The sequence below is a fragment of the Cervus elaphus genome, chromosome 15, assembly GCF_910594005.1.
Source record: "Cervus elaphus chromosome 15, mCerEla1.1, whole genome shotgun sequence".
Lineage (NCBI taxonomy): Eukaryota > Metazoa > Chordata > Mammalia > Artiodactyla > Cervidae > Cervus > Cervus elaphus.
The window spans coordinates 92418036-92488971 of NC_057829.1; the positions used below are offsets into that span (position 1 = coordinate 92418036).

A 70936-nucleotide genomic window follows, 5' to 3' on the forward strand; every position below is an offset into this window, starting at 1 on the left:
AGAAAGTAATGATAAAACATCACTCAAGGACATTAAGAAAAATGAAATAAGTGGAGACATCCAACGCTGATGAATGGGAAGACCTAATTTCCTAAAGATGTCAATTCTCTTCAAATTAGTCTATAAACTCAAAGCAATTCCAGTCAAAATCCCAAAGGATTTTTTTGTGGAACTTGTAAAATGTATTCTAAGATGTATATGAAAGCATAAAGGTCCAACAGTCAGGATGATCCTAGACAGAAGATGGTGGAGAAAGGACTTTCCACAAGACACTGTTCAGGTTGATTATAAAACTGCAGTAGTTTCGATGTGTGTTAGAAAGCCCAGGAGTGACCACTAGGTCAATGGAGCAGAAGAGCCAGCCCGGGAATGGACCGACAGACCTGCCCACCCTCACACAGAAGCACTGCAAGTCAAACGGACGAGGAGGACGCTCAGTGTTCAATAAATAATTCCAGGATGCTTGCCTTTCCACATTGGAAAAATCGTTGAGCCCTACTTCTCAGCAAGGACAATTATGACTTCCAAATGTATCAAAGGTCTAATTAGGAAAAAAGGTACAAGATGATTCTAATGAATCACCAGGAAAAAAAGGAGAAGAACATCAATCACGAAGGGAAAGACTCATAAATATGAAAATGTAAAATGTTAGTATAACAGACTAAACAAACCAAACAATCCAGGCACAGAACAGAAGGAAAGAAAAAAAAGTGAAGTCGCTCAGTCGTGTCTGACTCTTTGCATCCCCATGGACTGTAGCCCGTCAGGCTCCTCCGTCCATGGAATTTTCCAGGCAAGAATACTGGAGTGGGTTGCCATTTCCTTCTCCAGCGGATCTTGCCAACCCAGGGATCCAACCCGGGTCTCCCGCATTGCAGGCAGACACTTTACTGCCTGAGCCACAGGAAAGTATTTGTAATTTATGCAATCTATAAATACGGAGTATCTAGGAAGGTACTGAGTTTCCTACAAATCAACAAGCAGAAGAAAAAGACCCCATTAGGCCAGACACACAAAGGCTCTAATGACAAGGCCGTTTGTGGGGAGGGGAGCTGATGTCATGAGGAAATGTCTGCTGACACAGAAGCGCCTGCGCACCCTCCCATTGGCAGAGACTACAGCAGGTGTCAGGACCGCAAAGCGAGGACAAGGGGGCCTGGTGGGGGAGTGTACGTGGGAACCCGCCCCGGGTTTATATAATATAAATTCATTAATATAAATTATCTATTTATACTTATATAATATTTTACACTTCAGCTGTGCTGCATGGCATGTGGCATTTTAATTCCCTGACCAGGGATTGAACCTGCACCCCTGCAGTAGAAACAGGAAATCCAAACCACTGGACCGTCAGGGAAGTCCCACATACATGTGCATTTTAAAACACATGCAAACTGCACATCCCTCGCAGGGCTGGGAAACGTCTCAGGGGAAAGAAGGATGGGAGGGTCTCAGGCAGAGCTTCAATTTTATCTAAAATGCTCTCTATCTTAGGAAAACATAAAGATCAGGAATAAATAGCACAAAATGTCAACATGAGGAACAATAGATATATTGATATTTCCTAATTTTTCATCTGTAATTTTCCATCTGTTTTTTTAAAGTGCCCAAAATGATACTGAATTATCTACAAATGAAATGACATGATATCTCGAGTTTGTTTTAAAATACGGCAGAAAAAAATGGAGTGGAACTAGCTGAAACATCATGGGCAGAATCTGAGTTCTCTATCTCGGCAGAACAAATTACCCCACAACTTAGTGGCTAAAAGCAGCAAGCATCTATTACCTGGGGGTTTCTGTGTGTCAGGAATGCAGGGGTGGCTTAACCGGTATTTCCGCTCGGGGTCTGCTGGCCGGGCAGCCTCCTCTGTAGGCTGGCAGCCTCAGCCTCTCACTGGGGGTCTCCCCATGAGCCTCCTGCGGGCCCTCACAGTATGGCAGCTGGTCCCCCCAGCCCCCAGGATCCAAGAGGGAACAAAAGAGGAAAGCCCCAGAGGTTCCATGCCCCTGACCCCAAGAGGAAGAAGACAGGAGGAGGTCCCGCCTCTAGCCAGACCCCAGGGTCCCAGTCCAGAGGCTGAAATCCCTCATTTAAAGCAAACACTTGGCTCCCTGGACCCAACATGGACCAAGCCCTGAACTCCGAGCCATCTCTTTATCCTGGGAGGACTTCATCGTTAATTTTAATCAGCTGGTTTGAGAGCAAAAAAAATCACATTGCAAAATAACTATTCTTGCAAAATGGGAGCTGATACAAGTTCTACAAAGTTGGAAATTAAATGACTGTTCTTTTTCTGAGACATATGTTAAGCTCGTAGCTCATTAATCTTCTTTCTGCTGTAAGCCTATAACAACCTGGCTACTAAATCTTTAAGTCACTGAATCATTACTCTTTTATAATCCCCAGTGCGAGGCTCGAAGAGAAGTTCATCTTTCTTATAGCATTTCAAGAGAAGCCAGTTCAGACAGGGCAGAGCAGGGTACCACTAGATGAGGTGGTCCCATCGGGGAAATGGGTACATCGCTGGGGCCACGAGCTGGGCCGGAGTCGGACTGCTGACCAGCAGGAGTGCTGACTGGGTGAACAGAAAGAGGGAAAGAGAAAAACTCACAGGGGAGGGTTGCTACAATATTCACACGTTCATTCGGGGGCTACCAAAGTGGTAAAGGTTCATAGCAGGAGACCCCAAAGACTCGGAAAAGCCCAGAGAAGAAAGCAAGAGTCCTCCCCAGTCACAGCTTTCAGAGAGCAAGCTGGTTACTCTGTTCCAGGGGCTAACCTCTGGCCCTGGGGGCCACAGCTGGGCCCACCTGTTTCTTTCTGCTTTTCCTGAAATATCCAGGTGTATTTTCATGTCGGAAGCCCTGGCTCCCTGCCCTCACACAGCCTCCTCTGACACAGTCCTCTGTCCCCCTGGCCCCTGCAGACACCTTCTACGCGTCTCATCCCTAGACACCAGCCGCTGGATGGCACACACCTCGTCTCTGTGCCCAATCCTCCTGCAGACGGTCCCCGCGTGGCTTTCCTACCTACAAGGACAGTCAGCTGACCTATGGATCCGCCACAGTGCCGCTTACCAGTTTCCTAGTATTGACCATTGACGTGGCTTCTACTCTTCCATTATTACAGCCTTTTAATTATCATCCTATGCAAAGATCACATCTAATAGGTTCTCCAGGACCAACCCCTCGATCGGAGCCTTCTGGATGGAGGGTTTGCCCTTTTTAAAGCTCTTGCCATCAACAGACAGCCCTCCAAAGGCTTGGGCCCCCTGCCAGCCTTCCCCTGTAGCCCACCCACCCTGGGCTGCATTCACGGTCATCATCACTGTTACAGGTGAAATGTGGTGGCACTTTATTTTCATTTTGTTTGCTTGACCACTAACGAAGTCACCGTTCTCTCAGGCATGTGGGATGGGTTTCTTTGACTCAGGCTGTCAGGAGCTGGGGAAATTTGACTGTCCACGGTCCAATTCTTGGTTTGTCCTCCTGTTAGCTGGCCCACAGCCCTCCCAGTACCTCGCCCGTCCTCCCCGACAATCCATGCACAGCCGTCACCAAGGTCGCTGTGTAGGGGACGCTCCCTCTCCATCCTCTCCGCCACAGGCGGGTGCAGGGTCGAGGTGGGGACCCCGTCTCCAGGGCTGCTCCCCTTCACCCCACACAGCTTCAGATTTATTATTATCGTTGATGTTGTCATTGCTGTTAGCGAGGGGCAACCTCCTGGAAAACCATGCTGGCTAACCTACTTAACATGTACTAAGGCGAGACCACCAGGCCCCTGTGAGATGCAGCTAGGATTCCCGGGGTGTTCACTCCTCCGGCAAAGAACCCCAGTTTCCCAACTTTGTCCGGTGTCCCAGGACACAGAAAGCCAAGTGCGGAGGCTGTTGATAGCAGCTTGAGTATCTCAGAGAGAAATGAAAGGTCGATACAATTGCTCTGCAATCTTTATTTATATTCTTGGAACCAGCTTCAAATGGAAATACAGATAATGAGAAGACACTGATTAAATTGCCCATATGAATATTCATCAAATCACCTGGACTTTCATGTTTCTGAATAACAAAGCTTCCTACCTTCTCCAAGGAAAGGAGTTCAGCGCTGATTAGAAAACAAAGGGGAAAAGTGAGTTTGAATTTCTGGTAGAAAAAAAGCAAAAGTCTTTAGTAAACAATGTCATCTGTTTCAGGGTCGAATTCGATCTTTTAAGTTCCACCTTCAAAATCCAAGCTGATGTGGTTTCTTCACACAATAGATATGAGAAGTAAGAACTACAGTCAGCCCTCCATACCCCCAGGTTCTGCATCCTCAGGGCCACTTGTTAAGGATCAGAAATATTCAGAAAAAGTACCGGAAAGTTCCAAAAAGCAAAAATTGAATTTTCCACTGGAAGTCAACTACTTAATGACATTTCCATTATATTTACAACTATTTACATGAATTTACATTGTATTAGGTATTAATCTAGAGATGATTTAAAGTATCGGAAGGGTGTTGGGAGGGGGGGGTTACATGCAAGCACTTGGCCGTTTTCTATAACAGAGTTGAGCATCCTCAGATTTAGATATCCTTATGGGTCCTGGAACCAACTTCCCACAGATACAGAAGGATGACCGTATTTCATATGAATGGACATGTATTTTGTGAGTGCTATGAGAAAACTGTATTTTAAAGGATTGTCCTATTCTACTATAGTACTGGAGTTTCCTTGGATAGATGTTAAACCAATGTCTCTGTCTGGCCAAACATCTAACAGGGAAAAAGTCCTGAAAAAATTTTAAGCTGAAGAGTTGAATACACCTGGATTTTGGTGGAATTTTCACATTCAAGCAAATACCTGATCTAACCCACACTTCCGCTTTGTGGGGGTTCTCGTCTGTCCCTGACGATGGTGGAGCACTCACCAAGTGGACATTGAACTTTCATTCTCCCCGGTGAACTTGGGTTCAAAACAGTCTCCAGGCCCCCGCCCCGCACTTTGTTCTGCAGCCTCACCTGGGGTTGGCCCTAGATTGCTCATCCTGAATTGCGATTCCCCAGTTATTCCCCAATAAACTCGATTTTGCGGGCTGAATCGCGTACCTTTTTCTTTTAAAAGGCTGACAGGCGTAAAGAGGAGAAAAGTCCAGGTGAGGCCAGCACATCACAGCTGCGCCCTGGGGCGTGTCCCCTGGGGTGTGCCGTCCAGGGGACACAGGACAACAGAACCCTCAGCCATGTCATCACGGGGCTGGTCAGGGGGTCCTGAGTCAGGGCCCGGGAGTCAGGAGGGAGCCGCCCAGCACACCGGTCTGCACTCCCATGGCAGAGGTCCTGCAGGTGAGCAACCCTGGATAAGACGCCCCTGACCAGGCCACCCCCTGGGGCCCCATTACACTGGCATCCACGTGGGTCTGCTTGGCTGGCTTCCTCCTCAACAGGCGGAGGCAGGACCGGCGGCAGGCAGCTTCCCAGGGGCGTGACAGTAAGAAGTGGCAGCGGGCACGCGGACTGTCGGAAGGAGGTGGATGGGGCCAGAGGCCCTGTGTCCAGTCACCGCCGTCGCCAGCGGCCAACCCAAGGGGCTCTCGGGAAGGTGCCAAATTCTGCCAGGTGTCACCTGGGCAGTGGCCAGCCCACCCTCTCGGCCTGTGGCCGCGCGAGCTCACACCCCTCCCCGAAGTGCTGTGTGCTCAGTCAACCAGGACCCTCAGGATGAAGCACAGTGAAGGGCCGGTCATCACAGTATGTCCACAGGGGACCAAACGCCATCACTCAGAGAGACAGTGAGGTACAGCCGGTCCTGTGAACGGGTAACCCAAGGTCACACCGTAATGGCCACACCTTCACATTTATTTGTTTTTTATATCAGACTATCTGCTTTTTATTTCTACGTAGTAGTAATTATCAGTCTTAATTATAGTAGTTACTTCCAACTTAAGACCCATACAAAACATTTATTAAAATTTTGGATGAAATTATTGTCTTGAGTTGAATTTCCAACAGTTAGGAAAGGTGACCTCCTGTCTTGGATCCTGGGAGCCCCTGCAGTGGCCCTGTCTGCACCCCACGCCACCCCCGGGTCCAGCTGCCCAGCTGTCCCATGACTCCCTACTGTGCCCACGTGTGTGCCAGGCGGCCAGTGCCCAAGCTGACCCTGGACCAGTCCTCAGACAGTGGTGACGCGGAGGGGGGTTGTCCCCAGCCCATCACTCCTGGGGAGGGGCAGTCACTGAGGTGCAGGTCCACAGTGACTCAGAATCCTCCTCCCCCCCGGGCCCAGGTGTCCACAGAGCCCCGCCCGGCCCTGGATCCTCTTCCAGTCCCCGCCCCGCCACCCCCGGCTCCGGCTTCCGGGCGTCTGCTCCCCCAGATGGACTCGCGCCCCCACCCTTGTGGCAGAAGCTGCTACTTATTTCAGTAAAGTGCAGCTGTGCCCTGCTGCGTCAGCCACTCAGCCTGTGTTTGGAAGCAGATGAACCCGTCCGTGTAGCAGAGAGATGGTGACTTTTTTAAAAGTGACCTTGAAACAGAGAAGGATGAAGAAGGCACAAATGGCTCTCAACGCTCCCCGCTCCAGAGGGTCCCCCGCAGCCCACCAGGCGAGAGAGCAAGGCACATGGGCCACCCCAGAGCCGTGACGGGATCGACGGTCAGAACAGGGGCGGCAGGGGCGGGGGCGGGGGGGGGGTCCTGCCCTCCTGCCTCTGGGATCGGTTCAGGGAGGGGACCCAGGAGTCCTGATGGCAGACTGGCTGGGGCACTTCAGCAGGGGTATCCACTGAGGTCATGGGCGTAGAGGGCCCCCAGGGGTGAGGAGGGCAGCTGTGCCAGTCTGGGTAGACAGGGAATCCTCAGAATTCGAGAGATGTCACTAACCAGTGTCCAAAGGCAGGGTCCTTGGAGCCAGGACCCTCTCTGCTCCCCCCACAGTCCAAGTGCAGCGGTGCCAGCCCCGAGCCCCTGTTTCTCATCAAAATACAGAGCTGCAGCACTTCCCCAGGTTGGTGCCATTAAAGGATTAAAGGGGACCCATCACGGTGGCCGCAGAGTTGCCATCACAGCACGGGTCCCATCTGTGGTCAGCGTCTCCCCAGCAGGCTGAGACGGTGTCCCATGGGCAGGGTGTGTTGGGGAGCCCCTGGGAAGCGGGGAGGGACAGGGTTAGCAGAGGAGCTGGGGCTGAGACGCAGTGCACCCCCCCCCCCGCCCCCGGAGCTCTGAGTTACCTGGCCCTGAGCGTCGCCCTGGGTGGGCCCCCCTGCCGGGCCCCTTGCCCGCGTACACCTGGGAAGGACGTGACCTTGGAGGTCCCTGCAGGCCTGCCCTCCCAGTTGGCCGCCTCCAGGCCCCCCACCCTTGTTGTCTGCGGAAACCCGGACTCCATGAAGCTTCAGGCATCAAGACACACATCTTAAGAAACTCCCAGGCATTCTCTGGCCCTAATGATTGCAGAAAAGATGGAGCACCTGGGAGCCCAGGGAGGGGCCCCCTGGAGCGAAATAAGCTTCTGTTGGATGAGCAGTGTCTGGAAACACAAAACGCAGCGAGAGGGTCACTTGGGGCCACAGCCTGGCAGAGACGGATGGGTGCGATCAGTAAGATGGATTGAAGGTGTGATTAGGAGCAAACCGAGGCGGGAGACAGATGCAGGCCTGGCACACCTGAGTCACAGCTGCGGCCACGCCCTGCCCCCCGGGGCGCCTGCTGAGCAACCTCGGGAGGCTCCGCTCCAACGCTTCAGAAACTGCAGCCCCTGGGGGTCCACAGATGCAGGGCTGGTGGTGGCCAGGGTCTGTCCCTTGTTTCTCAGAAAGGCGTCTTCAGAGCTCCTGAAGGACACAGCCAACGAGCCACACACCCACCATCTCACCCAGGTGGGGTCCGATCTCCTCTCCTTCCACGAGAACCACGTCCTGGGTGTGCGAGGGGTGGGGAGGCGGAAGGGCTGCAGGCCGTCTGCTCAGAGGTGCTGGGGGCAGGTTGGGGTCCTCAGGGTGAGGCTGGTGGGCCGCAATAAGTTCAGATCCCCAAATCTCAGGGGCTCATTAAAAGGAAAGCAGAGAGGGTGCACGTGAGAGTGTCTGTGTGTGTGTGTGTGACCAAGGGGGCCTGCGGGGGAGGCCCAGCTCGGGCAGAGGCAGATGCCCCCCGCTTTTCTTCCCCTGGACCCTCAGCGGGTCATCCCCGCTGGAGAGGACCACCTTCTCTGCTGGTCACTGGCCGAACGCCAGTCACCCTCAGAAACCCTGCGCAGGGGCTTCCCTGGGGGCTCCGTGGTGAAGGGTCCACCTGCCAGGGCAGGAGACACAGGCTCTATCCCTGGTCCCGGAAGACCTCACGTGCCTCGGAGCAACTAAGCCGGTGCACCCCAAGGGCAGAGCCCACGCTCCAGAGCCCGGGAGCCGAATCCACTGAAGCTCCCAGGCCCTGGAGCCCCCACTCCACACCAAGAGAGGCCCACGCACCACCCGCGGCAAACAGAGGAGAGCCCGAGCTTGGAGCCACCAGGCTACTGGCTTGAAAGTGGAGGAAAGGCAGGAACAGGGGGGCCTTTAGGACAGAAGGAGGCCGGGAATCACGCCCTCCCCAGGGAGCCCAGCAGCACCCGCCCTGCCCGCACGGCAGCCGGAGCCCACTACCATAGGACGATCGATGCGCTTGTTTTAAGCTACTGAGTTCCTAATAATTGGTTACAAAGTAAAACGCGCTGCACACTGTCCCTACACCATTATTTCAGAGCCCCTCTTTTGTGACATTTTTAAGTGGTCCGTATTAGCTGTCAGAGCGGTGGGAATGATCAGAGGGCATTTTGCTCGCAGTTCACCAGATTTTTTTTTCCTAACTAAAATTATGTCCTTGCTTCATCTGAAGGAATGTTCTCCCAGGCTGATCTAAATTCTAAGGAGGTGGATTAATCTTAGTAAACTTCACGGTAACAGGCAGGCCTCAGTGATGAAAGTCGTTTAAATTAAATTATTTATGCAGATTTATGAAACCAAATGGAATTTCATGACCGCAGTATTAGAAGCCGGAGATGTGGACATCCTGGGCCCGCGGACGGCAGGGGAGCTCAGCTGTCTCCGGCCCCCGAGGACCCCAGGCTCTTGGTGGGGAGGGGGCGGAGAGGGGGCAGAATGCAGCTTTCCTGACTCGACCAGAGCAGTGAGCCCTAAGTTTACATGTCACCCCTCAGAGTTCCCCTCCCTCCTTCCCGAGACCACCTCCCCACAAACACCACGCAAAGACCAAAGTTCAAGTTTTCCATTCCTATTAGACCAGTTTAGGCAACAGTCAATTAGCTCTATTTGGCAGATTTAAAGCAAATCTTGGCTTCCCAGGTGGCGCTAGTGGTAAAGAATCTGCCTACCAATGCAACAGACCCACAGGTTTGATCCCCGGGTGGGGAAGATCCCCTGCAGAAGGAAACGGCACCCACTTCAGTGCTCCTGCCTGGAGAATCCCGTGGACAGAGGAGCCTGGTGGTCTGCAGTGGGCTGAGCTGCAGAGTCAGACATGACTGCGGGGCTGAGCCCAGAGCGCCTCTAACCTGCAGCTCTTCCTCGACACGATCAGCTTTCTGCACCTTCTCAGAGGATGAGGACGATGGAATATTAATGACAACCAGAAATCAGAAGCAAACACTAGGTGTCTCTATACTTCAAAGTTCAACTGTTTCTCAGATACTAGAAAATACTTACTTCTTAATCCTGTGCTTGCCTGACATCACAGGTCAGGTTACTGCTGTGCCCAGGCTCTGGGAAGCTTGCTTTCCTGCCAAACTCCGACTGCCACGTGTGGGCAAACAAGCCTTTCTGATCCAGTTACAGGACAGCCCCCAAGTGTCCAGGGGGCTTGAAGCCACGTCACTGTGCCCCCCGGGGGTGACAAGGGGACATATCCTCGAAACTCTCGAGTCAGAGACCCCTTGTCCCAGGACCTGGAGATAACTTTCAACGAATTCACTGGACCATGACTCTCTTAGGTTTTTTGATTATTTGAGGTTCAAATCTTCTCAAATGCCCAAATGTGTAAATGTGTTTCTTGAAAGAAGAAATCCTGCTCTCCAAATAATGGAGAATAATCACAAAAGTCGTTTGCTAAATAACTAAACGAAGCATTCCACAACAAAGTCCTGGACTTCAGTGCTTTTCTGGTTCCACTTAAAAAGCAGGAAAGATACTTTTCAAAATCAGCAGAAACTCCTGAACTGCATGGTGAAGCCTGCTGACTCTCTGGCCATCTCAGCTCAACATTTCAATCCTCTCCCCGGGTGACTGGCCCCTTAAATAAATAAAAACAGGTCTGAGGCTGAAGCAAATAGAAACCATCGATCTCCTTGAGCTGGAATAGCAGCATTTTCTTAGAGATGTCACTCTGCACATCCTCGAAGAGCCGGGTCATGAGCCAAGGTGCTCCAGATAAAAACGTCCACTGGCTCGGAGTGACCTCGGTGGGGGGACCAGACCACTCAGGGCTCTGCGGCTCCCACAAAGGGGTCTCTTGGAGACAGCCAGCCCTCACCCCCAGGCCTGTTGGCGTGTGGGCAGCAGCTGGGAGCCCAGATGTGCCCTAACCATCATGTGATTTTAATTTGAGTCAGATCTGATTCCAGACACCCCACGAGGCTGGGGGGGAGAGCAGATCTCAGTGATTAGTGGGGACCCACCTACTGTTCTGCAGACAGAAGCAGCAAGGAGGCCGCCCAGTCTCCCTCCTGGAGGCAACACGAGGGCGCTGTGTTCAGACTGGGAACGGCCTCGGCCAGCCTCGCCCAGCATCTCCGCCGGGCCGCAGTCCCAGCCGGCATCGCCACCTTGCCCTCTCCCAGGTGCTGAAGCTCCCAGGTGTCTGGGGAACAGGTGAGCAGCTTCGGGCCAGATGAACCAGATCCAAGTGAACCGTTGCCATGGTGCAGCCTCTCTGAGAACAGGTGGGCAGCTTCATGCAAAGGAAAGCAGACATGCCCCCCCCAGCGCAGCAACCCCACACCTGGGTGTCTGCCCTGGAGCGTGGAGACCAGGCTCCACATGCGTCCTCTGGGCTGCTGTGACCTGTGGCTCCAGGGAACAGTGGCCAGGGCAAACGGAGCGAGCACCGCTGTGTGTCCCCTCGGGCAAATCGCGGTGACGGCAGCCAAGTGAGGAGGCCCGCCTCCAGCCCCATCCTGCAGGGCTCGGGTGCAGATATCCTCAGAAAGACACACTGCAGCCCTGGACACATGTCCCTGGTCACCCGGGTCAGGCTCGGGGACAGTGTGACCGTGAAGGCGTGGCCACCACCCTGAGTCCCTGTGTGCGTGTGTGCTAAGCCGTTTCAGTCGTGTCTGACTCTTTGGGACCCTGTGGACTGTAGCCCACCAGGCTCCTCTGTCCGTGGGACTCTCCAGGCAAGAATACTGGTGTGGGTTGCGATGCCCTCCTCCAGGGGATCTTCCTGACCCAGGGACAGAACCCATGTCTCCTGCGCTGGCAGGCGGGTCCTTTACTGCTGAGTCACCGGGAAGCCCCTTGAGTCCCTGCTTGTGTCCAAATGCAGAGAAAGAAAATGAAGTCGCTCAGTCATATCTGACTCTTTGTGACTCCATTGACTGTAGCCTACCAGGCTTCTCCATCCATGGGGTTCTCCAGGCAAAAATACTGGAGTGGGTTGCCATTTCCTTCTCCAGGGGATCTTCCCTACACAGGGATTGAACCCAGGTCTCTCGCATTGCAGGCAGACCACCTGCCTGAGCCACCAGGGGAATCCTCCAAATCTCAAAGAAGAAAAATCAACTCAACCAAGCGTTCATTTCAGATGTAAAGTATTTCTTAAAAAGAACAACTCAAAGCAGAGGGTTAGTGAAAAGGATGTGAAACGCCCAAGACAGAAAAGTCTCCAAGGAACATGAGGGTTATTATGGGATGATTCTGTCCCCATGACTTTGACACCTGCAGATACCTCACATGTCCATCTCACCAGGACCCAACGCCACACCCACTGCCTCCTCTGCGGGCACCGGCCCTCTGAGCTCATCCCCAGTCAGGGGAGTCCCTCAGCCACAGCCACCAGGGCTCCCCATGTCCCCACTAGGCAAGACGGGTCATCACCATGGAGGGCCAGCGTCTCTGGGGCACCACAGAGGTGCCCCCAGGGACCAACCTGCCCCTGCCAGACACACTGCCTGGAATCTGCAGCCCGCTCAGAACCCCTCAACTCCCTCCCACGCCAGCATTCCGTCCCACAGCATCCCGTCTGGAGGGGAGGAGGTCCCTGCTCAGCCCCACTGATGGGTGGAGGCCTGAAGTCAGCATTATAGACAACACTGACCATGTGTTTGCAGAGGTGGGGGTGTTTCTGTGGAGACCGTGCCTGTCAGAGAAGCTGCTGCCTCTGAAAATATTGGAATTGCTCTTGGAAACTGGAGTCACGATCCTCCTGATGTAGCAGCATCGGAATCTGTGTGGACAGTAGCCACGGGGAACAAGCAGTGCACTCCACGTTGGACACGACAGGCCGCTGCAGCCCATGAGACGAGGCACAGACCTGGGTGTGAGTCTCAGAACAGACACCAGCAAGAGAGCAGGATGTGGAGTGAAGAGTGTCCCATACATCATTGTAGAGAAACCTCAGGAAACACAGCTCATCAATACATACACACTAATCATCAATACATACACACTAATCATCAATACATACACACAGCTCATCAATACATACACACTGTTCATCACTACATACACACTGATCATCAATACATACACACAGCTCATCAATACATACACACTGTTCATCAATACATACACACTAATCATCAATACATACACACGGCTCATCAATACATACACACGGCTCATCAATACATACACACAGCTCATCAATACATACACACTGTTCATCAATACATACACACTAATCATCAATACATACACACGGCTCATCAATACATACACGCAGCTCATCAATACATACACACGGCTCATCAATACATACACACGGCTCATCAATACATACACACAGCTCATCAATACATACACACTGTTCATCAATACATACACACAGCTCATCAATACATACACACGGCTCATCAATACATACACGCAGCTCATCAATACATACACACGGCTCATCAATACATACACACTGTTCATCAATACATACACACAGATCATCAATACATACACACTGTTCATCAATACATACACACAGCTCATCAATACATACACACGGCTCATCAATACATACACGCAGCTCATCAATACATACACACGGCTCATCAATACATACACACTGATCATCAATACATACACACAGCTCATCAATACATACACACGGTTCATCACTATATACACACAGCTCATCAATACATACACGCTGATCATCAATACATACACACTGATCATCAGTACATACACACGGTTCATCACTACATACATACACACCATTCATCAATACATACACACAGCTCATCAATACATACACACAGTTCATCAATACATACACACAGATCATCAATACATACACACAGATCATCAATACATACACACTGTTCATCAATACATACACACAGCTCATCAATACATACACACAGCTCATCAATACATACACACAGCTCATCAATACATACACACTGTTCATCAATACATACACACTAATCATCAATACATACACACGGCTCATCAATACATACACACTGTTCATCACTACATACACACTGATCATCAATACATACACACAGCTCATCAATACATACACACAGATCATCAATACATACACACTAATCATCAATACATACACACAGCTCATCAATACATACACGCTGATCATCAGTACATACACACGGTTCATCACTACATACATACACACCATTCATCAATACATACACACAGCTCATCAATACATACACACAGCTCATCAATACATACACACAGCTCATCAATACATACACACTGTTCATCAATACATACACACAGATCATCAATACATACACACTAATCATCAATACATACACACGGTTCATCACTACATACACACAGCTCATCAATACATACACACAGCTCATCAATACATACACACTGTTCATCAATACATACACACTAATCATCAATACATACACACGGCTCATCAATACATACACACGGCTCATCACTACATACACACAGCTCATCAATACATACACGCTGATCATCAGTACATACACACGGTTCATCACTACATACATACACACCATTCATCAATACATACACACAGCTCATCAATACATACACACAGCTCATCAATACATACACACAGCTCATCAATACATACACACTGTTCATCAATACATACACACAGATCATCAATACATACACACTAATCATCAATACATACACACGGTTCATCACTACATACACACGGCTCATCAATACATACACACAGCTCATCAATACATACACACTGTTCATCAATACATACACACTAATCATCAATACATACACACGGCTCATCAATACATACACACGGCTCATCAATACATACACACGGCTCATCAATACATACACACTGTTCATCAATACATACACACTAATCATCAATACATACACACGGCTCATCAATACATACACACAGCTCATCAATACATACACACAGCTCATCAATACATACACACTGTTCATCAATACATACACACAGATCATCAATACATACACACGGTTCATCAATACATACACACGGTTCATCAATACATACACACTGATCATCAATACATACACACAGCTCATCAATACATACACACAGCTCATCAATACATACACACAGCTCATCAATACATACACACAGCTCATCAATACATACACACTAATCATCAATACATACACACAGCTCATCAATACATACACACAGCTCATCAATACATACACAGCGTTCGTCAATACAAACACACTGTTCATCAATACAAACACACTGTTCATCAATACATACATACACACCATTCATCAATACATACACACAGATCATCAATACATACACACTGTTCATCAATACATACACACAGCTCATCAATACATACAGCTCATCAATACATACACACAGTTCATCAATACATACATAGACACAGTTCATCAATACATACATACAGCTCATCAATACATTTGCACAGTTTGTCAATACATACACACAACTTGTCAATACATACACACAGCTCATCGATACATACACACTGTTCATCAATACATAGACGCTGTTCATCAATACATACACAGTTTATCAATATAAATACACTGTGTATCAATATGTACATACTGTTTATCAATACATACACTGTTTATCAATACATACACACTGTTAAAAGTACTTTGTAAGTGTGCATGAGAATAATAAACACCCAATTCAGAGCCTGGGTTCCCTCTGTGGGGTTCGGGGTGGGGTGGGGAAGGTCCCCAGGGTGTGCTTGTCATGTTTTATTTCTTAAGCTGAGTTGTGGAGAGTGGCATTGGTGTCTTATTCCCTATTTTTTATACACTTTAAGTATTTCATTAGTAAAAAAGCAAAGTACAGTTTTACTTTTAGGCTTCCCTGGTGGCTCAGATGGTGAAGAATCTGCCTGAAATGCAGGAGACCCATGTTCAGTCCCTGAGTCAGGAAGATCCCCTGGAGGAGGGAATGGCAACCCACTCCAGTGTTCTTGCCTGGAGAATGCCATAAAGAGGAGCCTGGTGAGCTGCAGCCCATGGGGTCGCAAAGAGTCAGACACGACTGAGCAACTAACAGTTTAAATATTTCATTAATAAAAAGAAAAGTACAGAACAGATAACACATTGTCGTTTACCAACTTCACAAAGTGGATGTGGATTTGCAGGCGTCCTCCAGACAATTCCAGCGGGGCCATGAAGACAGGATGGGGGGCGGGGCTGGGGCCGGGCCGGGGCGTGGTGGGGCGGAGCCAGGCGGGCCCGGGGCGGGGCAGGGGCGGAGCGCGGCAGGGGCGGGGCCGGGGCCGGGGGCGGGCCGGGGGCGGGGCGGGGCGGGGCGGGGGCGGGGCGGGGGCCGGGGCGGGGCGGGGCGAGGCCGGGCCGCTCTGACGCTGAGGAGAGGAAGGTGGCGCTCACTCCTGCCACAGGGCCTGTGTACAGCTGTTTCTAGGTGCACACGGTATATTTTCAATTTATAACAAAAGATTTAAGGTTTAAAAGGAGCATTTTAAGGGAACGAATGGCCTCCCCCACGCCCCCATCTCCCCACCCCCTCTCCTCACTCCCATCTCAGCCCCCACCTGGGGGTCCAGATAGGTGTCTCGCTGTGAGCGCGGCTGAGGACCCAGACCTGCCGCCCCTGCCCCCGCCCCCTGCAGCCACACGCACCCCAAAGGCAGCGGTCAGGCCACTGCCCGCGCTGGCCCAGGCTGCCGACCCCCCACCACCTGCACCCCGACCACGAACCCCGCAGATTTTAACCAAGCAGAGCGGGTGACTCGCTTCCATCCTTAAGATTGACGGGCTTACCTTCAGAAAGATTTGAATTATGTATGGTTTGGGAATGACCATATTTCTTACATAAAATATTGATTTGATTCTTTTAAAACAAATAAAATGCAGGCAAGTGATCCCCAGAAAGGTGAGCTGGGCGGCAGACAGAAGCTCCCGGGACCCTGGTGAGAAGGTCCAGCGATTACCAACCAGCGGCCTGGACTTCATTTACCAGAAACCATCTTTTATTTACTTGCATAAGCTTCACGCTCTCAAAGGCGGCAGAAGCCATTGCCTGAGATGTTCCTACAGAATACACACGAGCCTTCAGGGATGCCGCCGTAATGACCGGAGATGGTCCCTGCAGGTGAGCAGGGACTCAGACCCCAGCCCCCATCTGCCCAGGAAGTAAGGATGCAGCCAGCAACCCGGGAACAGCTCCTGCGTCCTGGTCACCTACAGCAGGCCATCACCATGACCAGGAGATGGTCCCTGCACAGGAGCAGGGCCGCCTGTCCTGCCCCCTGATACCGACCAGGGTCCTCGGCCTTCCCCACCAATAGAAAGTGACTATCAAGAGGGAGGGGACATAGGTACCAATAGAAACTGTCAAGAGGAAACTGTCAAGAGGGAGGGGACATATGTACACCTATGGCTGATTCATGTTGAGGTATGGCAGAGGCCAACCACAATATCTAAAACAATTATCTTTCAATTAAAAATAAATAAAAGGGAAAAAAATGGATACAAGCTGGACAAGGAATTTAGGCAAGGCTTTATCAGGCCCCTGCTTCAGCCCTGGGGAGGAAGAGCAACCAGCAGGTTTCCTTGCTCCTCACTCCCGCAGGGGCCGGGCTGGGTCCTTCTATGGGGGGAGAGTGGGGCCAGCCGAGGGGCGGCTTAGGTGGGCTGTGTACCCTCTGCTGGTGTTGTGTGCAAGAGACACGTGCAGTGCCCTGCTTTTTTATTTCTGCATCTGCGTGCATGCGTGTGTGCTCAGTCGTGATTGACTCTTTGCGATCCCATGGACTGTAGCCCGCCAGGCTCCTGTCTGTGGGACTCTCCAGGCGAGAATACTGGAGTGGGTTGCCATTCCCTTCTCCAGGGGATCTTCCCGACCCAGGGATAGAACCCGCGTCTCCAGGCAGATTCTTTACCATCTGAGCCACCGGGGAAGATCCTCTTCTGCATCTGGATACTCAGTTATTCAGCAGCATTTACAGAAATACTCCTTTCTCTGTTTAATAACTTTGCACTTACAGGAACTGTTAGGATCAAGTGGCACAGTGTGTGGACATGTTTGGCGCGTGGGAAAACTTAAAGCACTGGATCAACAGGAACTTAAAAACCCCACCTCTCTGTGCCCAGAAGTTTTCATGACACGTGGGGCACAGCTCGTCTCAGAAGAGCTCCAGATGCGTCCTGTGCTCAGTGGGGTGGGGCGGGGAGGGTTGGGGGGGTGGGGAGGGGTGAGGACTCAGAGCTGTGAGGCTCAGTCCCCGGTGGGGCCTTGGGTGCAGATAGCAGTTCTGAAAGGCTTCCTGCCAGCTAACGAAGCAGCGGCAAGTACAGTGCCTAAGCCCCCAAATACTTACGTGATAACAGTGCTTTCTGAACCTGAGATCTCACTGTTAGTACCCGGACAGCCGTATTTAAAGATGCTTTCCTTAGAAAGTATTTATTAATAATTGATTGGGCGATCACTTCTCACTTTGCCCACTGAGGACATTATTTGCTTTGTGTGCAGCACAATTGATTTTGTAAACAGAGTGTATTTAAACATAACTTGACAACAGTGATGATTTATTTGATGTTATCCTCTGAAATTATATTTATCAAGCCATGTATCTTTGGCATTTCTAATAGCTTCAGCCGAACAAAACCACCAGGAGTCAGGCCAGCCTCCCAGCAGGCGTTTAATTCAAAAGATCATACAAAAGAAGCGCCACCTCCCCACGAGGCCACCCCAGCTCTCGCCTGGGGTCAGGGGTCTTGTGCACCCACGTGCCCCAGACAGCGCGTCCCTCCAGGTCACCCTCCCAGCACCCTAGGAGCAGGAGCGAAGACCCACGTTCCAGAGAAGACTGTGTGTCCCAGGGCTCAGCCTGCACCTGAGGTCCAGGGGCAACCCCAAACCACCGTCTGCTCCCCGGAAACAGCCAGGCTCCGAGGACAGCGGCTCTCAGCCCGGTGGCCACTTGGTGTCACCACCAGGAGAAGGGCACGGGCCCCTGGTGCCCCTGAGCCAGGCAGTGATGACCTGCAGGGCTGAGGGTCCCCCACTCTCCAAGGGACATTCCTGCCAGGTTCTCAGGGAAGGGCCTTCCTCAAACACACACCCAAGGAACCCCTTCTTCAGCAAACACATGCAAAGCCAGCCCAGGAGAGGTCTGTGCAGAAGCTGGGTCTCCCTGCAAACCTCTGTCCTGGGGAGTGTGAGCGCAGGGCTGCCTGCGTGTCCCCCCTGCCGGCTGCCATTCGTAAAACCCGTGGCCCAGAGGTCAGGTCCTCGGTCTTTCCAAATCACGTGGAGGTGGACACTCCCAGCCACCTAGGAGTCGCGGGGTCCCTTCTGCGTCTCCAGATTCCTGATGGGGGCACCCCGTCCTCTCTTTCTGATGCCCCCTCTCTGGCTAAGCCCCCAGCTCACTGCATTCCTCCCCCCCCCCCCCCCCGCCCCGGTGAGTTTGCTGCAGGCACCCAGCACCAGTGAGGGCTCATCTCTTGTCCTGCATCCGAGCCTGTGTCTGTCGGGGGTTGGGAGGGACCCGCAGCGGGACCAGGGCCCAGTTCCTTGGCATGTGGACTCTTTTGGTTGTGAAATGCACATTCATCTCTTAACAACTAGGAAGAAAACCAGAAAGTCACCCCAACAAGGATTGTAGGCTGGACAGCCCGAGACCCAGCGCTTCTAGGGGCAGGACTCGGTACCACAATCAGGAACTTCCAGGACAAGTGGGGATGGCTGGGATCCCTCCTGTGTCCCTGGCTGAAGGTATTAAAACTCCAGGACAGTAACAGTACACCCAGGAACCTGCGGTGACCCCTACCCTGGCTTATGCCCAAATCATTTCCAGGGTCCCCTTCAGACTCCCAGGGAGCAGGCTCACAGGGGCTAAGCCTGGCCTGTCCTCACTCACACCCGGGACCCAGGCCCAGCCCCAGGGTCGTCATAAGCTTTGCCATGAGCTCATCCCAGGTCATGTCGCCCGGATTCAGACACAGACTCGGTCACGTGCTCCAAGATGACCTTTACCCCTTGGTGCCAGAGAAGAGACGCGTTGCCCCAGGAGGGCTGGAGGATTGGCGAGGTTGTGCAGGTCCACTGTGCCCTCAGCCGCCAACAGCAGAGTGGGGTCGTCACTGCCAACCTCCTGGAGGCCCAAGTCAGCTTCATCGCTGTAGATTTAATAATCTGCATGTTTGAGGACGATGATTTTGGAGGGGGGAGAGTCACGCCTCAGTTCCCTGACCAGGGACTGAACCCCAGCCCCAGCAGTGAAAGCATCTAGTCCTAATCACTGGACCACCAGGGAACTCCCAATAATCTACATTTCTTGACAGAAACAGATTTCAATCAAACAACTGTGATCACTCTAGCCAAACCTGTGAGGAAGCAAAACTGGTTTAAAAAGAAAACAACCACAAGCATAATATTCTGACCCAAGCACGAGGGGAAATGAAGCACTTTGGTCGTTTCCATCACCAGCATGTTTCAATGATGGGATGATCCCAGAGCATGCGAGGACAAGGACATCCCCCGTTGTGAGGTGGGGTGAGCGGGAAGGCAGCCAGTGCCGGGATGCAGTCCGTGTCTGGGGAAGGTCAGGCACCAACTGGACAGATGACACGCGCTGACTGCAAATCCAGAGGAGCTGGCAGGGGGACCAACACCAAAACCGCTGGAAGCAAATCGTGAAGCTGAAGAACTCCCGGGGACCCGTCTGCCCTGGAAACATACACACTCGTTTATGCAGGCGCCTTCCTCTCCCGTCCTGTGTCTGTCCTTGTTGTTGCGTTCACTTGCTAAGTTGTGTCTGACTCTTTCCAGTCGCGCAGACTGCAGCTTGCCAGGCTCCCCTGTCCTTCACCGTCTCCCGGAGCTTGCTCAAACTCATGTCCATTGAGATGGTGATGCTATCTAATCATCTCATGCTCTGTCGTCCCCTTCTTCTCCTGCCTTCAATCTTTCCCAGCATCAGGGTCTTTTCTAAGGAGTCAGTTCTTCGCATCAGGTGGCCAAAGTATTGAAGCTTCAGCTTCAGTATCAGTCTTTCCAAAGAGTATCCAGGACTGATTTCCTTTAGAATTGACTGGTTTGACCTCCTTGCAGTCCAAGGGACTCTCAAGAGTCTTCTCTAGCACCACAATTAGAAAGCATCAACTCTTCAGTGCTCAACCTTCTTTATGGTCTGTCTACCAGACTCCTATGCAACCCCCATGGCCCTCTCAGACCAGCCCCCTGGGTTGAGCTTCCTCATGAGTTTTCATTAGGAACCTACTGCCCTTCTCATCATCTCAGCATCTCCCAAGCCCTTTGCTTTAAACAGGTTGGGCTCTGCTCCCAACGTGAGCTTACACTACAGTGGCCTGTGCCCCTTCTGGGGGTCACGTCCCTCTCCTCCAGACTAAAACTTCCTTGACAGCAGGAGTTGTGTCTGAATGGTGTTGTCAACTCAGAAGATTATGTGGTACAAAGACACAGCGCCAGTTGGCTGGGCAGTGCCAAGAAAAGCCCTTCAGGTACGTCCCCTTCAGAGTGAGGTCTGGCCCCCACTCTCCCTGCAGAGCCAGGAGCTGGGCTCACAGCCCGGGATGCCTCACACACCATCTAGGCCTCCCAGGCCCGGGAGCCAGCTCTCTGGGTGCTGGAGTCCTGCCCCAGGGCCACCGTGCGACGCCTCTGATGCCTCCCCCACAAAACCCGAGCTGGCCCTTCAGTGGTGCTGAGCCAGCTGCCTGGATGGGGTCGGGGCTTGAGCTCTGATGTGTCTCAACAGCAGCAGCACAAGGAGAAGACCCATGCCTGAGCTTTGGGGTCGAGCCAGGCCTCGGCCTCACCGGGAAAATCGGGACTCTGAGAGCCCCGCAGCCCCACGCGGCCTCTTCCGCACATCCATCCCAGGAGGCACACGGAGCCCGCCTCCGTGAGCAGGCACAGCTCCGGGGGCGGCTGGTGAACTGTATGCTATTGTGTAGATTATCCAACTGCGGACAGACCGCGGGGAGCTCCTTACACATGCCGTCAGACAAAAACTAAAGTGCCAAAGCTGGCCAGTGACTATTACGGGAAATCGATTCCAGCATTAGCCAAAGAAATCCACCTCATCGTGGGTATTATGAAGAACTTATTATTAAGTGGGTTCAAGAAATAATGACTGCCCTCTGCTTTCAGAAGTACTAATCCATAGTGAGAAAATATAGACGCACTGTATTTATTCTTCCTTCCAAGGTCTGGGTGTTAACCAGCCCTTCCTGGTGACGTGGCCATCAGTCAAAATGCGGGCTTAACAGAAGCCACACACGGCAATTACTCCTTGAACGTAAAACGCTGTGGCCCCCTGTTGACAGAGGGACAGACTGCCGCAGGGATAGTCACTGCCGACCATGAGGGGATGCCCCCAGGGGAAGGGGACAGAGGGCTGCAGAACTGCCTGGAGGTGGACCACCGACCCACATGGGGCCCCTTGCCCTGGGCCTGCCCGCCCAGTAGGGGCTAAATTTGCAGACAACACCCAGGCGGGGCTAGTGGCTAAGAACCCGCCTGCCAATGCAGGAGACACAAGAGATGTGGGTTCAGTCCCAGGGTGGGGAAGATCCCCTGGAGGAGTGCATGGCAACCCACTCCAGGATTCTCTGCCATGCGCAGAGGAGTCTAGCGGGCTACAGTCCATAGGATCGCAATGAGTCGGACACAACTGAAGTGACTTAGCACATACCCACACCCAGGATGCAGAAGAGTGTGGGCCTCAGTTTACACTCACCAGTTTCCCCTCTAGAAGGGGTGGGAAGGGAGGCAGCGGAGAGGGGGGCAGCGGGGGAGGGGGCATTGGGGGGAGGGGGCAGTGGGAGAGGGGGGACAGCAGGGAGGGGGCATTGGGGGAGGGGCAGTGAGGGAGGGGGACAGTGGGGGAGGGGGGACAGCAGGGGAAGGGATAGCAGGGGAGGGGGACAGCAGGGGAGGGGACAGTGGGCGAGGGACAGCGGGCAGGAGGGGGCAATGGGGGGAGGGGGCAGCTCTCCCTGTTCCTCTACCCACCCAGGCTCTGGCCCCGTCCTGAGGGCCCTGAGTCCTCAAGCCCAGACTCAGGCTCCCGGGAGAAGTCCAGGGCCGTGTGCAGGCATTGATGCCCGCCCCCAGCACAGGGAGGAAGCCTCTTCCTGGGGACGGTGGCCAGGACCCTGTCCTTCTGGAGTCGGCAGCTCCTAAGGGGGACTCCAGCCACGCCACCCAGGCCAACAGTTCAGCAGAGGGTCCATCCTATCCCCTCACAGGCTCTGCCCGAGGCCCAGGCCTGAAAGCTTCCAGGACTCACACATTTGCAGAGGGCTGGCCCCGTCCTATCTTTCAAGAGGTGCACACCCCCAGCTGTGCCCGTCCTGCAGGCCTCCCGGGGGTCCCCACGGAGCAGCTGCTCAGGACAGCCAGGGGTCCCTCCCTGAGTCAGGAAGGGGGCTTAGAGTGAGGGGTGAGGGTGGCCTTCTGCCTAGAGACCACCTGGAGGGCATGGGGGTGCAGGGCGTGGAGACGGGGAGGCCCCTGGCAAGATAATAAGGAGCGGGGCTGAGTGTGAGCCTGATGGCCACCCTGGGGAGTGCACAGCATCTCGGGAGGTTGAAAATGGCAGCCCCCTGGCCTCACGTCCCCCTGCCTGTCTGGGGCGGGGGGCAGGGAGCAGGAACCCACGTGCACCACTCCCCACAGTGATGCTGGTTCTGACACAGTGAAGGAGGAAACAGACAGAACAAGCTCCACCTTGAGAGCAGGACTCCATCTTGGGCTGGACTGTGGACTTTGAGCTCTAAGCCCAGGATCTATGGAACCGACATACCAACAGGAAAACCAGGCCCCCTGGAGGGAAGCACCCCAGGGCTCGTGCCTAGACTCTCCATCACCTAGAAGAATACCCTAATTATCTGTGTAACCAAATAGAATCATACATTCTATTATGCTTATTGGGGTATGACCACTGGCCTATTGATAATTGTCCACTGTTAACTACCTAGGCTTAAGGCATATGAATCACAGGTTTAAGGCATCAGAATCACGGGTTAACTTTGATTGTATCTTTCTTTTCCTTTGTTCAGACTAGTTTCAGAGAATTTGGGGAGGTGGGTTTGGGCACGTACACTTAGGGTATATAAGGTTTTCACAAAACTGGTCAGGGTCCTTGGCTAAGAGGAGACTCCTCCTTGGGCCCGCCAGTGTAATAAACTGCCCTCCACTATCTGCATTGTCCTTCCGAGTGAATTTGTCTCCTGGAATGCGTGGATACAACAGCAACACCCAGACCATCTTCTCAGGCCCTAGACTGTGCTTCTGTCAGGAAACACAGTAACGGAAGGGCAGCTTTGGGAGAAAGCCGGGTGCAGATACCCATCGGTGTCCACCGAGCCGAGTGATGGCTGACCACTCCCCGAGACCAGCCCCCAGGACACACAGCTGCAGTATGTGACCCAGGGTGCACTGAAGGCTCCCTAAACCTCACAGCTGGCCTCGAGCCTGGTCCTGGGAACCTGAGGGAGGAGAGGAAAGGGGGACAGTCAGCCTGGAGATGGACCCTCATGGTACGTCCTGCCTCAGCCACTCGAGGACCACCATCCTGGGCCAAACCATGGGTCCCACCCTGTATCGGCCAGCCCCTGGGGGAGTCCTCATCCCCAGCTCTGCCTGCAAGACTCCCAGGCAGCTCGCCTGGTGACTCAGATCTCCCTAATGAGAGGATCAGCCTTTGCAGGCAGACGGCACCACTGAGAGAGAATTTACAATGACACTTGGTAATTGAACCTCCAGGGGTTGATTCCACTTCTGTTAGAAGCCCAGGGAACCTCCTCTGTTGTTAACAAGGCCAGGCACCCATGTCTCTGGAGCTCATCCGTTGTGCAGAAGAGGCTGTTAGCACAGCACTCTGAGCTCCTCAACAGTGTTAGAAAAAGGATGCCAACGGGAACGGTGTCAGGGGGGCAGGCATGCCTGAAACCATGACGACAGCAAGAAGTCAGGCCAGAAACACGGGCTGAGCCTCAAAGCCTGTCTCAGACGACCATAGCATCCCAGTGCAGAGGACAGCCTCGTCCAGGGCCCCCTGACCCCAAGTGGGGCTGGGTGAGGGTGCCCCAGGAAGGCGCCCCTGCTTCTGGCTGCTAGTTCAGGGAACGCTGGAGGCAAGGGGGCCCAGGCGACGACACTGGGTAGAGATGATCACACTTTGTCTACAGTGTTTGGTCAAAAGCAATTTTTTTTGGGGGGGGGGTCAGTGTATTTGAGTTAAAACAAAATTGGTAAATGAGGCAATTTTAAGAACTGATGAAAAATGAGAAACTTCTAATTCTGGTTAAGATGAAGTTAACACACTACACCCATCTCTCCCACTGACTACAAGTAAAAACAACAGGCAGAAAACATAGGCAACCATCTGCGGACACTGAAAATCAAGTAACAGCGGAAATTGGAGCCAGAAATTGAAAGTCAAAGGGAGATAACACAGCAGATAATCTGCTGGTTTATTTCCTCCTGTTTTCCTGGGTTAGACTCCAGGCCGTTCGGATTCAGCAATCCCTTAAAAGAATAATACATCACAATCAACCAGGGTTTGTTCTGAGAATGCAAGGTGGATGCACTTTTGTAAATTAGTCAATGGAATCCACCGGACTAACAGACTGAGACAAAAAATACATGATCATATAGGTTGCAGCAAGAAAAACATTTAACAAAATTTGACAACCTTCCTTTCTCAAGAGGAAAAAAAACCTCCTTATCCTGCTAAAGAGCATTGACCAAAAACAAAAAAAAATTTTAAAGCTATCAATATGAATAGCATCATACTTAATGACAGAAGGCTAATTGCTTTTGTGGTAATATTGGGAACAAGGCAGGAATTTCTTCACTTTCTTTTGCCATTCCTTTTCCACATTCTTCTGAGCCCTAGTCAATGCAGTAAGAAAACAAAATGAAATAAAAAGGCATAGAATATAAATGAAGAAAACAATTGTCCCTGTGAACAGATAACATTATTGTCTATGTAGGAAACCCCAAGAAATCTACAAAAGTTCTGGAATCAATACATGAGTTATCAAATTCCTCACAGAATAAAGGTCAACATATAAAAATCAACTATTTTTCTATATACTCGCAATTAATATTTAGAAAGGGAAAAAATTTTTAATAATGTCATTTACTATAGTTCTAAAAGATAAAACATGTAGGCATAAGTCTAACAAAAGTGAAAGATACAAGAACTCCTAAATAAATGGAAAGGTATACCATGATCATGGATTGGAACACTCAATTTAGATAAGATGTTAATTCTCTCCCAAACTCATTTATAAATTTAACACAATCCCAAGCAAATTCACAGCAGGATTTTTTAAAATACATGCAGATGCTTTTTCTAAAGTTTATACGGAAAGGCAAAGGAAGCATAATAGACAAAACATTTTGGAAAAAGAATAAAATTGGCAGACTCATATTGCTGGATTTTACTCACCCTAAACTGCAATGATTAAGAAAGTGTCATGCTGGTGAGAGGATACACATATAGCTCAATGGGACAAAGAGGGAGGCCAGAAATAGACTCACAACAAAGTGACCAGTTGATCTTTGACAAAAGTGCAAAGACATCTCAATGGAGGAAAGATTACCTTTTCAAGAAATGTTTCTAGAACAATTGGACATCCTTATGCAGGGGGAAGAAAATGCTTACTCCTTGGAAGAAAAGCTATGACAAACCTAGACAGTGTATTAAAAAGCAGAGACACCACTTTGCCAACGAAAGTCCATATAGTCAAAGCTATGGTTTTCCCAGTAGTCATGTATTGATGTAAGAGTTGGACCATAAAGAAGGGTGAGCGCAGAAGAATTGATGCTTTTGAATTGTGGTGCTAGAGAAAACTCTTGAGAGTCCCTTGGACTGCAAGGAGATCCATCCAGTCCATCCTAAAGGAAATCAGTTCTGAATATTCATTGGAAGGACTGATCCTGAAGCTGAAGCCCCAATACTGAAGCTGAAGCTCCAATACTTTGGCCACCTGATGTGAAGAGCTGACTCACTGGGAAAGACTCCGATGCTGGGAAAGATTGAGGGCGGGAGGAAAAGGGGATGACAGAGGATGAGATGGTTGGATGGCATCATCATCTCGATGGACATGAGTTTGAGCAAACTCCAGGAGATGGTGAAGGACAGGGGAGCCTAAAGTGCTGCCGTCCACAGGGTGGCAATGAGTCAGACAAGACTGAACGACAACAATGCAGAAAAAAGTGGCCTCAACCTACCCCTCACACACTACACAAAACTTAATTCAAAACAGTCCATCAGCTTACATGGAATACAAAAAACTATAATACTCTTAAAAGAAACATAGGGGGAAAAGCTAACTCTTTGGGCTAAGCAAAAAGTCCTTGAATGGGACACCTAAAGCATGATACATAAGAAAAACTTGGTGAATTAGACTTCATCAAAATTAAGAATTTCTACCCAGGTGGTTCAGTGGTAAAGAATCTGCCTACCAATGCAGGAGATGCAGGACACCAGGGTTCGAATCCCTGGGTTGGGAAGATTCCCTGAAGGAGGAAATGCCAATCCACTCCAGTGTTCTGCCTAGAAAATGTCATGGACAGATGAGCCTGGTGGGCTACAGTCCATGAGGTTGCAAAGAGTCGGACATGACCGAGCGACTGAGAATCCATGCATGCACTCTTGGAAAGACATTGTTAAGGGAACAAAAGGACAAGTCACAGAGCAACAGGAAATATTTAAAATCATATATTTGATAAAGGACTTATATCCAGAATGTAGAAATAATTGTCTAAATCATAATAAACCTAACAACTCAGGTTTTTTTTAATGGAAAGATTTGACCATATACTTTGCTTAAAAAGCAATATGGATGGCAAATGAGCACGTGGAATGTGGTGGGTTTTCTTGATCTTTTGCTGGAAACTGCTCTCGCCAGGCCTCCTGGCAGCTGCTCGGTCCCCAGTGCCAGTCCCAGGGCAGCCCCTGGTCCCGCGGGTCCCTCAAGCCTGTCCCCGCAGGCTGGTACAGGCAGGAAGCTCCAGGCAGCAGTCGTTAAGGGGGAGATTTACAGCGAGTCAAGTGCATGGCACACGTGCGAACAGACAAATGACCGAGATGGCATTTTCCTCCTTGGCCTTTTCTCTGATGAGCAGGATTTACGAGCTTTGGTAAGGGGCAGCGGCGAGAAGGCCAAGTTTGTAAAACACAGCTCCTTTGTCGAAGGACGCCGGCTGTCCCAACTCCCAGCTCTGCAGATGTCACACTCCTGCTCCCCGCCCCGGAGCAAGCTGCCGGGGTCAAAAGCACCCTAGGCGACCGCTGACGAAGGCCCCCCTCTGTCCAGGTGCCACTGCCGCCCCTGCGCGGGTCTCCGCTTCCCGCCCGCTGAGGTCTGATGGCACAGGACGGTCTGCAGCCGGCGTGCTGACCTAAATCATATGCGACTTTGGCTCAAGCTCCTGGACCCCCATGAAGCCAGCGGGCAGCAGGACGCTAGGTCCTGGCCAACCTTCTCCAATAAACCACCACCAAGCAGCAGCTCTGCCCGGGCCACCAGGCATCGGCAAGTGTTTTCAGCACTCCCGGGGCTCGTGAACACACACACACACACACACACACACACACGAGTCTGCACGCCCACAGGTGTCTGAGGCTGCCCCTGGCAGGCAAAAGGGCCTGACCTTCTCAGAGGATCAGTCGAGTCTCCCGCAGGTGGTCTCCCGCACAGAGTCCCTTGGTGGCGCTTCTCAGCCTGGCCAACCCCGAGGCCAGTCCTCAAGGGCAGAACCTTCCTTTGGGGCCAGGCCACCCCTCCAGTCACAGTCCTGGCCCCCTCCAAGTGCTGATGGGCTGCCCGGGGGGCTGGGCGGGGGTGGCTGCGGGTGGGGAGGGCGGAGTCCTCGCTTAGGGCCAGCTCGTGCTCAGCCCCGCCACCCTCATCACGGCCTTTGTGAGCCCCACCTTCCTGGCTGTGGGCGAGCTGACAATCGAGCCGGGACACACTCCCTACATTTGTCCTGATGGCCTGGCAGCCCCTGCAGGCTCAGCGCCATCACTGAGACTCGTCCTCGACTCTGTCTTCGTTTTCTCCAACCATGCTCCAGACCGAGCTCCCCCGGGTGAGCCTGGGTGGGAAGAGCCCCGCTTGTGATCGAGGACCCGGTTTGCCCTGTTTCCTGTGCCCACGCTGTGAACACACTGTCCACGTGCTCATCCTTGAACGGAAGTCTCAGCCTGCCCACCCCGATTCCTGGCGTCTGACACTGGGGTCCACTTCTATGAACCACCTGCGCTGCACTGCCCTTGTAAAGCCCCCCCAGGCTCAGAGGAGAAAACGTTTATGTTAGCAAAGGGGGCTTGAGACAGGCCCCCGAGGGTGGTAGTGTCTGCAGGCTGGAGTTGCATGTACCAGGGCCCCTCCCTGGGTGCCCCCAGCTTGGGGTGGGCCATAGGCAAAGCACATGAGGTCACGAAAGGCAGAGGCTAGTCGCAGGAGACATTGTCCCCTCTGCCTGCACTATGCGCATGCCTGACCTCAGGCTGTGAGGAGCCAGGCCACCCAGGGGACCCCACTGGTGGTCCCAGGCTTTCGGTCATTGAGACACAGGACTGCCCAAGCCTCCAGATGACCCCAGCGCCCAGCTGTGCCGTCACCCCCGCCCTCCAGTCTTCCCAGCTGAGGTCCAGACTCTGTGGGCCAGAGACAAGCCATCCCCCATCCCCTGGCCAAACCCCCCACTCCTGAATCCGGAAGCCCAACAAAATGACTGCTAACTCCTGGAGCAACGTGTTACACAGCAGGAGTGACCGAGATGCCACCTGCTTCAGCCACAGCTTGACTTGACATTTGTACCCAAGAGATGCAAAGCTTTGGGCAAGAGAGACCGTTCCGGGGACGTGATCCCACGAAACACCTTCTGTTTTCTCACGCTAAAGAGAAAGTACTTTGCTGGTCCGAGGCTTGCCTCCGCCCTGTTACAGGTGAGGCATGTTGGCATCACTCACCAGACTCAGGGGCGTGCCATCCTCTGCCCAGCCTGGCTGAGCCTGGCAGGTGGGTGGCCCTGGTTAGCCACCTCAGTTGATGCTGCCCTGGGCCCTGATTAATCACGTGGCAGCAAAGCCTCCTTGTGGGTTTTCTCAGATTCCTGAGCTGTTTTGCCCTCCTGACCTTCAGGTGCCTCAGGCAGCTGTGCGTGGATGAGCCCAGTCTGCCTCTGAAGCTGACACCACATTCAACACGGGGAAGAAGGGAGTGTGCAGAGCGGAGCTGCAGCTGGTGTTCAATTTAGAGAATGTTCATTGCAATAAACACACCCAGACACGATTCTGCCAGGGTGTTTGACAGACAATCTCTGGAGGCCAACTTCCCACATCATTTTTTCTAGCAAAAACACAGTCCTTACGTCTTTATTCTGGAAGAAGGAGATTTACCTCCTTAATAATGGGAGTCCCGATATCACGGGTGTGTGGCATGCTCGAGTTTGCAGCACCATTCCGTCCTAAGAACAGTTTAATTGACAACTTGAGATTTAACATAGCGAAGCTATGAAACATCTGGGGAACTCGAGGAATGCATGTTTTTATAGCCTGAAGGCTACCAGCAATTTGATAAACATAAGATGCGGATAATTTAAATGTTTAAGCATTTAATTACTAGTGAATGGGGATGTTTTGTTTTATGTTGTGTAGCTTATTATTTCATAAGTTTTCATTTAAGCATCGAGAACAGGAGCCAACTTTCTGTCTCCAAGTGTCTCTCTTCCTGGTTATTCTCCTTCTGAAGGCAGCGCCCGGGGGGAAGCCCGCATGGCTGCAGAGCGGACGCTGACTCTCTGCCACCAGTGTGTTGATGAGATTCGAACGTCTCTGGCAAGACCTATCTCCTCCTGGCCCCCCCGAGCATCTGTGCCCACGGAGCCCAAGACCACGACCTGCCGGAGCTCCCTGGCTACTGCCAACAGCCTGGAGACGCCACGCCAAGACCCAGAGAGAGAGAAGGACCAGTCCCAACCCTTCATCAATTCAGACAGAAAATCTGCCAGCGAGGTGGGCTTTTAAACGTCTTTATATGGGTATCCACAGATGCACACTTCAATAAAATTGCACGTGCATGCAATACGGCGCCACACAAACTCTATTTTAAAATCTAGCCGCTTTTCTCTCCACTTTCATATCTGTCTCCCTCCTTCCCTGCTGACCGCTCTTCCGCCCACCCCCAGCTCTCCCACCTGCCCCCAGGTAACCAGGTGGAAAATATCACATGAGTGTGTCTGTATTTTTCTCTTCAATCACATATATGTAAAGGTACCGCTGTTTAGGCAAACATACATCTATAGAGGGGTTTTGCCTTGTCTGTGGTCCGAAAGTAGGAATGGGACACGCACGTCCTTCTGAGTCTGGCTCTTCTCCTGAGGAACTCCAGACGCCCTGCCGAGCTCCGCTGCGCTCTCGGTCTTCCTTGGCTGGTCCTCAGCGTCCAGCCCCCTGCCGGCTCTCGAGGGTTCCCAGGGCTTTGACTCCATGAGCCGGCACCAGACAGCATCCCGGAACAGGAGCCCTGCTGGGTTCATGCGTCTTCTTGCAGGAGACGGACACCCAGTAACATCCCCGGGTCACAGGACATGGGGACGTTTGATGGTAGCAGTCGATGCAGGATAAGCCATCCCGTGAGCACGTGTGGCCACAGGGGACCATGCGCAGACGCTGTGACCGTGGCGAGTGCAGGCAGAGGGGTGGGAGGGACCCCAAGCTCACCCCTTTGCAGCCCCCACTCTCAACTCTCATTCGCTGGCTGTGGACGTGACAGTCTCCAAGCGGGAACGGGGTGAGAGGTAAGGTTTTAAACTCGACACGGACGTTAGGGACTATACTGCCGCCGTGATTCCAGAGTCTGAATGGACTTACAAGGCCCAGCCCAGCTGCCAGCCGAAGGGCCCGCCCCCCTCAGCGGCAGCATCACTGTGCCAGCGCCCAGGACCTCGGTCCCTGCTGGACAAGCCCCCTGGGCCACTGTGCGCCCGTCCCTGCCCATGATGGCAGCCTGCCATCTTCTAGAGCGGGGTGCAGAGCAGCCACCGTCCCCCACGGCAGACCCCCCACCGCACCCACCCCTGCTGGTTGGGTGACAGATACTCTGCAGTGGATGCTCGGCTGGGGTGCGGGGAGGGGGGTCATGTGAGAGGTCTGGGAAGGTGACGGCGGTGACCCGCCCTTCACAGGGGGGCAGAGGGACAGGGAACAGGCTGTGGCAGGCCTGCTGGGGGAGGGGACGGAGGGGACAGCCCACCTGGGCCAGCATGCACTCCACCAAAGGGGGAGCCAGGGAGGAGTCTGGGGCTTAGGGGGCCCGGGGCTGCCCTGGAGGGCAGGACCCCAGCGGGGTGTGGGGATCCCACCGGGGTGGCGGGTTCCCCCAGGAACCCCGGCCCTTGAGCAACTGGAAAGGCCCGGCCTGGTCAGTTCCCCGCACCGGGGGAGCGGCGTGCCCGGCAGGACCAGAGCGCCATCACAGCATCACGTGCCCTCCAGACGCACCCCAAGTCAGACTTGACACGCAGCATCCCCAAGGTTGTGCAACTTTTAAACCTGCTCACCTGCACAAAACGACAGTCAAAGAGGAGACAGCACCAGGGCCAAGAACAGGTCACAGGCCTCTGACTCTTACCCCCGACTGTCTGTGACATCATATTGAAGAGCAGTTTCCGGTTATTGACAGCAATACTTAATCCTCCACAATCCCCGGAGAAGCAGCTAAGCGCCCACGGCAGAGTCCACGCGTCACTACGGAGGCCTCTGGGCGGGGCTGGGGGCAGCTACTTGGTGCGGGACACTGGGGAGAAGCCAGCTCACAGCACTAATAATGGGGCTGGAAAAGAGGCTCATTTGGAGCCTGAGTGGACAATGGAAAGGCCCGCAGTCACTGCTTAAATTCTTTTAAACTCGTACAATCCTGGGGGCATCTGAGGCACAGAAGGGCAGGTGAAGGGGCAGGGAGACAGATGGGCTGTGTCTGGCCTGCACCTCCCAGCCTGGCCGTGGCCCGGCCCTCCCTGTGTCCACCCCAGGTAAACACCCCGAGATGGCCAAGGCCTAGGGCCGCAGACAGGCTCCCCTGAGCCCTGGCACCATCCCCTGACTGAGGAGGCTGCAGCAGACGCCTCCCTGCAGGGAGTCAGCACTCAGGGACCTTCCTGCCATGCAACAGGTGTGCTCCCTCCTTCCCACACCCACCCCCAGGGGCCCACCACCCACCAGCCCCCTGAAACAAGTCGTTCTAATTCAGTCTAAGATTAGGAAACGTGCTGTCTGGTTCTCAAAGACTTGGTGTTGCCACCTGATGCGAACAAGTGACTCACTGGAAAAGACCCTGATGCTGGGAAAGGGTGAAGGCGGGAGAAGGGGATGACAGAGGATGAGATGGTTGGATGGCATCACCGACTCAATGGACATGAGTTTGAGCAAACTCTGGGAGGTAGTGAAGGACAGAAAAACCTAGCCTGCCTCTGAGCCTGCACACTAGGGCTGGGAGCCGGAGCCACGGAGCCCGCTGTGGGCCCAGGGGCTCCGCATGCTGCGGTCCATGGGGTCTCAAAGAGTTGGACACGACTGAGTGATTGAAATGAACTGACTGATTATAAGACGTCACCTGATCCTCTCGGAGGACGTTGCACTTTGTTTTGGGGGCATCAAGTGATGACCAGACTTGATGCCAACTACACACAGAGCTTCTGTGAGCTCTGTAAGCATTGGGTGGTGTCCTGGAAACAGAGTGATTCCAGTATTTAATATGGTGACCCACGCGGCCCTACAGTACAGCACAGCGCAGTCTGGTCGGCGTCATGTGGCAGCCCGGACCAGAGGGGAGTGAAGGGGAGAAGGGACACGTGTACACATGCGGCTGAGTCCCCTCACCGTCCACCCGAAACCATCACAACGCTGTTCATCAGCACTGGCACCGTCTAACCCCACGACACACAAGCAAACAGCCCTCGGGACGGGCATCCCGCTGGCCACACCCTGCTCACGGGGCCTCTGCTGCAAGAGAAACCGTTTCTTTCATCCCATGGAGATGCCTCAGCATGTGAAACCCCTGCCCAGGACACAGCGCTCCAATGAGGGAGGGCTGGTGTTTGCAGAAGGGCCCAGGCCTGCTGGCCTGAGTGACAGCGACATGGTCCCAGGCCCGAGAGCCACTGGCGCTCGCCCAGCCCCACTCAGGAGTACCAGAGCCTCCAGTCCCAGCTCCAGCCTGGTGTCCTCAGGGCCGAGGGAGGTCCCTGTCCCCCCATCCCCGGGCAGAGGCCTGAGGGCTCACACACGCCCCCTGCCCCTCGAGCAACACAGGCTCCGCCCTCCTCCCCGGGGTCCCACCGGGAACCCCATGTGTCCTGCTGGGACCTTTCTGCCACGGATGCAGTGACCCTACTCTCAGCTGGAGTACACAGCCCGCCCCCGAGCAGCTGCACAGAACGGGAAAGTGGAGGCGAAGGCTCCTCCGTCCATGGGATTCTCCAGGCAAGGATACTGGAGTGGGGACTTCCCTGCTGGTCCACTGGTTAAGACTCCGAGCACCCAGTGGAGGGGACATGGATTCAATCCCCGGTTGAAGAACTGAGATCCCACATGCTGCATGTTCAATAGATAAATAAAATAAAATAAAAAAGTGTACTGGAGTGGGTTGCCATATTTCCTTCTCCAGGAAATCTTCCCGACCCAGGAATCAAACCCGGGTCTCCTGCATTGCAGGTGGATTCTTTACCGTCTGAGCCACAAGGAAAGCTCCACATAGGACAGGAACCTTTCCCCAAACACATGGACCAGGAGAACAGAGGGACCAGGAGTGTTGCTGGGAAAACCTGGAAAATGTTCTTGCTTTTCACCAAAACAGCCCCACCTCTGAGATTTTGTCTTGAAGCCCTGAGGGGGTTTCCCTTCAGACAAAGGTGTCGTGGCCACTCCATCCAGGGAGCCCACCGAAGGGACAGCAGAATGTAACTGTGAGGCCACAAGCGCAGAAATCACCAGAGAGGGGGCAGAGGGGTCTGGGAGAGCGGCGGGTGGCCGGGCAAAGTGGGGGGCCAAGTGTGAGCTCACGCTCCGCTGGAGGCTGGGGGGCCGTCAGAGGCCACCCTGAGCAGAGCCACCGATGTAGGAACTGGAGCCCAGCCCCGCTGGTGGCTCAGCTGGTAAAGAATCCGTCTGCAGTGCGAGAGACCTGCATTCAGTCTCTGGGTTTGGAAGACCCCCTGGAGAAGGGAAAGGCTGCCCACGCCACTCTTCTGGCCTGGAGTATTCCATGGACTGCATAGTCCATGGGGTCACAGAGAGTCAGACACAACTGAGCGACTTTCACTTGTTTCCCCTGTCCAGCCACAGATCCCCCGCTGGCCCACACAGCAGAGGACAGGCTCTCTTTCTGGGGTGCACAGGCCATGGAGGGCCTGGCCTCCCTAAACATGGCTGGAGCCAAGTGATGGCCTGACCTGACCTGAGGGGTCCAGCTAGGCTCTCATCCTGAACACCCCAGCTCCCAGGACACTGCCCGAGGCTTAAGGCCCGGGGCCGAGGAGACAAACCAGCCCTCCTCCTGAGAAAGGGGCCCCAGGCCCTGGTGTGGGGGTCCTTTCATCAGGGACCAGCCCATCACCTCCTCCATCCAGCGGGCCCGGCACTCAGCAAGGCCTCCTCAGGGACCCCCTGAAAATGAAAGTGAAGTCACTCAGTCGTGTCTGACTCTGTGACCCCGTGGACTGTAGCCCACCAGGCTCCTCCATCCATGGGATTCTCCAGGCAAGAATACTGGAGTGGGTTGCCATTTCCTCCTCCAGGGGATCTTCCCCACCCAGGGATCGAACCCGGGTCTCCCGCATTGCAGGCAGACGCTTTACCGTCTGAGCTACCAGGGAAGCCCAAGGACCCCCTGGCCCCATTCACTTGCCTCACTCTTTAGCTGCCAAAGGCTGGAAGATACATAAGGAAACACCTGTTAGGTTAGAAGTATGGCGGGGAACAGAGAGAATACAGGGTACTGAAGGAATTTTTTAAAGCAATAACCACTTCTGATATTGATAAGAAATGATATTGCACCTGTGAAAAACCTGAAGGGTACCCTCTGGGAGAAGCGGGCAGCAGGGATGGGGTGTCTGCTGTCCTGTGAAACCACCGTGATCGAAACCTGGGCACTGCAGCTGGGTGTGGCCGTGAACGCTACGGCCAGTGAGCTACAGAGACGATGTGTGCCGCTTCCGGGTGGCGCCCACTTCTGCATCCTGCTGCGTGGGACGTAGACCAAGCAGCGGGTCAGCTGCAGACCAAAGGAAGGTAATCACAGGGGAGGCAGAACGAGAGAGAAGGAACCTGTGTCCTTGGAGGGCCGCAGGGAGCAGAGACATCTTCGTAGCCTGGGTCCCCTTGTCTTTTGGACTACAACATAAAAGAGAAAAGATTTTTGTGTCTGCCACGGTCACTAAGGTATCTCTGTTACATCCAGCCAAGCCAGTATTCTCAATAATACTGTATGTGAAAAAACTGATGAGTGGCATTAATAACTTAGCCTGGAAAAAAATACGAGGCACTTTCATCACCCTCAATCGCCTTCTGCTGGCTGTTTAATCAACCCCACCCTCAACCCCCGCGAGGCCACTTTTCTGATTTCTGCTCCTCCTGAGTTACCTTTTGCTGAGTGTCATACAAACGGAACCAGTGCGTTTCCCAGCTGGCTTCTTTCGCGTCGTGTGACACACTCGGGCTCCGTCTGTGGTGCTGTGTGGCTTTGGTCGGTCCCCCTTTTCTGCCACGTGCCCTTTGCACAGATGGATCACCATTCGCTGGGTCACTTGCCCACTGAAGAGCATTTGCATTGTTCCTCGTTTGGAGCAGTGAGGAATAACGCCACTCTAAATGCTCGTGGACATTTAGGACACTTAGGGACCTTAAGGGAAGGTAGCTTTTTATTTCTCGTGGGTGTCTCTCGAGGAGCTGAATGTCTCGTTGTAAACCTCTATTAAGCATCCCATAAGAAGCCACCACACTGCCTTCCAAGGTGACTTGCAGCTTTGACTCCCACCTGCCGTGAACCAGGACTCCTGTTTCTGCACGCCCTCACCAGCACTGGGTATTGGCAGTATTTTTCGCTTGTTTTGATTTTTAGCCTTTCCACTGGTCTCCTGTGGTTTTAATTTGCATCTCCCTGATTCACTAGTGACGTTGAGTGTCTTTTCATGCACTTATTTGTCATCCATGTATATTCTTTAGAGAAGCATCTATTCAAATCTTCTGCCCATTTTTAGATCCTTTGCCTACTTATTATTGAATTTTGAGACTTAGCTACATATTCTGAATGTGCGAGTCTTTTTCAGAATATGGTTTGCAAAGATTTCCAGCTTGTGGCTTGCCTTTTCCTTTTCTTAACAGTATCTTTCATAGAGGAGTTCTTAATTTCGAAGTTCAGCTTACTGGGTTGTTTTTTCTTTTTTGGTCTGTGATTTTTGATATCACACCTAAGTTTTCACCAAATCCAAGATCATAAAGATACACGCTCCTATGCTTTCAACTGGAAAGTTTTCTGTTATTCCTGTGTGTGTGCTCAGTCACTCAGCTGTATCTGACTCTTTGTGACCCCATGGACTATAGCCCACCAGACTCCTCTGTCCATGGAACTTTCCAGGCAAGAATTGCAGAGAAGGTTGCCATTTCCTCTTCCAGGGGATCTTCCCAACCCAGGGATAGAAGCTGTGTCGTCTGTATTGCAGGCGGATTCTTTACCTGGTGAGTTGTCTGGGAAGCCCTCTGTTATTCCTACAGCTATTTAAAGTTAATTTTAAGAGCTTGTTGGGACTAAGGAAGCAATGAAGGAAATAAAATGGGAGGGGGAACAAATGAGCCATTATCAAGTAGAGAAGAACTGGAAAGCCACGCAAATTTTCTGGATGGCTTAGCTTGTGGGAGTGCTAGCCGTAATGCTAGGAAGATGCAATTAAAGCCGAATTCATAAAATCATTTCTGTAGGGCAAACATATTCGGAAAATCAGAAAGCAAACCAGTAAAATTATGAAATTTCTTTAAGCCACTGAAAACGAGGGGCAGATATGGGAATGCATTGGGGAGTGGCCTTTTCTTGACACCCACTGGTCACTGTACTGGTACGTTGTTGGTCTGGGCGCGTCACTGGCAGGGAGGGGTATGCAGAGACCCTTTACGGTACTGTCAGCAGTTGCTTCCAGAGCAGAGATGGGAAACCTCCTCATTTCATCACAGGAAACTCTCGGGAACCAACCATGATGGACGCGCACACGTGCGGACAGTGACTCGGTGCTTTTTTAAAAAGTTCTGAGTTGGAGGCCGAAAAATAAGATACATAAATGTCTTTAAAGTTTAAATCACAAAAGTAGGGGATGGAAATCTCATTGGATCACCACTTCCCAGAGAAAAGAAACCAGTTCCACGGCGTTTAACAAATGCAGAGACTGAAAATGTGGGACAGAGGGAGGGGAGAGAGAAATGGGAAGAAAAATCCGAGACAAAGACGATGGGAAGATGGATGCAGGATTGGGAAGAGGGAGGGAAGGGGGAACCGAGCCCAGTGAGAAGAAGGAGCAGAGACGGTGTTCACATGAGACCCGGGGACACAAGGCCCTCCCGGCAGCTTTCCTCAGCAATTTATTATGGGTTATCCGCGCAAGCCCCAGTGAAGGTGTTGGTTGCTCAGTCGTGTCCGACTCTTTGTGACCCCATGGACTGTAGCCTGTCAGGCTCCTCTTTCCATGGGATTCTCCAGGCAGGAATACTGGAGGGGGTTGCCATTCCCTTCTCCAGGGAATCTTCCCGATCCAGGGATTGAACCCGAGTCTCCCGCATTGCAGGCAGATTTTTTACCGTCTGAGCCACCAGGGAAGCCCATAAGATACTTTCTATAAATGCTAAGATTTGGGATCTGGATAAGGGGACGATTTAGGTTCTAAAGATTTATTTTGCAAGTGCACACGTCATCCAGGCCTGGATCGATGTCCCTGGGTGATCGGCACTCACCCCATCGCATAATGTCTGTTTTCGGGGGTCTTCAGAGCGTAGCCGACTCAATGGACGTGAGTGAGACAGCGGAGGACGGAGGAGCCTGGCGTGCTGCAGTCTGTGGGGTCGCCAAGAGTCAGACACGACTTTAGCAAGTGACCGAGAGCATTCCCAGCGGGACGGCTTCGTTCCGTAAGGTCTGGAGGTGGGGTTGGAGACCCGCCTCCACGTCAGGAGGAAACAGTGGTCCCACTTCACACCCAGCTTTGGTATTAAGGGGAGTTCAGGGGGCGGCGCCCGGAGAGCCCTGATCCTGCGCAGCTCGCAGCGGGGCCCCGCCTGGCCGCGGGAGCTCCCGCCGTTTGCGTCAGGACACTGCCCTCTGCTGCCCGCGGGGCGAATGGCAGGCATCCCCACAGCCCAGGAAAGGCAGGACCCCCAGGACCCCACGTCCACGGCCCAGGAGGCAGGTCCACCTTCCCAGCACACTGAACCCCCCAGACGGGAGGGTGGACCCAGCTCCGCACCACCTCCAGGCTGTCCCCCTGCAATGGCCTCCCTGAAGGCAGAAGCCAAAGACGCTTCCCTGTGAGGCGGCCGTGGGTGTAGAATGAATGAGTGAGTGAATGAATGCATGAGCAAGTTAACACGAGGATGTGACGCAAAGCCCCTGGCGCCCCCCCCCCCCCCCCGGTGGTTTAGTCACCAAACGCTGTCCAGGTCTTGCGACACCGTGGATCGTAGCCCGCCAGGCTCCTCTGTCCATGGGATCCTCCAGGCAAGAATACTGGAGTGGGTTGCCATGCCCTCCTCCAGGGGATCTTCCCGACCCTGGAATCGAACCCTTGTCTCCTGCACTGCAGACAGATTCTTTACTGCTGAGCCTCTAGCAAAGCCCCGGCACTAAAGGACAGAAGAGTTTCAATTCAACCAAGTTTAAAAACTGATAACAACATCCATTGACCCATTTCCTGCACTTCCGAGAATGAAATCTAAAGAACCAATACTAAATATTCACAGGTATTTGCATAAAAATATCGCTATACTGACAAGCAGGGGTCCAGGGAACACCAGGGGGCCCACTCAAGTGCCCTCCTGTGGGGTGGGGGCGGAACAGTAGGCTGCTGTTAAAAATGATGATCAAAAAGACTTAAAATATGGGGGAAGGCAGGATTCCAAGTTGTATCTATAATTTAATGAAAATATATTAAAATTACATGTGACAATTAGCTAAGCTGACTGCTTAGGAGGGAGAAGAGTAAACTGTCCTCCTTTCCTCGGCCTCCCAGCTCCTGCAGGAACTCCTCTGTGTGGACGGGTAACTGGGGGGTTGGTAAATCAGTGTCTTTAAGACGCGTGGCCCCAGGACGGTCACAGCCTGGACCAGGCCCTCGACTACAAGACCGGGGAGCCCCATTCCGGGGGGAAGGGGGGCTGGGGAACAAGTTCCGAGAGGCTGAGCTGCCTCTGAGTCGCTGAAGGAGGTTGTCGCTGTCACATGCAGGACCCCTTTGTGACCCTCGCGTTCAGGGGCCACGCCCCAGTTCTGTCCTGATGCGGGTCAGGAAGCCACCACTGTGGGTCTGTGCTGCTGGGAGGCTACGGGGGATGGGGAGGCTCGAAGCCCAGGGCCAGGCATCCCCCCAGCCACCGGAATCACCACCCCAGGGACTCACTTGCCAGGTTCGGGGGCCCACAGAGAGGGGCAGCGTCCCCAGCACGGAAGGAGGCCAGCCTTCCACAGGGAGGGTGGCTCGAGGCTCTCAGGGCAGAGAGCAGTCACTCTCTGAGCTGGCTTCTCCCCGAATCCATCAAAATGGGTTTCCATTCTTGCTCAAGAGTCACCAAAAGACAGTGATAAGGTTCAGTTGTTTCAAAAACAACCTCCCCACCCAAAATAGCCTCCCCAGCACCACTCCGCAGGTCCACCTCCCCAGCACTACCACCCCCAAGACAGGAGGGTGGACCCAGCCTCACAGCAGCTCTGGGCTGTCCCCCTGCAATGGCCTCCCCGAAGGCAAGAGCCAAAGAGGTTCCCTGTGAGGCAGCCGTGGGTGTAGAATGAATGAGTGAGTGAATGCATGAGCAAGTTAACACAAGGATGCGACGCAAAGCCCCTGGCGCCCCCTCCCTGGTGGTGGTGGTTTAGTCGCTAAACCGCATCCAGTTCTTGCGACCCCGTGGACCGTAGCCTGATTGAAGCCGCTCTGCGGGAAGTGTCTGTGAAGTCTGGGCCCCATGACACCCATCAAGGGTCACGCCCAGCAGCCTGGCTGAATGGCCATTGGCTGACCAAGACCCCAAGCCGGGGGCTCCCTCCATCCTGCCTCTCGGGGAGAAGCCTCGTGGGAGGCATGGCGGGTGGAGGGTTGGCTCCAGGCTGTGTCTTATGTGGGTGCTCAGTCAGGGGGCCATGCTGCGGCCACAGGGGAGGGGCAAGCCGGCCGGACCCAGGAGAGGGTCACATTCAAGGCCCCCTCGGCCACCTGCCCAAAGGAGGGGTGGGCTGCCTCTGCCCCCCTGCCGCCTGAAAGGCCCTTCCCAGCCTCAGAGTTGCCGCAGGGCCAAGAGAGAGGGTCTCCCACAAGAAGCCCACCGACCAGCAGCGCCTCCTCACAGGAAGACCAGGCAGTAAGGGAAGGCAGGCTGGCGGAGGCCACGGGGACGCTCCAGGGCCCATCGACCGAGCAAGGGCTCCTCCAGGGCGCCCGGGGGCAAGCCTCCCACACCCCAGCATGCACGCAGCACCCCCGGATTTACAAAGGTGGCTGTGAGGAGAAAGCAAAGGAGCGGATCTGAAATGTCTGCAGACAGGCATCGCGGCCTGGGGCCGCAGACCCCACATCCTTCCCCCAAGGGAGAGCGAGGGAAGAACTAAGGTGAAGAAGAAAGATGCAGACAGTGTTTGAAGTGATGATTAATCAGGGGAAAGGGACAGGGTGGGGGAGGGAACAGGAGGCTGGTTGCACTTTACCAAAGTGAAAGGGACAGTCTCTCTGGGAAAATGAGATCTGGGCAAAACTCTAACGAGACGAGGGAGAGGCCACCCAGAAACCTGCAGAACGTTCCAGGCAGAGAGGAAAGCAGGTGCCAAGGCCCTGGGGCTGCAGGAGCTGCTAGGGAGTGAGGAAGATGAGGAAGAGGGGAGCCTGGAGGGTGAGGAGGGAGGCCGGAGGGATGCAGGGAGAGGCAGGGCAAGGTCTGGTGGCCACGGGGAGCTCAGGTTTTGGGCCAAGTGTGAGATGGGGGCCTTAGGTGGGTTTTGAGCAGAAAAGTGACCCAGGTGTCTTGAGACATCTAGGACCAGGGTGGGGAGAGGGTGTTGTGTATTGGTCGGCCACAGACCACCTAAGTGTCCATCCCAGCCCAGGCTGAGAGCCAGAGAAGAACAGGAAGGTGCTGGCCCCAGCAGAACCGGCTCCAAGCAGGGGAGGCCAGAGGTAAAAGTTCAGTTCCCAGAGCAAAGCTGGTCAGGGCCGGGCAGACACCAAGCAGAGCTGGTCAGGTGGAAGGCACGGAGACAGAACTGGGTCAGAACCCAGAGATCGCGGAGCCCAGGGCAGGTCCAGCCAGAGGAGAGGGGCTCTGAGCTCAGAATCAGGGCCTCGGGGCCTGGAGGGATGGGTGGCTGGCTGGATGCTGGGGGAAAGCTGCAAGACACCCCCAGGCCCAGCAGAAGGGAGACTGCCATTCTCTCTGGGGTCCTCAGGGCACAGGCAAGACCCCAGGGCTTGTCTGATGTGCCTGGGGAGCCTAACAAATCTGCTCACCCTCACAGCAGCTCACAACTGAACACACTTATTATCTCAGCGCTCTAGAGGCCAGAGTCTGACAAGGTCCGTCTGGGCTAGAATCCAGGTCTCCGCAGGCCTGGCCCCTCCTGGAGGCTCTGGAGAGAACTGGCTCCCTCCGCCTTCTGGCCTGAGAGGCATCCCCTCCCCTGGGTCATGCCCACCCCTCCATCCTCAAAGCCAGCCTTGGCTCTCAGGCTCTGCTGGCCCCCGGGATGAGGCTGGGCCCGCCTGGATGGTCCAGGAAAGGCCAGCGGCTCATCAGCCTCCATCCCTGCCATACTCACCGGCTCAGCAGATCCAGGTGCAGACGTCTCTGGGGCCCACGCCCTGCCAGCCCCGGGGCTGCTCTCCAGGTGGGTCTGAGATGGGGAGGGGACAGAGACCAAACCCACAGCAGGTGCATCTGTGGGCAGGGTGTGGCTCCAGCACAGCTGGAAGCAGCCCCTCTAGCGGGGCTGCAGCTGGGAGAGGGGGCAGAGGAGGCAGCGGCAGGTCTGTCCCGGAGGCTGGTGCAAGTGGGTGAAGCAGACGCCGTCCAGGGTCGGTTGGCGGCGCCCGATACGGATGCGGAGAACCATTCGGAGCACACCTAGGAGGCACGCAGCAAGGTGGGAACCCAGGGAGAGGACCCGCTGGGCTCATGGGCAGCAGGCAGGGGAGGGCTGTGGGTGCCGTGGGCCCCTAGAGCACAGTCCGCACCACCCCGAGCACGGGCACCTCCGTCCATCACCAGAGAGGAAAGGGGGCCGCCACCTGCAAACAGGAACGAGGGCCGGCGCGCCCAGCTTCGATCCGCCCAGACAGAGGATGCGGCGTTCACAGAGACGGAATAAGCAGAGGGCGGGGAGAGACACGTCTGCTACAAAGCCCGTCCCCGTGTTCCGAGCCGGGTGCATGGTGTGACTGGACACTGAGCTCGGCCCTCTCCCACTCCCCCCAGGACTGAGCTGACCTCAGACGACCACAGGCATGGCGGCAGGGGGCGGGGGACACTCCGCAGTCAGAGGCCGTCATCATGGCCATTCAAGTCCAAGGAATAATGACCAATAGCCGCAGGGGGCAAGTTTTTCAAAAAATGTTTCAACTTTGTGCAACAAACAGTGATCCCGGGAGGAGTGAAGGCTCCAGAAACACAGGAGCATCTCAGTGGGTTTGCAGGCCCCCGTGGGTGGCGGGGACAGAGGGGGGATGAGCGAGAAGTCCAGGCTGCGGCCCAAGGACCTGAGGGTGGGACTCCGGCCCTGCGAACGCTGAACCATCGGCAGCTTCCAGCTTTAGGACGGGGGCCGCCAGTCAGGATTCTCCAGAGAAACAGAGCCAGCAGGACAGAGGTGTGTGTACCTAGAGACAGAAGACTGATAGATAAATAGATAAGTAGGTGGAAGGGAGCCGGGGGAGAAAAAAGAAGACAAATTTGAAGTGCTCAGCTCACAGGATACGGGAGGCTGGCAGGTCCAAAATCTGCGGAGCAGACATAGCCTGGAGCCCCCGCGGAAAGGCGTCTGTGGGCAGGAGCCCCTCCCTTGGAGATGTCAGTCCTCTTCTTAATGCCTTCATCAGATTGGGGGAGCCGGCCCCCCAACACACACACACACAGAGCATAATCTACCTAAATCTACTGATATAAATCTTCATCTCATCCAAGGCATACCTTCATGCAACACCTAGAATAACATCCACCTAAACACCCAGGTACCAAGGCCCAGCCAAGCTGACAGTACCATCATGACGGTACCCTCTCAGGGCCCGTGGGTGACTGCACCCCTAATGGGAAGGGCCAGGGAGAGCCAGCATCTCTCTCCAAAGGCCGAGAGGGCGTGCGGAGCTAGCGCAGCTCCCAGGAAGGCGGATGAGGCCGGGCCGCACGTGGTGCGTCCACGTGGAGAGGAGTTCCCCGATGCGCAGATGAATTCGTCTTGTTAAAAATCTTCCACACGAGCGGGTAAGTGCAATGCCGCTTGAGTCAGAATCCTAAAGCAATCTTGCCCGTTTTCTTTGCTTAAAGAAGCAAAATGGTGTGTAAAATCACACGGAAGAAAGATGTCTGAAAATAGCTGAGAACGTTTTTTTTTTTAATCGTGAGATGGGAATCGACCTTTTCAGCTACGAAAACTTCCAGCATCACCAGGCAATCCTGACCACAGGCCTGAACCCAGGAACCCGCAGGAGGAGCAAGGGCCCAGCAGAGCGGCGGAGGCTGGTCCAGATCCCGCCGGGAAGGCAGGCTGGGGCGGGAACAGCGGCTGGACGTGAGACGCCGGCATCACTGGAACCAGGGGGAGAAATGCAGACCCTGTGCCCACCGGGGTAAAAACCCACTCCACATGGATGGAGATGTGAGTGGACAGGGTGAGAATAGGAAGAGATGACTAAAAACGACATTTCATCCTCCAAAGAGGAGAGACCTTCCCCCTTAAGACAACTAATCTGGAAACCATAAAGGAAAGTATGACAGTTTAACAAGTGTATAGCAGTTTTTCTTTTAAAATATTTTTACATATCTTATCACATCATTATTTTCACCTTTTTTCTTGTGCAGTTTACATACAGATAAAATGCATGAAGTTTATATGTATAGTTTAATCAATAATTATAAAGAAAATTCATACACCTATCACCCAGATAAATAAACTACTCCTAAACAATAAAAGCAGATGCTAAAAAATAACTGTCAGCTCAAAATAACAGTGGCAAGAGTGTGTGGGGTGATTACGGTGAGTGGAGAGATGAAAGGAAGGCAGGCACGGTCAGGGGCTGGGAACAGGGAGCGGGGAATGCTCTGCTGGGAGGTGCTGGACGGCAGGTAAAGAGGTAAGGTGCTATTTGAAGGCAAACTCTGATTTGTTAAAAATGTATATTAAGAACCCTGGGGCAACCACTAAGAAATTTCTTAAAAGAAGGAAGGTTGATACTCTAAGAGTGGAGATAAAACAGAATCGTACAAAATGGTCAGTGAAAACCAGAGCAGGTAGGAAAAGTGTGAAGTCACTCAGTCGTGTCCAACTCCTTGCTACCCCATGGACTGTAGCCCGCCAGGCTCCTCTGTCCATGGAATTTTCCAGGCAAGAGTACTGGAGTGGGTTCCCATTCCCTTCTCCAGGGGATCTTCCCAACCTGGGGATCGAACCCGGGTCTTCCGCACTACTGGCAAACTCTTTACCATCTGAGCCAAGTGGGAGGAAAAAAAAAAAGAATAAAGGCAAGAAAAAGAAATGAGTTAAAAATGGTAGGTATTAGTATTAGTTCAATAATATCAAATCATTTAAAATGTGAATGGTCTAAACACATCAATTAAAAGCAGAGATGGTCAGAGTGACTTTTTATAAAACGAGGCCTGACTAGCTATTGACTACAGTAAACCCACTTTGAATAGAAAGACAAGGATAGGTTAAAAGTGAAGAGGTGGAGAAAGATGTACCACGAATCACTAGTCAGAAGAAAGTTAGATCGGCTCTATTTATTCAGATTTCATTCCCCAGTGGCTCAGATGATAAAGAATCTGCAGGCAATGCAGGAGACCCGGGTTTGATCCCTGGGTAGGGAAGATTCCCTGGAGAAGGGCATGGCAACCCACTCCAATATTCCTGCCTGGAGGAGCCCATGGACAGAGGAGGCTGGTGGGCTACAGGCCACGGGGCCACAAATTTCAGAACCGGGAGAATGATCAGGGACAAGGAGAGGCATTACATAATGACAAAGAGTCGGTTCTCCAGGGCACACGACAAACCTAACAATGAAGCATCAGAACATGTGAGACCAACACTGGCAGAACCAAAAAGAGAAACTCAGGATTCCAGTGTGATAGATGGAGGCTTCATCACCACGCCTCCGCACCCGACGGGTCCGGCCGGCGGAAAGCAGCCAGGACACAGCTGACCCCAACAGCGCCCTCAGTCACCTGGGGGCTGTCTCACCCAACGGCGGCATCACGCACGCCCCTCACACCAAGAGAATGACAAAGGGCATTCTTACCTGCCTACCAGCAATGAACAATTAGAAACTGGAATTTTAAAAACAGCTCCAAAACACTGAAATCCTTAGGTGCATATTTGAATAAGAAGGAACTGCAGGATCCGTCTTCTGAAAACTGCAGACACTAATGCGAGAAATCAAAGATTTAAAGGAGCGCAGAGATATTTGTGCTCACGGCCAGAAGACTTTGTGATACTTAAGTCATCGAGTCTTCCCAACTTGATCAAGACGTTCAATGGGATTGCAAAGTCACTTGGTAGATATTGACAAACTGATTATAAAGTTTTCGTGGAGAGGCAAAAGACCCAAAATTGGCCACTCTGAAGAAGGAGGACAAATGTGAAAGTCTCACTCTACCCAATTTCAGGAACTACTGTAAAGTCACAGTAATCAACACAGCATGGTTTTGGCAAAAGAACAGACACACAGACCAACGGACTGAATAGAGGCCCACATAAACATGGTTAGTTGATGTTTTTAACAAAAGTGAAAAGGCAATTCAAAGGAGAAAATATAGTCTTTTTAAGAATGGAACAATGGTGCCCACATGCAAAAAAAAAAAGGAAAAAAACCTACACACAGACTTGACTTCTAATGGGAGCTGGATTTCTCTTTGGCATGGTGAACCTCTTCTGGAAGTAGATGGCTTTGGTTTCCTCATCTGTAAAATATAGGGTTTATCTCCTAGGAGAACTACAAGGGTTAAAAAGCATCCACGTTGGGCACTGAGCATATTCTCTTACACAGAACAGTTCAGTTCAGCCACTCAGTCATGTCCCACTCTCTGCAACCCCATGGACTGCAGCACGCCAGGCCTCCCTGTCCATCACCAACTCCTGGAGCTTGCTCAGACCTGTCCATTGAGTCAGTGATGCCACCCAACCATCTCATCCTCTGTTGTCCCCTTCTCCTCCCGCCTGCAGTCTTTTGCAGCATCAGGGGCTTTTTCCAGTGAGTCAGTTCTTCACATCAGGTGGCCAAAGTATTGGAGTTTCAGCTTCAGCATTGGTCCTTCCAATGAATTCAGGACTGATTTCCTTTAGGATGGACTTGTTGGATCTCCTTGCAGCCCAAGGGACTCTCAAGAGTCTTCTCCAACACCACAGTTCAAAAGCACCAATTCTTCCATGCTTACACAGAACACCCCTCAGTAAATCAGCTGCCATCACGGTTACTGTCTCATCCTTTATATATGCAAGCAGAGAAGCCTCTTTTGACGAGACAAGGAAAAACTTAATTGTCCTAAAAGGATTTTTTAAATTATTTGTTGATAGACATATTTTCCCTTATTGTGATACCCACGTATTTTCAATTAAGAGCAAGCAACAGAAACGAGTTAATAAATAAATGAAACAATCGTGGACACTTTGCTGTCTCTGGAGTTTAAGGCTCTGCCGTGAAATGAAATAAGGAACAGAAGAGGGGCCTGCAGAGACAGAGGCCACTTTGTGGCAAAGGCCGCCTCCAGGTGCCAAACGCCAGACGCCCTGAGCCCGTGGGGGATTGCTCCCGGCCGGAAGGAGGCAGGACCTGGCAGAAGGCCCTGGGGCGTGGGCAGCCAGAGCTCGGATGCTCCCCTGGGGCCGCTGCCACCTGCCTGAGCTCCCGGGTGCCCGCCAGCTGCTCCGGGACCTTCCAGGCTGGCCTCTGTCTGCAAGCAGGGAGTGTGGGCCTTCTTAATGAGAAACTCCTGTTGGCAGACTCTCCGGGGCTGGGCCTGGGGTGGAATGGCACCTGGTGCTCAGGATGGAGCCCGAGGCCTGCCTGCTGGCAGGTCCTCGGAGGCTGAGGGCTCGGCAGGAGAGCTGCCCCTGCTGTCCCTTGACCTGAGGGCACTGAGCCCGTGATCACCCCCAGGACATCGCCGAATCCTGCCCACTCCTGAAAGGGTCACGGAAATGCTGCCAGCTGATCCACCATCACCCACGGGCCCCCAAGGGGTGCAGAGCATGGGGAGGCCTGAGAAGAGGCCAGAGCTGGGGTGCCCTGCAGCAAAAGCACTTCTCATCACCTGCCCGTCACACCAGGGCAGGGCAAGGCCCGGGGGCTGGCAGTGGCCGCTCTGGGGAGTGAGTGATGAGAGAGGGTCTGTGGCCCGACCCCCGGCCCGCGGGCCCCACATCCTGGGCAGACCCTACAGGGCCGGGCTGGCCACAACACCCATCCCCGGGGGTCAGAGAGCCACAAATGGCTTTGTCAATCGCCAAGAGCTAAATGCGTGTCAGGGCGGTTAGTATCACTGCTCCTCATCAGACTAACCAGCCATATTCCATGATCACAAAGTCTCTCTGCGAAGAGCAGGTCGGGACACGAATGCTCATTAAGAATTCCAAGTGACTTTACACGGTTCTGCTGACCTTTGCATGAATTCTTGCTTTTTCTCCCCTCATTAAATCCTATTCCTGGAGCCCTTATTAGCTCCCCGGTCTCTCCCCTGATTAAATAATGACCCAAGATCACTGACGTCAGTGTCTCCCATTCTCCTCACACGGCAACCCACGGCACCCCCACTTTGGACACAGCCAGCTTTGCCGCGAGTGCTGGTCGGTTACCAGGCACTTCTCCATCACCCCGTTTGTGTGCACAGACCGTGCCTCTCACACCAATTATGAAAAGCTTGCAACTTTCAGGGGGAGAAATTCACTTTTACAAATAATTAGGTTGGGGTTTGATGTTCCCTGCAGGAAAAGGGCCCTCATGACTCCCACTCCATCAGCCAAGTCCTCAGAAGCTTGGGACACCACAGGGAGATATTCTCTCTGACAGCACAGAGGAGGCCCTTCTGCTTTCTTCCTCTGAACTGAGCCGAGGCCACTCTGATAGGTGGGCACCCACGCGCGCTGCGACAGAGTGTCTGTCCTCCGGCAGCTCTGGCCCTTTGTACACCAAGTGTCTATCAACTTAGACTAGAAAGATTTCCCTGATTCCTTACTGGGGCAAGCACTGCGGTGTAGGTTTCCAAGGGTTTGAAGTTTAAGGTGGGTCCACAACAACAACAACAAAAAACACTACACAAACCAAAAGAAGACTCTTGAGAGTCCCTTGGACTGCAAGGAGATCCAACCAGTCCGTCCTAAAGGAGATCAGTCCTGGGCGTTCACTGGAAGGACTGATGCTGAAGCTGAAACTAATACTTCAGCCACCCGGTGCAAAGAACTGACTCCTGGAAAAGACTCCAATGCTGAGAAAGATTGAAGGCGGGAGGAAAAGGGGACGACAGAGGATGAGATGTTCGGATGTCATCACTGACGTGATGGACATGAGTTTGAGTAAACGTCGGGAGTTGGTGATGGACAGGGAGGCCCAGGGTGGTGCAGTCCATGGGGTCACAAAGAGTCGGACACGATTGAGTGACTGAACTGAACTGAACTGAATGCAAACCAATTCGAAAGTGTGCAACAGTCTCAAAAAGACATTTCTCAAAAAAAAAAAAAAAAGACCAATAGCAAATAAGTACATGAAACGATGCTCAGCATTACTTATTATTCAGTTCAGTTCAGTCGCTCAGTCATGTCCGACTCTTTGCGACCCCATGAATCGCAGCACGCCAGGCCTCCCTGTCCATCACTAACTCCCGGAGTCTACCCAAACTCATGCCCATCGAGTCGGTGATGCCATCCAGCCATCTCATCCTCTGTCGTCCCCTTCTCCTCTTGCCCCCAATCCCTCCAGCATCAGGGTCTTTTCCAGTGAGTCAACTCTTCCCATGAGGTGGCCAAAGTATTGGAGTTTCAGCTTCAACATTAGTCCTTCCAATGAACACCCAGGACTGATCTCCCTTAGGATGGACAGGTTGGATCTCCTTGCAGTCCAAGGGACTCTCAAGAGTCTTCTCCAACACCACAGTTCAAAAGCATCAATTCTTCGGTGCTCAGCTTTCTTCACAGTCCAACTCTCACATCCATACATGACCACTGGAAAAACCATAGCCTTGACCAGATGGACCTTTGTTGGCAGAGTAATGTCTCTGCTTTTTAATATGCTATCTAGGTTGGCCATAACTTTCCTTCCAAGGAGTAAGTGTCTTTTACTTATTACTAGGGAAATGCAAATCAAAGTACAATGAGATACTCATTAGAATGGCTATCATCAGAGGGGGGGAAAAACAAAATAGAAAACAGGAAGTTTAGGGAGGTGTGGTGAAACTGGAAACTTTGTGCATTATCAGCAAGAATGTAAAATGGTGCAGCCTTTGGGGAAAACAGTATGGCAATTATTCCAAAAAATCTAAAATGGCATTACCATATGAACTAGCAACTCCACTTCTGAGTATAGACCTAAAAGCATGGAAAGCAAGGACTCAAACAGGTATCTGTAGACTCGGGTTCACAGCAGCCTGATTCACACCCAGGGAAAGGCGGAAAGAATCCCAGCACCCATCAGGGGACAAGCAGAGAAGGGAGTGCGATCCATCCACATCACAGGACGCCGTCCAGCCTCCGAGGAAAGGAGGTTCTGACACGAGCTGCAGCCTGGGTGAACCCTGAGGACCGCAGGCTACACATGCTCCGTCAGGGACCCTGTGTGATGCCAGCTCACCAGGTGCACGAACAAGCCTGATGCTAGAGACAGAGAGGAGAGCAGACGTTCCCAGCACTGGGGGATGGGGAGGAAGGGAGTGCTTGATGGGGACAGAGTTTCTGTTTGGGAAGATGAGACACTTCCTGAGACGGAACTCGAGATGGTTACACAATGTTATGCATAAACTTTAATGCCACTGAACTGTGCATATTACATGCATTCACCACACTTTTTAAAAAGGAAAAGCAAAATGCACTTTTTTAAAAGTTCAAGGCCCATGCCCTGACAGCCCCTAGGCCAGCCTGGGCAGGCTGAGACAGGCCGGGACCTGGGACCCTGAGCCGCAGTCCTGGTGCCTGGACAGATGTCTCCTCGAGCAACAGATACAAAGAAACTATAAAGGCCAAAAAAAATAACTTCTTGCATGGGCAGTTGGGACAAATTCTGGACAAAAGAAACTAAAGGGCCAAAAAACTCAACTGCCACTTCTGAAGAGGCTGGAAGCAAAAGCAGGGCACTGAGCAGGCCCCCTGCACACGACACTGAAGGGGCAGGCAAGCCACCTGAGCCCGCGCGGGCCCGGACACCCCCACCCCACCCCACAGGAGGGACCGGCTCCCCGCCCCGGGGGGTGAGGAGCAAGGGGACCACTCCCCGATGCTGCAGGGCCTCCAGTAAATCCTTGCCTGACCTTCTGTGTGGCCTCGAGTCGATTTCTGTTGACCAGGGAGACCAAGGAGACTTTCCATATCAGAACAGCAGCCCAACTAGTCTGACGAGACAAACAGTCCTGCCCAGAGGCTGTGAGCGGCGCTGTCAGCCCTGGGAAGAGGGGAAACCTGCAGGTGAGTCTGCACCATCTGCCCAGAGCCCCTGAGTCCTGAGAAGACACCCTTCAAGCCAGCCTCAGGAAAGAAGGAGAATCACTAATGTTCTAACAATAATAAACTGAAACTTTAACTTAATTCTATTGAAACTATCCCATATTTATAACCCACCATATTTTGAGACTGCAGCAAAACAGACTTAGAGAGTTTCTGCTGTGACTTCTCAGATTCTGTCCTTTCAGGCCACAGAGCAGACTTGGAGACCCAAGGCTGCCCTTTCACATAAACGGACAGCAGGGTGCTTTGTGGTCTGAAAAAGCCTCTGTCTGAGATGTTGAAAAGGTTCTGTACCCAGCCTGAAGACCTAAGCAGGAGACCCATTTGAACTCTTTAAAGCAACATGAAAATAGATGAACAGCAAAAAGCCTTCCAAACAGGTCTTTGGACCCTAAGCCCTGGTAGATGAGTTGGCTTCCCCATCCTCCACACAGAGCAATGCAGTTGCTACCCTGGGGCTTTGGGAAGAAATGACTCTAGGTTTCTTGAGAAACTGAGGACAGATGGGATACAAGTCACCAGTGGCTCCCTGATATGAACCATTGTGAATTCTATCCTAAACCTACATTCATGAACGTGAGAAGATTTACAGCAGGAGTGGTCAATAGGAGAAAGATGGACTTGCCAAGAGGAGGCAGCACTGATACGGTGCCCCCTCATCCTCAAAGTCCTTCAAGATAGCCCGATCCTCCCAGCATGCACAGGGTAGCTAATACCCCACCCCCCGATCCTGGGTTTCTCCCAGCATGCACAGGGTGGCTAATACTGACCTGATCCTGGGATTCTCCCAGCATGCACAGGGTGGCTCATATTCTCCTGATCCTGGGATTCTCCCAGCATGCACAGGGTAGCTAATGCTCCCCCTATCCTGGGATTCTCCCAGCATGCACAGCAGTGGCTGAACCCTCACTGGAGGTGGAAATGCAGGCCAGCTGCCCCAGAGGCTCCTGTGTTGTTGTTCAGTCACCTAGTTGTGTACGACTCTCTGCGACCCCGTGGACTGCAGCACGCCAGGCTCCTCTGTCCACCATCTCCCAGGGTTTGCTCAAATTCATGTCCACTGAGTCAGTGATGAAGACAGGGATGAACTCTAGGTCTCCTACTAGAGTTTATCACCCAATATGGTAACCATTAGTCACATAAGCTATTTCACTTAAATCTAAACTAAGCTTAAATAAAATTTAAAACTCAGTTCTCCAGCCACACTAGCCATATTTCCACAGCACCATGTGGCTAGTGACAACTTAGTGGCTAGTGGACTTGCCAGGTGGCTCAGTGGTAAAGAATCTGTCTGTCAAGCGGGAGACCTGAGTTTGATCCCTGGGTTGGGAAGATCCCCTGGAGGAGGAAATGGCTATCCATTCCAGTATTCTTGTCTGGGAAATTCCATGGATGGAGGAGTCTGGCGGGCTACAGTCCGTGGGGCCGCCCAGAGTCTGACGACTGAGTGACTAAAGAGCGGCAGCAGCGATAGCACCGACAGTGTGGATCTAGAACAGCCCGTCCTGGCATGAGCTGCTGTCTGCAGAGCTCTCCTAGAGGCGGCCACAGCCTCTGTCTGGGTGTGGAGGTCACCTCAAGGCTCAATTACATCACACCTACTCAGTGGCCCCCAAGCACTGAGCAATTCCAGAAGCAAGAAGAGAAACTCCAGAGGGCTCCCCCTCCTGCCCACGTGCTCAGTGGCTGTTTCTGGAATATTCCCCAGTGTGTGAGCAACAAATGAAACCACAGCCATGTTGGTGTCCCAGGAAAACAGAGGGCAGCTTGAGCAGCCTGGTTCCAGAGAATGGCATTGCCACCTCCCCTGCTGGGGCATCCTCTCAGGTGACAAAAACTCATATTTAGTAATTAAAGCTCCAGCATTATCCGTTTAAGGCATGAAGTTGACTTTTCACCTCCTAAAGCCTTCATAATTGCTCTTATTATTATGCCAGAATTTTATCTCAGTTGAAATTTTCTTTTTTTGCATCCTACTGTAAGTGTTAATAAGCTGTATTTAAGACCTCACCTTGCAATTATGTTGAGCAGACTAAATAAATCAACACTGGCACTTCGTCCATTTAAGGGAAAAACCTGAACTGCTGCTAACTTAACAAACATTTGGGAAGACAGAGCTGATGAACCTTTTAATGCCTCCAAAGTAAGCATATTTGATCTATGGTGATAAACATGGGGGTGGCATTACTGCAAAGTCCTGTGTCAGGGGGCAGGGGAGGTGAGTGGATGGGCCTCGTGCTGGACCCCAAGTGGGAAAGAAAGACGGGGTCACAGGAGAGGAAAAAGTAAGGGGATGCCCTTGACAGGACCCAGCGTCCGGGGTTCAGAGACTCGCGTGCCTGTGCTTCTCCTTCCTGTTTAAGAGCCCGTGGGCTCATCAGAGAGCAGGCTTTTTTATTTTATTTTTATTTTTTTTCATGATTAAGAAGTTGAATATTTATTATTAAATTGTTTATTCTCCTGCAAGGCTGTTGCTTCACTGTATAAAAATAGCACCAGCAAACACAGTATATTGCAAAATTAAGACAGTAATATTCTTCACTGGACACTATACAACTAACAAACTTTTCTCCACTGGCAGTTATTTCTAGCGGGAAGATCATTTTGACCCAAATCCAAGGATAGCTGTAAGCAAGTTACAATGTCATATAAGGTATAAGATAACCAGGTTATCCTTGAATTCCATAATTTTTGTAATTAGTTTTATCAGAGATAATTTCAGGAATTCTGAATATTATAACTGGAGCCTAGCCTAAAAATCACAGGATGCTGTGGAAAAGATACACAGTGTTTATCTGAAGGCATTAGAAAGTTAAGGGGTATTTTCTTCAGGAAACATTGTTACAAGTAGTTTCTTTTGCTAAAAGTTGCTTTTTAAATATCTATCCACTAATTTAAGACAACTATGCTAGATTAAGTTGTTTCAAAGTAGTTTATTTAGGGGTTCCATTTTCATTCCTCAATAGATTTTATGTATTTTTCATGTGTTTCTTCACTCATTAGTTCATCTAGTTCCGACGGTTACTGAATGTCATCTTGATCAGCCAACCATCTTCATAACAAGACTTGTTGACAAGCCCTGGATTTTCTGCTAGAGCTTTATTAATTTCAGTTACTTCTCCTGATAGAGGGGAATAGAGTTCATTAGCACCTAACTCCTCTTGTTTGTTCAACTTTGTCCCAACTTCAGGCAGACTACAGTAAACAACATCTCCCAAAGCTTCCTGTGCAAAATTGCTGATTCCCACTGTTCCAGCACCGTTTTCTGTTGTTACCCATTCGTGTTTCTCTGTGAATTTCCGCACCGACAGCAGAGCAGGGCCGGTGCGCAGCGCCCGGACGGCACCGCCCGCAGTGCCCAGGGCCGCGGCGAGCAGGGCGCGCGGGGTGCGGAGATGGCGCGCGGGGTGCGGAGATGGCGCGCGGGGTGCGGAGATGGCGCGCAGGCTGCCGACCGCGGCCCGCACGCTCTGCACCGCTTGCAGCGCCGTGTTCGCACGGGTCGAGAGCAGGCTTTTTTAAAGAGCTGCCCTGCTGCCGTCGAATCAGCAGTGTCCCGGAGAGGTCTGTGCGGGGGCCCTGCAGGCCCTCGGGTCTCCAGGGTGCCGCTTGCAGGGCACGTCCCACAGCTCTGATCATTCCCAGTAAGAAGGTTTCTGTCTCCCCTGGCTATGACAGTGTGCGCGCTGCCACAGAGGAGGGCATGGCAACCCACTCCAGTTCTCTTGCCTGGAGAAGCCCTTGGACAGGGGAGCCTGGTGGGCTACAGTCCGTGGGGGAGCAAAGGGTCGGACACGACTGAGCACGCATGCATGAGCACTGCTAAGAGGGAAAATAAGCCCTAAGAGTAAAATCCAAATCGACTTCCAGACAAAAGTGTCAACACTCAGATGGTCACACCTCCAAATACCACCACCAAAGGCCTGAGCCGCTGAACCTGGGGAGTCCCTCCTGGCTGGTGGGCAGGAAGAAGAGGGGCTGGGGAGGCCTGCCAGGCACCAGGCCACATCCCCTCACCTGCAGGAGGCGAGGCCATCAGACGCTGAACTGCTCTCCCAGCATCATCCAGGGAGAAGCCACGGGGCCTGCCAACCATGCCAGGTGGCATGACACCTAACCCAAGGCTGCCTGAACTTTCTCCAAATTCAGAGGCTAGGAAGCTCACCACACCAGCGATCTCGAGTGTGACCCAGGGCTGCCCGCCACACGCAGAAAATATGCAAGTTTTATCCACTGTTTTGCAATTGCAATATTTCACTCTAGATACACTCTTGAAAAAGGCCAGCAAAAATTCAGGACCCTGCACAGAGGCGGCGGGCTCCCCGCCCTTTAAATGAGGGGCAAGGGCGCCACCCAGTGGTGGTCCGCTCCCATCAACTGTTTGCAGTGGGATATGGTTCCCCAACCCAGGCTGAACCCAGGCCCAGGCAGTGGAGCGCCAAGTCCCAGCAACCTGTCCCCCAGGGAATTCCCAGCATCTTCCTCCTAATTTTAATTATTTGGGTGCCCGGGACATCCGCACACCCTACCCAGCACGCACATCCGGCCGGAAGTGTCCAGGGGAGCCAGGCGGTCAGCAGACAGCCCCCCAGCTGCTCCCCGCCTTCCTTATGCCAGGGGAGCCCGACCCTGCCCCACCCTGGCCGAGGGGGCGTCCCCGAGAGCGTGTCTCTGGATGTGTCTCCCCAGGGGGCCTGCCCAGAGCTCCAGCCACAGAGCCTGGAGGATGGACGCTGGAGGGAGCTCCCTGGTCGGGGAACTAAGCCCCGCCAAGGCACACTGCCTGCTGCCTGCTGAGTCCCTTCAGTCGTGTCTGACTCTCTGCAACCCCATGCACTGTAGCCTGTCGGCTCCTCTGTCCATGGAATCCTCCAGGCAAGAATCCTCTGTCCATGGAATTCTCCAGGCAAGAATACTGCAGTGGGTTGCCAGTTCCTCCTCCAGAGAATCTTCACAAACCACACAACACAGCCAAAAACAACAACAAAAAGATAGGAAAATAATTTCTTCGGAAAGAACGTTAGATGCATGCGGCCCCAGGCGTTTGTATGAGTCCATAATGATCCAGACTGTGTTCCAATCGGGTTTTTTATTGAACGTACGTTGACGCCACACAGTCCCTTTGGATCACAGCAAGGCTGACTCGCCGTCACTTCTGTGGCTAACTTGTACGTGTGGTCTCCTCCTCACTACACGGCCTGACCGTCCTGCTTACCCTTGACCCAGGCGGGGGCAGGCTCCCCCAGGCCACTGGGCTGACCTCACAGGCGCCGGCACAGGGCCCATTTCCGCTAAGGATGTCTGGCGGCATCCTCCCGGCGGTCCGCCTTCCTGGACGGCCCTGGACTGGACCTGTACGTCCACTCCCTGCTGGGCTAGGAGCGCCTTGAGGACGGAGACCCCTCCCCACCCGTGCTCTCCTGGTGTAGAGCCGGTCTCGGAGCAGAGCAGGGGCCGAGCTGATGTGCGACATGGGACCCCAATTCCCGCATCTCTTGCGTTAGACGGAGGTCCCAGAGGCAAGCCGGGAGGGACCCGCCCCTGCTGGGCCCCCGGGGCCCCTGGGGCAGAGGAGGAGCCCGGCTCGGTAGGAGGGTGGGGCTGGCGGGCCCTACACGCCATCACGAGAGAGGCACAGAACGGAGGCCGCGTGGGGCGGATGCAGAGACTGGAGCCCGGCGCCAGCGGCCCCCGAAGCTGGGGAGGGCACGGTTTCTCCCCTCGCAGCTCCGGACGGAGCGGGGCCCTGCCGCCGTCTCGCTCTGGTCCCAGCGGTCCTGATTCTGAACTTGGGCCTCCGGGGCTGCAAGTGAACAAATTCCTATTTTTCCAGCCAGCTGGTCTGTGGTGCTCTGTCGCTGCAGCCTCAGGGCACTCACCCGCCTCCCTGTCTCATTTCTCTGGACTCCTTTGTACATTTTGGATACAAGTCCTTCATCAAATGTTTCTTTTGCAAATAACGTTCTCCCAGTCGGTGACTTATCTTTTTATTCTCTTAATAGCGTTTTTCACAAAGCAGAAGTCTTCTTTTATTCTAATGAAATCTAGTTTATACATTTTTCTCCCATCTGCTCTGTAGACACCCCTTCCATTCCCCCTCTGCTCCGGGACCCTTCCTCACCCCAATCAGATATACTAGCTCCGCCCATGAGCCCCCAGCCTGCCACCCTCCCGTGGCCTCTGGCCCATTGCGCCCAGCGCCTTGTCTCCGCAGTGCCCTCGGCCACGCGAGTCTTTCCTTGAATCTGGAAAAGTTGCAGGCCATGGGAGCACAGTGGATTTTATCAAACCACTCTTTTCTTTTTCTAAAGGAAACATTTCTAAAGTAGATTTCAAAAGTACACACTATATGCTGGGCGTTGTAATACCTTCGTAGGCTTGTGCATCTGTGGGCACCTTCTAGGCACAACCAGTGGCCTGCGTTCGGCCAGGACTCAGGACACCCTTGCCCAGAGCGTGCTCCTGGGGTCTCAGGAGGCGGTGGAAGGTGGGCCTGGATGGGTCCCCAGAACCTCCAGGGACAACAAATGTGTCGGGTCCCCAGGACACCCCTGCCCCAAATCCCTCCGACCTGCCTCCCTCTGGGACCGATACCCTCGTGGGGGTGGCAGACGCCCACAGGGAGGTGGCCGGCAGCACCGGCCTCCACTGTCGGCAGGAGAACCACTTCCCGGGGTCTCGGGGACCCTGATCTCCCTCTTCCTGTCTCACGGGCTCACCTTGTGCTTCCCCTGCCCCAGATCCAGGGGTCGGTGCCCCCCTTAGTGGGAGCTGCTTCTGTGGCCAAGAGCAGACACGGGGGCTCCCGGCCATTTCTGCGGGTGGGGCCGGAAAGCGCCTGGGGTGTGTGTGTCTGTGTGTGCATCTGTGTCTGTCTGTGTCCAGACCACATTCACAGGGCTTCCGTGGTGGTCCAGTGGTTAAGAATCCACCTTGAAATGCAGGAGACACGAGTTCAATCCCAGGTCCAGGACGATCCCACAGGCCACCAAGCACCTAAGCCTGTGTGCGCAGCAGGTACTGAACGCTCGCTCTAGAGCCTGGAGACCGCAGCTCCTGAGCCCGGGTGCCCTGGAGCCTGTCTGTGCTCCCCAGCAAGAGAGACCCCCGCAGAGAGAGCCCATGCCCTGCAGCTGGAGAGCAGCCCCTCTCTCCACAGCCAGAGCAAAGCCCGCACAGCGACGAAGACCCCGAAGAAGACTGCATTCATAAAGACACAACCTGACTCGCAGGCTTGCATTTAACGTCTTCAGGTGAAATCTGCATCTCGCCTTGGCTCTTACCAGCTCGACCAAATGGCTCATCTGCTTCGTCCCGCGAGGAGGGGCCGTGGTGACCGCTGGGCTCCAGCTCTGCTCCCCAGCAGGGACAACCGGGAGGGGAGGTGGTGGTGTTCTGGAGGACCGGCAGCCAGCACCCCTCCACGCCTCCACTCCCACCCCCCATCCCCCACACTCCTATCCGACCCACCCCCACTCCCCACACACTCCCCACCCCCACCCCCACCCCAAGCCGGGGCGGGGCTGGAATCCTCCCGATGAGCCCTGAGATTGGCCGCAGCCCTCGGGCAGCGCTGGGCGCACAGAAAGGATGGGGGCCTGGCTCTACTCTGCCCTTCTCAGCCTGAACCCTGAGCCTCATATAGAGTAGGGCAACTCACACCTCCTCCTGGGGTGCGGACTTGATTTTTTTAATTTAAATAAAAGTAACTGAAAGGATGTGTTTCCCCCCAGGGTGGCTCACATTCATCAGAACACCAGCCTCACAAACACTCTGCAGGACAGTGGCCGTGGGGCGCCGCGGCTCTCCAGGCAGAGGCTGTGTTTCAACCCGTGGCCGAGCGAGAGACCAGCTCGGCCTCCCACGGGGCTAGCCGCAGCCCTGAGCTCGGAGACCCCTGAGGAGGCAGGGCTCTGCCTCTGCTTTGCTGCGATGCTTCGGCGCCACTCGGGTGAAACGTCCGCCCCAGGCGGGCCTGGTCCTCACCACCGCCGGGCAAGTCCACCCTCAGCAGGGGGCCCCACGGCCTCTCCCTCCATGGCGGACGCGGACACAGAGCTCTCTGAACCCGCTGCTGCTCGACTACGGTGCTCACCCGCCCAGCAAGCCGAGCCCCCCATGTGGGCCCCGCCCTGAGGGTCCCCCCCACCCCTCCCGTTTCCAAGATGCTTCTGGGGCCACAGTGCCCAGCTCCAAGAGCAGACCCGGGCTTGCTGCCGCAGCGGCCTCGCGCTTCCCCGCGTGGCCAGCAGAGGGCAGCCCAGGAAAGGTCCGAGTCCAGCCGGGACAGCCACCCGCGAGCGGCCAGGGACCCCCTCGCCGCATCCTCCACGCTGACCCCACTTTGCAGTAAGGGCTCGGGGCGGGAACATGGTCACCCCCTCTCTAAAGCTCAGTAACAAAAACCACGCACAGGTAGACACAGCGACAGTTTGCAGAGCTTTCATCTGTCTTTCCTGTGACCTCCGTGGCCGCGTGGGGTGACTGCGCGTGTCCGCCAGGAGGCGGACGCAGACTGGGACTGAGGACCCCGAGCGCCTGCGGCCAGAGTGCAGGGCAGGCTTTGGTAACTCGTGACCCAGAGTCCGAGCGCCTCGGCCCCGCGTCCCCGGGGAGGGATGGGTGGACACCAGCACCCACCCCGGGGCTGAGCACCCGGTCACCAGGCTCCCAATGCAGGGACCACCTGGGGCGCGCGTTCACCCCAGCTGCGCGCACAGCACTTCGGAGTCATTCCCGGAGTTGCTGTATATCGGGGGTCCACGCCCCAAGTTCCCCACCACGTACTGGGACTTGTTCTCAGAGCTCAGACTGGGCTCCGGGGAACGGGCGCCGTCCAGGGCGGGTCCTGGGAGGGACGCCCTCGCACTGTGCATGTCCAGTTGGTGTTGGAACGCAGCCTGAACTCCGGGGTGTGAGGCCCAGCTGTGTGCCCGCGAGTGAACCCCTCCGCGTAATCGGTGGTCTGCTCCGCATACCCCGCGAGGCCAGCGTCTGAAGCTCACCGTCGCCGCAGCAGAAAGAAAGCCGTCAGGAAGAGGGGGTCCATCAGGAGGCAGACGGAGGCTGACGCAGGAGACAGAGGAAGAGGTGCGGGGTCTGGGCACGGGGTCTGAGGTGCAGGGTCTGGGCGCAGGGTCTGGACACGGGGTTGGGGTGTGGGGTCTGAGGTGCGGGGTCTGGGCGTGGGGTCTGGGTACAGGGTCTGGGTGCAGGGTCTGGGGTGTGGGGTCTCGGTGTGGGGTCTGGGCACGGGGTCTGGGCATGGGGTGTGGGGTCTGGGCGCGGGGTCTGATCTGTGGGGTCTGGGCGCAGGGTCTGGGTGCATGGTCTGGGGTGCAGGGTCTGGGGTGCCAGGGCAGGCAGCCCTCCTCAGGGGCCTTCTGCAGGTTCCAGCCACCCCATCAAGCAGGCAGACTGGCTCCCACAGGAGACCAGGAGACTCAAGATTGTCAAGGAGCCTTTGAAGAACAAAGATCTTTCTCAATATACAGAATTCCTAAGTTACTGAGATAAATGGGGGGAGATTTGACATTTACTGCGCATAATTTAAAATTCAAAACATCTCCCAGCAAAGGAAAATCACCAGATATTCTCAACTGCATGGTTTGGAGTCTGATCCTTCTGCTGACAGGAGGACTCCATGTCGCCTTAGATCTGCCTTAATTCTTATAATCTAAAGAACAAAAACCATACTGCAGAATATCATGAAGTTCATGTTTTTACTTTTGAAAGGAAGTTATCCCCATTGTGAATTATTTCTTTAAAAGAAAAAAACACTTAAAATGAGCAAGTGTTTTCTCAATTTTAAATATCTGATTCAGAGATAACACCACATGACTGACGGTGTCCCAGAACACTGAGAAACACACAGGTGCATGTGGGTGTCTAATTTAGAGAGAGTTCTTTTTTTTTTTTCCCACCAGGAAAATGTATGAAGTTTCTTCCAGACCCCGCTGCTCAGGGACACTTGGAGATGGAGGGTCCAATCACCTCACACCCATGACCTTGGTCTGTTGCTCCAGAAAACACAAAGGGCAGAGAAGCCCCTGAGTATTTCTGGACAAGACCACGGTGGGAAATCCCCGGCCGCCTCCAGGTCGGGGGTCTGGCCGTGCCGGGTGCCTCTGCGTAGGCTGGTCTGACCCGGCTGCCGCCCGGGTCACAGGGCTCCGGGTCCTCCCTTGGCCTGAGCTCATCCCCTGCCCGCAGGACTTGGGGCTCCCAGGTAGGTTAAGCTACAAGCTAGTGTCTCCTCCTATGAGCCTTCGTCATGGGCGTCCTGAAAAAGTTAAAGAACCAGAGGAAGAGAAGAGAGCAGTTGATTCCGGCTGTGAGCAGGATGCTATGGGTGTGGGAGGGTGTGGTGGGGGGGGAAGGGTGTGAGCCCCTGACTCAGAGGAAGCGCTCAGTGACCTCTGACCCACCAGTGACATGCATGTCTCCCCAAATGTCCCACTTTCTGTAACCCACCTGCAGCGTTGCCGCGATGCTGTGACATTCGGCCTGTCCTATTGCCACAGGAATTAGCTGTGCTGACCCAGGACTCACTCTCGTCTGGGACACACCTGACCTCCCCAGAATCAGGATCAATTATGACTGTGTCTCCCATCAGTCTGGACCACGAGACACATCATCTGCTAAACACAAACACGTCTGCTCCCGCCAGTCCCTGAGGGCACGGCCTGACGCACCTGCGGCCCTGCTCTGCCGGAGAGGGCCGGGTGGGGAGCCCGAGAGAGGAGTCCACGCCCCAGACCCGGGAACTGCGAGTGTGACCTTGTTTGGGAAAAGGGCCTTTGCAGAAGGGATTACATTGCAGATCTAAGATGAGGTCATCCTGGCCCCCGAGTGGCCCTAAATCCAGTGACAAGTGTCCTTACCAAAGAGACAGAGGGAGATCAGACAGAATGGGGGTGGGGAACACATGTGATGATGGAGGCAGAGGCTGGGAGGATGCCCCACAGCCCAGGGACACCGGGGCCACCACAGCCAGGCAGGCAGGAAGGACCCTCCCCTGGAGCCTTTGCAGGCAACACGGCCCTGCTCACGCCCAACTTCGGGCCGTGAGCACAAGGGTCAGTCGTGTGGAGCCCGTCCGGCTGTGGTCATTCCATACAACTGCCAAGGAAGTCCTGCGGTTGCCTCCTCTGGACTTCATGCTCACAGAATCTTGCAGCCACAGCCCAGACCTGCTCCTCCAGGTTCAGCCATTTAGCAACCTTCCCTTTGACTCCACTCTTCCTAAGTTAGGTGACGATGACCCTGCTTGCCTGGGGCTGTCCTGGTTCTAGCACTGAGAGTCCTGCCTCCTAGGAAAAGTAGGACAGTAGGTCACAGTATCGTGAGGCTTCTCCAAAGTGGAGCCAGGAGGTGATGTTGATAGATAGAGAGATAGATATAGATAGATAGATAGATAAGAAGAAGACTCCTGTGAGTCCCTTGGACTCCAAGGAGATCCAACCAGTCCATCCTAAAAGAGATCAGTCCTGGGTGTTCATTGGAAAGACTGATGTTGAAGCTGAAACTCCAATCCTTTGGCCCCTGGCTTGGGAAGATCCCCTGGAGGAGGGCATGGCAACCCACTCCAGGATTCTTGCCGGGAAAATCCCATGGACAGAGGAGCTTGGCAGACTGAAGTCCATGAGGTCGCAGAGTTGGACACAACTGAAGTGACTGAGCACGCACGCATGGACACTGATGTGTACACATATAGAGAGAGACATTATGGAGGCTGAGGGCTGAGAAGCCTTAAGACCTGCCATCTGAAGACCTGAGCCCCGGGAGAGCCAATGGTCCGAGTCAGAGGCAGGCCAAGACCAGCATCCCGGCTTCAAGACCAGCAGGGGAGACGGCACAGCCTCCTGCACCCAGCCTTCGTTCTGCTGCATTCAGGCTCCGAGGGGCTGGCTGACAGCCACCGCCCACATCCCCACCCCTGCTCGGGAGGGACCTTTGCTCAGCCCACCAACGCAGCATCAGCGTCTTCCATGAACGCCCTCACAGACACGGGAGCGTGGCTTAGCCGGCCTGGCCAGGCTGAGTGTCCAGGCGAACCTCAGCAGCGCCGCCCCCCGCATGCTCAGGGAACGTGTGTCCCTCCGAGCTCCTTCCAGCTGCTGGCTGTCTTCCGCCCCTTTAGGTTGGTGGGCTGCGGAACCAGGGCTCTCCTCGGGGCCTGGTCTCGGCTGCCTGCACTCTTTCCTGTGCTTCCCACGTGGACCCTCCAGCAGGGACAGGTCAAGGCCCTCACACACCTCGAATCTGACTTTCCTGTCTGCGTGTCTCTGACTCCAGCTGGAGAAAGTTCTCTGCTTTTTCACATGCTTGTGTGGTTAGACTGGTCCACACAGTTAGTTCTGGATTATCTCCCTGTGCTCATGTCTGTAGCCTTTTCTTTCTTTTTGTTGTTGTTGCCTTACCTTGCAGCTTGCAGGATCTTTCCAGGCTCTGAACCCATGCCCCCTGCAGTGGAAGCAAGGAGTCCTAACCACTGGACCTCCAGGAAGTCCCTAAAGTCTGTAACAATTACATCTCCAAAGTCCCTTTTCACATGTAATGTAATATAGTCCTTTGACTTTTCCTTCCTTAATCATCTGGGGAAAAATCCAGGGATCCGGTCATTGGCGGAAGTAAAGATAGAAGATGGAATGACCTGGAATGCTCGTGGAGCTCCCGCAGTAAGGAAGCAGCAAATTATGAAGAGTCAGGGATGTTTACACCAGATTTATTCATAATTACTGAAATTTGGGAGCAACTAAGATGTTCTTCCATAGCTGAACAGATTAGTAAACTGTGGTCCATCCAGACAAAGGAATATTATTCAGCAGTAAAATTATTTGTCAAGCCATGAAAGATATGGAAGGACCTCAAATGCATACTACCACATGAAAAAAGCTGATGATGAGACATTCTGGAAAAGGTGATACCATGGAGACACTGAGAAGATCAGTGGCTGCTGCAGGGATGCAGGGAGGGAGGGAGCACAGAGGATTTTTAAGGCAATGGAAACACACCGTATGATATCACAGTGACGGACACGGCGAGACACGTTCATCTAAGCCCTCAGGACAGACGACATCAGGAGCAAGCCCCAGTGCGCACTGCGGACTCTGGGAGGTGACCTATCACCACGGCTTCACCCTCGGTCTCGTAGGTACCGTCCTGCTGAGAGATGCTGACAGAGGGAGGCTGTGCCGGTGGGGGAGCCCAGGGTACGGGGAAACCTCGGCACTGCCTCCTCAAGCTTACTGTGAACCTAAAGCTGCTCTTAAAAAACTGTCTTAAGAGTCAGAGCCACGAGCCAGCAGCTGCACTCGGACCCGGACACCACCCCAGGGTCACAGGATGAGTGTGAAGGGTCCAGAGACGCACGCGGGAAGCCCGCCTGGCCCCAAGCAGCCCAGGGGAGGGACCAGAACACCCAACCCAGCGAGTTTCCGGATCAGCGTACCCTAGAGGAAGGCTGCACTCCTCCAGGAGGGTGTAAATCTCGGCTGGCGACTGTGTCTCAACTGGAAAACAACCCACGTTTAGCATGTTAAATGGCACTGAGTCCCTGAACTCTGAATAAATCAAAGAAATTGTTTTTAAAACATATAAGCATGCAGGGAAGAACAATTAACAGGGAAGGTTTCTCTATGATTTCTTCCAAACTTTTAAGACATAAAGTCCTCTTTAGGCTTGGAGAAAAATTAGACATATGGTAAGTTTTAAGTTATAATTTTAAACATCTATTTTATTGAGATATAACTCACATACAATAAAATGAACCCACTTGCAGTGTATGGTTCGGTGTTTGATGAGTTTCGACGGCTGCATACACTTGTGTAATCTCTTCTCCAATAAGACCTGGACCATCTCCATCACCCTAGAAAGTTCTCTCTTGCTCTTTCCGAGTCAACCCCCTCCCTGCTCTGCAACTACCACGTTTATCACTAGAGGGTTGTTCAGCCTGTTTTATTTTTCAACTTTTTATATTGGAATTGCACTCATCTCACACGCTAGTAAAGTAATGCTCAAAATTCTCCAAGCCAGGCTTCAGCAATATGTGAACTGTGAACTTCCAGATGTTCAAGCTGGTTTTAGAAAAGGCAGAGGAACCAGAGACCAAATTGCCAACATCCGCTGGATCATCAAAAAAGCAAGAGAATTCCAGAAAAATATCTATTTCTTCTTCATTGACTATGTCAAAGCCTTTGACTGTGTGGATCACAGTAAACTGTGGAAAATTCTGAAAGAGATGGGAATACCAGACCACCTGACCTGCCTCTTGAGAAACCTGTATGCAGGTCAGGAAGCAACAGTTAGAACTGGACATGGAAGAACAGACTGGTTCCAAATAGGAAAAGGAGTATGTCAAGGCTCGATATCGTCACCCTGCTTATTTAACTTATGTGCAGAGTACATCATGAGGAATGCTGGGCTGGAAGAAGCACACTGGGAGAAATATCAATAACCTCAGATATGCAGATGACACCACCCTTATGGCAGAAAGTGAAGAAGAACTAAAGAGCCTCTTGATGAAAGTGAAGGAGGAGAGTGAAAAAGTTGGATTAAAGCTCAACATTCAGAAAACTAAGATCATGGTTTCCGGTCCCATCAGTTCATTTCAGTTCAGTCGCTCAGTCGTGTCTGACTCTTTGCGATCCCATGAATCACAGCATGCCAGGTCCCCCTGTCCATCACCAACTCCCGGAGTCCACCCAAACCCATGCCAATCGGGTCGGTGATGCCATCCAGCCATCTCATCCTCTGTCGTCCCCTTCTCCTCCTGCCCCCAATCCCTCCCAGCATCAGGGTCTTTTCCAAAGAGTCAACTCTTTGTGTCAGGCAGCCAAGGTATTGGAGTTTCAGCTTCAACACCACTCCTTCCAGTGAACACCCAGGACTGATCTCCTTTAGGATGGACTGGTTGGATCTCCTTGCAGTCCAAGGGACTCTGAAGAGTCTTCTCCAACACCGCAGTTCAAAAGCATCAATTCTTCAGCGCTCAGCTTTCTTCACAGTCCAACTCACATCTCCAAACATGACCACTGGAAAAACCATAGCCTTGACTAGACAGATGTTTATTGGCAAAGTAATGTCTCCGCTTTTAAATATGCTATCCAGGTTGGTCATAACTTTCCTTCCAAGGAGTAAGCATCTTTTAATTTCAGGGCTGCAATCACTATCTGCAGTGATTTTGGAGCCCCAAAAATAAAGTCTCTCACTGTTTCCACTGTTTCCCCATCTATTTCCCATGAGGTTATGGGACCAGATGCCATGATCTTAGTTTTCTGAATGTTGAGATTTAAGCCAATTTTTTCCCACTCTCCTCCTTCACTTTCATCAAGAGACTTTTTAGTTCCTCTACACTTTCTGCCATAAGGATGGTGTCATCTGCATATCTGAGGTTATTGATATTTCTCCCGGCAGTCTTGATTCCAGCTTGTGCTTCTTCCAGCCCAGCGTTTCCGATAATGTACTCTGCATATAAGTTACATAAGCAGAGTGACAATATATAGCCTTGACATACTCCTTTTCCTATTTGGAACCAGTCTGTTGTTCCATGTCCAGTTCTAACTGTTGCTTCCTGACCTGCATACAGGTTTCTCAAGAGGCAGGTCAGGTGGTCTGGTATTCCCATCTCTTTCAGAATTTTCCACAGTTTATTGTGATCCTCACAGTCAAAGGCTTTGGCATAGTCAATAAAGCAGAAATAGATGTTTTTCTGGAACTCTCTTGCTTTTTCAATGATCCAGCAGATGTTGGCAATTTGTTCCTTGGTTCCTCTGCCTTTTCTAAAACCAGCTTGAACATCTGGAAGTTCACGGTTCACATATTGCTGAAGTCTGGCTTGGAGAATTTTAAGCATTACCTTACTAGTGTGTGAGATGAGTGCAATTGTGCGGTAGTTTGAGCATTCTTTGGCATTGCCTTTCTTTGGGATTGAAATGAAAACTGACCTTTTCCAGTCCTGTGGCCACTGCTGAGTTTTCCAAATTTGCTGGCATATTTAGTGCAGCACTTTCACAGCATCATCTTTCAGGATTTGAAATAGCTCAGCTGGAATTCCATCACCTCCACTAGCTTTGTTCGTAGTGATGCTTTCTAAGCCCCGTTGACTTCACATTCCAGGATGTCTGGCTCTAGATGAGTGATCACACGATCGTGATTATCTGGGTCGTGAAGATCTTTTTTGTACAGTTCTTCTGTGTATTCTTGCCACCTCTTCTTAATATCTTCCACTTCTGGTCCCATCACTTCATGGGAAATAGATGGGGAAATGTTGGGAGCCAGCACATGAGATCCCACCCATGACAAGGTCATGAGGAGAAGACCTGACAAGCAAGGCAGATCAGGACTTCAGGGATTTTGAAAAGCTGCCCCGGCGCCCACCTTAAAGATGATCTCTGTCTTTCTGATGCTTGCTATATTAGACTACTCCCTAATTTCTGTGACACAGGTAGAAGGCCTTCCCCGATCTCTCTCCAAACAGAATCAACTTATAACTTTAATCAATATGTCCCCAAAGGATAATCTAATTCCTATAAGATTATCCAGGATGAAAGGAGTGTTTCAATTTAGACCCCTTTGCTGGCATTCTAGCCTGCTTGGCAAATGCGTACTAATGCACATGACTGCTCACGACACCTTAATCATGAACAGCATAAAGAACCTGATCACATAAAGGCCCTAATAGGCTCAGAGCCCTTCGGGGGTGAGGAAGCCCTATTAGAGAACATAAAATATTATTCTAAAAGTGGTTAGAGTTAAAGATTTAGAAAAATAACAGTTTAGAATTGTTCATCTTAACCAGGAATGCTAAACAGGGGCTGCCTCACCGGAGCTGCAGAGTCTTTGTGTGGTAAACCTTTTAGATAAATTTAACTGATAACTTCTGCAAAAGGACTGACCTTTGTGTTCATTAAAGAATAGATTATGGAAAACAGCTTTGCTTTCACCTAGGTCACAAAATGTCAATAGGCCCCAAGGCCAGAAGATAAAGTATAAGACTCTCACAAAGAAGCTGCAGAAAACACCCTGGTTTCATGAAGGATAAGCTGATGTAATATTAAACTATCTTCCCCTTAAAAATGTTCTAACTTAGAATATAAAAGCTACGGTAAAAAAAATAAAGATTTGCCAGACTCTACTACACCCCTCCAGTCTGGTCTCTCTCTCTCTCCTTTTCTCACCGACGCCGTTCATCCTGAGGGTACCCCTGGATCCTGCTGAGGCTGGACCCCAGCAGGGAAACAGTGGAAACAGTGGCTGACTTTATTTTTGGGGGGCTCCAAAATCACTGCAGATGGTGATTGCAGCCATGAAATTAAAAGATGCTTACTTCTTGGAAGGAAAGTTATCACCAACCTAGACAGCATATTAAAAAGCAGAGACATTACTTTGCCAACAAAGGTTCATGTAGTCAAGGCTATGGTTTTTCCAGTGGTCATGTATGGATGTGAGAGTTGGACTATAAAGAAAGCTGAGTGCTGAAGAATTGATGCTTTTGAACTATGGTGTTGGAGAAGACTCTTGAGAGTCCTTTGGACTGCAAGGAGATCCAACCAGTCCATCCTAAAGGAGATCAGTCCTGGGTGTTCATTGGAAGGACTGATGTTGAAGCTGAAACTCCAATATTTTGGCCATCTCATGCGAAGAGCTGACTCATTTGAAAAGACTCTGATGTTGAGAAAGATTGAAGGGGGAGGAGAAGGGGACGACAGAGGATGAGATGGTTGGATGGCATCACCGACTCAACGAACATGGGTTTGGGTGGACTCCAGGAGTTGGTGAAGGACAGGGAGGCCTGGCGTGCTGGGGTTCATGGGGTCACAAAGAGTTGGACACGACTGAGCGACTGAACTGAACTGATAGCCAATTAACTGCAGGAAGAAATGGCAACCCACTCCGGTATTCTTGCCTGGAAAATTCCATGGACAGAGGAGCCTGGTGGGCTACAGACCACGAGGTCACAAGAGTCGGACACGACTAAGTGACTAAACAACAACAATTGTAGTCAGTTAACAAACAATGTCGTGATAGGTTCAGGTGAAAAGCGAAGGAATTCAGCCACAGATAACCAGGTATCAGTTCTCTCCCAAACTCCCCTCCTGTCCCCGCTGCCGCACAGCACTGAGCAGAGCCCCCTGGAGGTTTCGCCTGGTTTAGAACTTCAGGGTTCTCCAGGAGGAACAGAGCCAGGTGGATATGTGAGACACATTAAGAGACTTATTTTAAGGAAACAGCTCACTTGATCACAGGAGCTCGCACGTCTGAAATCCGTATGGCAGTCCGGAAACTCGCACAACAGGGGAGGTTGCAGTCTTGAGGCAGAATTTCTTCCCTGAGAAACCTCAGTATTTGTTCATAAAGTTTTCAACTGATGGGGTGAGGTCCACCTACATCACCAGGGGTCACCTTCTTCCCTTAAAGTCAGCTGATCCCAGGTGTTAACCACGCCTACGAAATTCCTTCACAGCAACACCTAGATTCCCGTGTGACTTAACCCTGTGAAGCGGATACAGAAGACCCGGATCATCCTGCAGACGGAATCACACTCATCTGCTCTTCTGTGTCTGGGTCCTTTCCTTCTGTGTAGTTTCTGAGTCGTCCCTGTTTGTCTGAGTAGTAGGTTCCCTGTTATTAGTATTCTCTGGTATGAATACAGTAAGCTAGGTTCTAATACACACCAGGCATTTCACAATTTAGCCATGAGATCTACAAATAATAAAGCAAGAAAATCGCTTTGTGATGCCCAGGGACTTGTAAACACCAGTTAGACTCCACCAGAGTAACTGGCTGGCTATTTAAAGTTCACTGGCATTATATAGCAGAGTGGTTTAAAATCTCTTAATATCAGCTGAAGCACAATGAGACACAAAGGAGGCGGCTCACCCCTTTCAGGAAAACGTTTGTTTTGTGTTGTGTTTGTTGTTTTAGGATTTTAATTTAGTGGCAGCTAATTAACCAAAGAATACAGTCTAAACTAAAACTAACTCTTTTGTGGTCACTTCAAAAGACTTCAACACGCATTAAAGCAATTGCATATAGGAGAGTCTGAGAGTGAACTTGGGTTTCCAACTGCCCAGGCAAAGGTCGGCTAAATCTGTCAGTTGAAGAGGAGGC

At 52.7% G+C, this 70936-nt stretch overlaps 1 pseudogene; it reads right to left on the bottom strand.

Moving 5' to 3' along the window:
* Positions 1 to 54717: 54717 nt before the first annotated feature.
* LOC122708567 lies at positions 54718 to 57445 on the bottom strand (annotated as a pseudogene).
* Positions 57446 to 70936: the final 13491 nt, after the last annotated feature.